This window comes from Pan paniscus, chromosome X (genome assembly GCF_029289425.2).
Source record: "Pan paniscus chromosome X, NHGRI_mPanPan1-v2.0_pri, whole genome shotgun sequence".
In the NCBI taxonomy this organism is placed as follows: Eukaryota; Metazoa; Chordata; class Mammalia; order Primates; family Hominidae; genus Pan; species Pan paniscus.
The window spans coordinates 1,219,750-1,289,076 of NC_073272.2; the positions used below are offsets into that span (position 1 = coordinate 1,219,750).

At 53.7% G+C, this 69,327-nt stretch overlaps 3 protein-coding genes across 7 annotated transcripts in view; 1 reads left to right on the plus strand and 2 right to left on the minus strand.

The window, feature by feature from the left end:
- Positions 1-1,766: 1,766 nt before the first annotated feature.
- On the plus strand, positions 1,767-45,652 carry LOC129395392 (interleukin-3 receptor subunit alpha). 3 transcript variants are annotated; one of them, XM_055106680.2, is made up of 12 exons: positions 1,767-4,967; positions 9,475-9,576; positions 14,781-14,899; positions 18,193-18,307; positions 22,524-22,656; positions 22,746-22,930; positions 27,246-27,361; positions 29,832-29,858; positions 36,212-36,326; positions 39,203-39,308; positions 41,395-41,476; positions 42,404-45,652. In XM_055106680.2, exons 2-12 carry the CDS (start codon positions 9,513-9,515, stop codon positions 42,476-42,478), a joined length of 1,137 nt encoding a protein of 378 aa, XP_054962655.1. In that variant the 5' UTR covers positions 1,767-4,967; positions 9,475-9,512; the 3' UTR covers positions 42,479-45,652. The 3 variants fall into 3 exon arrangements, with proteins under 3 accessions (XP_054962655.1, XP_054962654.2, XP_063457929.1); XM_063601859.1 differs by lacking the exon at positions 1,767-4,967 and having other exon boundaries at positions 6,905-9,576; XM_055106679.2 differs by lacking the exons at positions 1,767-4,967; positions 41,395-41,476; positions 42,404-45,652 and having other exon boundaries at positions 6,888-9,576; positions 22,749-22,930; positions 36,212-39,344.
- Positions 45,653-47,836: 2,184 nt separating this feature from the next.
- LOC129395394 (ADP/ATP translocase 3) lies at positions 47,837-56,477 on the minus strand. Its single transcript, XM_055106682.2, has 4 exons — positions 53,525-56,477; positions 50,844-51,330; positions 48,880-49,020; positions 47,837-48,351 (listed from the first exon to the last, which is right to left on the minus strand). The coding sequence occupies exons 1-4, from the start codon at positions 53,633-53,635 to the stop codon at positions 48,194-48,196; spliced, it is 897 nt and encodes a 298-aa protein (XP_054962657.1). The 5' UTR covers positions 53,636-56,477; the 3' UTR covers positions 47,837-48,193.
- A 10,511-nt stretch (positions 56,478-66,988) lies between these two features.
- The window catches only part of ASMTL (acetylserotonin O-methyltransferase like), a 65,431-nt gene continuing 63,092 nt past the window's right edge, over positions 66,989-69,327 (minus strand). For all 3 annotated transcript variants that reach the window (XM_055106678.2, XM_055106676.2, XM_055106677.2), the window contains one exon: positions 66,989-67,337. In XM_055106678.2, coding sequence (XP_054962653.1) covers positions 67,117-67,337 — 221 coding nt within the window. In that variant the 3' untranslated portion in view covers positions 66,989-67,116. The remainder of the gene's footprint in view (positions 67,338-69,327) is intronic.

Here is a 69,327-nt window from a genome sequence, read left to right on the forward strand (position 1 = left end):
TTCAAAAATCAGCCGGGCGTGGTGGCACATGCCTGTCATCCCAGCTACTCGGGAGACTGAGGATGGAGAATCGCTTGAACCCGAGAGGCGGAGGTTGCAGTGAGCTGAGATGGTGCCACTGCACTCCAGCCTGGGCGACAGAGTGAGACTCTGTCAAAAAGAAAGAAAGAGAGAAAGAGAAAGAGAGAGAGTAGAAAGAAAAAAAGAGGAGAAAGAGAGAGAGGAAGGAAGGAAGGGAGGGAGGGAGGAAAGAGAGAAAGGGGGGTAGAAAAGAAGGAAAATGAAAGGAAAGAAAGAATAGGAAGAAAGAAAAAAAGAAGGAAAGAAAGGAAGGATGGAAGAAAGGAAGGAAGGAGAAGAGGCTGGGCGAGAAGGAGGGAGGAAAGCCTGAAACCTTTTTCTTTGATTTTGGGGCATTATAAGGACAGACGAAACTCACGGTCATTGCCCCAAAGCACACTTTGACTCATAATGCATAACGACAGCGCCTGTGTGTGTTGTAACGGAAGCTGTTCTGAGGTCAAAGTGTGGGGTAACTTTGCCTCGTCATCCCCTTGTCATCCCCACGCTTCTGCCCAGGACCTGCCTGGCACCTCCTCCTGCATTTGAAGTCGCCCTGGGTCCCCTCCTGTGCCCGTCTCAACCCTGTCCTTCCCAGGCTCTTGTTTCCACAGAGCTGGTGGCAAATGCCCCACCCAGGTTGCAGCATCAGAGTCAGCCTCTGAGCTGGGTCCCTGTCCAGATCACCAAGTGCACGGTGGCATCTAATACAGGAGCCTCCCCACCCGTACCCAGCCCTGTGCTCAACTGCAGGCCCTTGGGGTCTCGTGGCTGAAGGCCGTAGGACTTTGATGTACTCTCTTCTTCTGTGAGCCCAGCCATCACCCCTGTATGCCTAGAGCAGGGTCCCAGACCCAGAGGCACCCCAGACTGAGCCGTCTGCACTGGGAATGGGCCTTGTGCGTCCAACGCCGCTCATTTCAGAAACGCCTGCTCCAAAAGTTCAGAGGACTCAAAAACTCCAGCTCCTAAAATAGAAGAAACACCTGCCACGTAGAGTGAGAAGATGGTTACATCCACAGAGGCACCTGCTCCAAAAGCTCAGAAGGGTCAAAAAGCTCCAGCTCCAGCCAGGCACATTGGCTCACGCCTGTAATCCCAGCACTTTGGGAGACTGAGGCGGGCGGATCACGAGGTCAAGAGATCGAGACCATCCTGGCCAACACGGTGAAACCCCATCTCTACTAAAAATACAAAAAATTAGCCGGGTGTGGTGGCGGGCACCTGTAGTCCCAGCTACTCCAGAGGCTGAGGCAGCAGAATGGTGTGAACCCGGGAGGTGGAGCTTGCAGTGAGCTGAGATCGCGCCACTGCACTCCAGCCTGGTGACAGAGAGAGACTCCGTCTCCAAAAAAAAAAGATGTGAATTCTGAGCCTGGAGGAGGAAGTAGGAGAGGAGAGCTGTGGAGTCCAGAAGTCTGAGATTCAAGTTCTTCAGGGCCACGCTCCCTCCGGAGGCTCTAGGGGAGGGTTCTTCCTGCCTCTCCCAGCTCCTGGGGGCTCCAGGCATCCCTGGGCTTGTGGCCCCATCACTCCAGTCTCTGCCTTCATCTCCACGTGGCCTCGTCCTCTGTGTCTGTGTCTCCTCTTCTGTCTCTTACAAGGACACCTGCCATTGCATTTAAGACCCACCCTCAAGCAGGATGATCTCATCTCATGCTCCGTCACTTAATCACATCTGCAAACACCCTATTGCTGAATAAGGCCTTATTGCAGGTCTGGGCACTAAGACATGGACAGATCTTTCTGGGGCCACAGTTTAATCCACTCCAGGTGTATCCAGTTCCCTCTGGAGGCTCTAGGGGAGGGTCCTTCCTGCCTCTCCCAGCTCCTGGGGGCTCCAGGCATCCCTGGGCTTGTGGCCGCATCACTGCAGTCTCTGCCTCCATCTCCACGTGGCCTCCTCCTCTGTGTCTGTGTCTCCTCTTCTCTCTTAGAAGGACACCTGTCATTGGCTTTAGAGTCCATACTGCTCCCAGAAAATCTCATTTGAGTTAATTGTATCAGCAACAACCCTCTTCTCAAATAAGGTCATGTTCTGAGACTCCAGGTGGGCATAAATTTGGGGGGCAGTGGGGAGAGAGGCAGCTCACCCTGGAGCAGCAGGAGAGATAAAAGGAGCAGGGGCAGGGCCAGGCGCCGTGGCTCACGCCTGTCATCCCAGCAGTTTGGGAGGTCGAAGCGGGTGGATCACTTGAGGTCAGGAGCTCGAGACCAGCCTGGCCAACATGGTGAAACCCCGTCTCTACTAAAAATACAAAAAATTAGCTGTGCGTGGTGGCGGGCACCTGTAGTCTCAGCTACTCGGCAGGCTGAGACAGGAGAATCGCTTGAACCTGGGGCAGAGGTTGCAGAGAGCCGAGATCACACCACTACACTCCAGCCTGGGTGATGGAGCAAGACTCTGTCTCAGAAAAAAAAAAAATAAATATATATATATATATATATCTTAGTGGTCAGGTGCGGTGGCTCACGCCTGTCATCCCACCACTTTGGGAGGCCAACGAGGGTGGATCACCTGAGGTCAGGAGTTCGAGACCATCTGGCCAACATGGTGAATCCCCGTCTCTAGTAAAAATTTAAAAATTAGCCGGGCGTGGTGGCAGGTGCCTGTAATCCCAGCTACTTGGGAGGCCGAGGCAGGAGAATCGCTTGAACCTGGGGCAGAGGTTGCAGGGAGCCGAGATCGCACCATTGCACTCCAGCCTGGATGACAGAGCAAGCAAAGCGAGACTCTGTCTCAAAGAAAAAAAAAACAAAACAGGAGCCAGGCTGCAAGGTGGAGGCTCTGGGGAAGGGCTGAGGTTGGGGTGGAATTCGGGAAGGGTGCCAAGAACCAGAGAAGAGTTGATACATTCAGAGGGAAGGGAAGGGCTGTCTGGGAGTGCGCGTGCTGAGTAAACACAAATAACAGATTTCAGCGTTGGAAAGAGAAGCCCGAGACAGGTTGGTGAGTGCCCCATTCAGGGCTGGACTTTACTAAGGGTTTTTGTTTGTTTGTTTTTTCTTGAGACAGAGTTTGCTCGGGTGCCCCATTCAGGGCTGGACTTTACTAAGGGTTTTTGTTTGTTTGTTTTTTGTTGAGACAGAGTTTGCTCTTGTCACCAGGCTGGAGTGCAGTGGTGCGATCTCGGCTCACTGTAACCTCCGCCTGCCGGGTTTAAGTGATTCTCCTGCCTCAGCCTTGGGAGAAGTTGGGATTACAGGCACCTGCCACCACGCCTGGCTAATTTTTAAATTTTTACTAGAGACGGGGTTTCACCATATTGGCCGGACTGGTCTCGAACTCCTGCCCTCAGGTGATCCACCCACCTCGGCCTCCCAAAGTGCTGGGATGACAGGTGTGAGCCACCGCGCCTGACCACTAAGATTTTTTTTTTTTTTTTTTTTTTGAGACGGAGTCTCGTTCTATTTCCCAGGCTGGAGTGCAGTGACACCATCCTGGCTCACTGTAACCTCCGCCTCCCAGGTTCAAATGATTCTCCTGCCTCAGCCTCCGGAGAAGCTGGGATTATAGGCACCCACCACCACGCCTGGCTAACTTTTTTATTTATTTTTATTAGAGACGGGGTTTCACCATGTTGGTCAGAATGGTCTCGAACTCCTGACCTCAGGGTGATCCACCCTCCTCGGCCTCCCAAAGTGCTGGGATGACAGGTGTGAACCACCATGCCTGACCACTAAGATATCTTTTTTTTTTTTTTTTTTTTTGAGATGGAGTCTTGCTCTATCACCCAGGCTGGAGGGCACTGGTGCCATCCTGGCTCACTGTAACCTCTCTCCCAGGTTCAAACTATTCTCCTGCCTCAGCCTCCAGAGAAGCTGGGATTACAGGCACCTGCCACCACGCCTGACTAATTTTTAAATTTTTACTAGAGACGGGCTTCCACCATGTTGGCCAGATGGTCTCAAACTCCTGACCTCAGGTGATCCACCCTCGTCGGCTTTCCAAAGTGCTGGGATGACAGGTGTGAGCCACCACCCCTGACCACTAAGATATCTTTTTTTTTTTTTTTTTTTTTTTTGGGACCGAGTCTTGCTCGGTCGCCCAGGCTGGAGTGCAGTGGCGCGATCTCGGCTCACTGTAACCTCCTCCGCCTCCCGGGTTCAAGCGATTCTCCTGTCTCAGCCTCCCGAGTAGCTGGGATGATTACAGGTGCTCACCACCACGCTGGGCTAATTTTTGTATTTTTAATAGAGACGGGGTTTCACCATGTTGGCCAGGCTGGTCTCAATCTCTTGACCTCAAGTGATCCGCCCGCCTCGGCCTCCCAAAGTGCTGGGATGACAGGCGTGAGCCACCGCACCCGGCCACTAACATATCTTTAATAAGATCTGTCATCTGAGACCGGGGGCCACCTCCCTGTCTGGGTGCTGTTTCCCACGAAACAGGGAGGAAACACAGGCAGGAGCCCCTGGACACCAGCATTCACGCCTCCAAGGCTGAATTTACTATGTCAGGAAGTTGCCCAACCCTGCCTGTATAGCCAGCAAGAATTCTAATTATAGCAAACAGAAACACTTGCAGAAAAAAAAAAAAAAAATGAGAACGGGAACATGACAATTTTCAAAGAAAGAGTCTTTCTTTCAAGGAAATTCAGGTTCATGGTTACGAAGCTGCTGACCCCAGGATCCCAGCCCGTGGGAGAGAAGGGGGTCTCTGACAGCCCCCACCCCTCCCCACTGCCAGATCCTTATTGGGTCTGAGTTTCAGGGGTGGGGCCCCAGCTGGAGGTTATAAAACAGCTCAATCGGGGAGTAGAACCTTTGGTTTCTCTTCGGGGAAAGCTGCTTTCAGCGCACAAGGGAAGACATCAGAAACATCCTAGGATCAGGACACCCCAGATCTTCTCAACTGGAACCACGAAGGCTGTTTCTTCCACACAGCACTTTGATCTCCATTTAAGGTAAGGTCCCCTCTCCAGGGTGGGATGAGGGAAAAAGAGGGCAGGCAGGGGAGGCGGTGGACCGTGGGTTCCCAAATCCAGGCTGGCAGACACGGGGCATTGGCATGTAACAGGTTTCTGCTGAGACCTGCTGTCCGTGTGGGCACCACACCGCACATAGAATCACCCGGTACCAGAGAAGTATGTTTGTGATCTCATTCACCCTTTGTAAGTGGATCGGACGCTGAAGCCATCATAGCATGTTAGATGCCTTGGGTTTATAAAGGTGATAGCATCAGGGGTAATTTGACGGTGCTTTCTGCTTTTTCGGTGTGCTTGCTAGAAAATGAACACACCTACACATGGCTAGAGTTCTCTGTTTATTAGAAAGCGCTGGTTCAGTTAGTCAATGAGCTCACGCCCAGGGCGGGCTGACTGCCAGCCGGGGAGCCGCTTTTGGGGCTGGGACCCCAGCCTGCTTGTAGTGTTTCTCAGTGGTTTTCAAAGGCCGGCGGGACTCAGAATGTTCCAGACGGCTGGTGAAACCTCAGGTCCCTCCTAGCAGCTTTATTCACAGTAGCCAAGAGGTGGAGACAGCCCTCATACCCATCTATAGACGAATGGAGAAATATAATGTGGTCCAGCCACACAGTCGAATATTATGCAGCCATGAAAAGGAACAAGCAGCTTTATTCACAATAGCCAAGAGGTGGAGACAGCCCTCATACCCCCATCTATAGATGAATGGAGAAATATAATGTCCATCCACACAGTGGAATATTACGCAGCCATGAAAAGGAACAAGCAGCTTTATTCACAATAGCCAAGAGGTGGAGACAGCCCTTGTACCCATCTATAGATGAATGGAGAAATATAATGTGGTCCAGCCACACAGTGGAATATTACGCAGCCATGAAAAGGAACAAGCAGCTTTATTCACAATAGCCAAGAGGTGGAGACAGCCCTCATACCCCATCTATAGATGAATGGAGAAATATAATGTGGTCCAGCCACACGGTGGAATATTACACAGCCATGAAAAGGAATAAGCAGCTTTATTCACACTAGCCAAGAGGTGGAGAGAGCCCTCATACCCATCTATAGATGAATGGAGAAATATAATGTGGTCCAGCCACACGGTGGAATATTACACAGCCATGAAAAGGAATAAGCAGCTTTATTCACACTAGCCAAGAGGTGGAGAGAGCCCTCATACCCCATCTATAGATGAATGGAGAAATATAATGTGGTCCAGCCACACAGTGGAATATTACACAGCCATGAAAAGGAACAAGGCTCTGCCACAGGTGGCAATGTGAGTGAAAGCTGAGGACATCATGCTTCCTGAGAGAGGCCAGATACAAAAAGATACATAGTGTCTGTATGATTCCATTTATTCCCTATGTCCAGATACAGGCAAATCCACAGAGACAGAAAGTGGATGAGTGGTTGCCACAGGCTGGGGAAGAGGAAGGACGGGTCTTTAATGGGTCTGGGGTCTCCTTTTGGGGTCGTGACAATGTTCTAGAAGATAGAAGTGGTGGTTTTTTTTGAGACAGAGTCTCGCTCTGTCGCCCAGGCTGGAGTGCAGTAGCACGATCTCAGCTCACTGCAACCTCCACCTCCCGGGTTCAAGCAATTCTCCTGCCTCAGCCTCCTGAGTAGCTGGGACTACAGGCACCCGCAAGTACACCTGGCTAATTTTTGTATGTTTAGTAGAGACTCTGTATGTTTAGTAGAGTAGTAGAGATTTTGTATGTTTAGTATGTTTTGTATGTTGGTCAGGCTGGTCTCGAACTCCTGACCTCAAGCAATCCACCCCCCTCAGCCTCCCAAAGTGCTGGGATTACAGGCGTGAGCCACCGCGCCTGGCCAATGAAAATATTAATCAATAAATGTTAAGAGCACAGATTTCCCAACGTTCTCACTCAGGCATCTTCCTGGACCACGGCCCCTACAGGCAAGTGTAACTGTGTGTGGTGTGCCCAGCACGTTTTGGACAGCGAGGCCATTATGAGCACTCACCCCCTGGTCTCTTGGCTGAGCTGAACACAGGCTCTGTCCGAAAGGCGACTCTAGAGATTGCCTGTTGCCTTGGAGGTGGGCTGCGGTCCCTCTGCCCAGGCAGGAAGGGGCTCCGAGGCCTCTGGAACCTCATTTCACCTTTTCCCTGCTGCCCTCAGTCCCGTCCCCAGCCTCAAGGGGCTCAGCTTTTTCCAGGCTCACCCCTTCCATTTATAATTTGGAGACAAGCAAGGTCCACTGACGCTAACGCCATTTGGTTCTTTAAAAGATGTTAGGCCGGGCGCGGTGGCTCACGCCTGTCATCCCAGCACTTTGGGAGGCCAAGGCGGGTGGATCATGAGGTCAGGAGTTCGAGACCAGCCTGACCAACATGGTGAAACACCATCTCTACTAAAAATACAAAAATTAGCTGGGTGTGGTGGCAGGCGCCTGTCATCCCAGCTACTCGGGAGGCTGAGGCAGGAGAATTGCTTGAACGTAGGAGGTGGAGGTTGCAGTGAACCAAGATCACGCCACTGCACTCCAGCCTGGGCAACAAGAGTGAGACTCCATTTCAGAAAAAACAAAACAAAACAAAACAAAAAACCAGAAAAGACAGCTGCCACCCCAGAGCACAGTGTAGGAGAGCCAGCCTTTCTGGGATGCAGCAGAAAGTTCCAGCGCAGGAGGCTGAGGTCCTGTACCCCCCTGTTACGGTAACTTCAGCCACTTAGGAATTTCTGTGTGTTGATTTCATCATTGTGATTATACTTCCTTCCACTGCTTTGTCATCTGAGCTTCCTGGTGTGCCGCAGAGGATGTGTTTTCCTGGTTTGTGGATACAGCTCGAGCCAAGAACGGGCTAAACCCCCAGGGCAGCAACTCTTTCTTTTTTTTTTTTTTTTTTTTGAGATGGAGTCTCGCTCTGTCGTCCAGGCTGGAGTGCAGTGGCGCCATCTCGGCTCACTGCAAGCTCCACCTCCCGGGTTCAACTGATTGTCCTGCCTCAGCCTCCCGAGTAGCTGGGATTATAGGCACACTCCACCACGCCTGGCTAATTTTTGTATTTTTAGTAGAGATAGGGTTTCACCATGTTAGCCAGGCTGGTCTTGAACTCCTGACCTCGGGCAATCTGCCCACCTCTGCTTCCCAAAGTGCTGGGATTACTGGCATGAGCCACTGCAACCAGCCGGCAGGGCTTCTTTCAAAAGGGAAAGCCTGACACACACACAGATGCATGCACATACATGCACACATACACACTGATGCAAACACATTTGTACACATACATTCACACATGCATGCACATAAATATGCACTTCTAGGCACATGCACGCACACATACAGACTCTCATGCATGTATATTTGTGTATGCACATATATTTATGCACATGTGTGTACACGTGGAATGCATGCACAGATACATATGCATTCAAACACAAAGACTGTGTGTACCTGCATGCATGAAAACACACAAACACAGCCGGGCACGGTGGCTCACACCTGTAATCTCAGCACTTGGCGAGGAAAAGGCGGGCGGATCACCTGAGGCAGGAGTCCGAGACCAGCCTGGCCAACATGGTCAAATCTCCACTAAAAAATACAAAAAGTGGGCTGGAAGCGGTGGCTGACGCCTGTCATCCCAGCACTTTGGGAGGCTGAGGTGGGTGGATCACCTGAGGTCAGGAGTTTGAGACCAGCCTGGCCAACACGGTGAAACGTCGTCTCTGCTAAAAATACAAAAATTAGCCGGATGTGGTGGTGTGTGCCTATAATCCCAGCTACTCGGGAGGCTGAGGCAGGACAATCGGTTGAACCTGGGAGGCGGAGGTTGCAGTGAGCCCAGATCACGCCATTGCACTCCAGCCTGGGCAACAAGAGCAAAACTCTGTCTCAATAAATAAATAAATAAATAAATAAATAAATAAATAATACAAAAATTAGCCAGGCATGGTGGCGTGTGCCTGTAATCCCAGCTACTCAGGAGGCTGAGGCAGGAGAGTTGCTTGAACCTGGGAGGCAGAGGTTGCAATGAGCCGAGATCGTGCCACTGCACTCCACTCTGGACAACAAGGGCGAGTCTCCATCAGGAAAAAAAAAGAAAACACACAAACACTTATGTGTGCACACAGATACGCACGGGCACAAAAATGTACATACATGTGCAAGCACACACACACATAGACACATGTACACAGTACCCGTGTGTGCACAGGCATGCATGCAGTCCTGCAAATGTGCAAACAGACATGGCTACACACAGGCATGCAGACATATAGACCCATGTACACACACACAAATATTCGTGCACACAGTGCACACATGTACAAGCACACTCTGACGTGCATGCGTGTGCAAAGGCGCATTTGCACACAGACACATATGCACACTCACCACCACTTTCCCTCCAGAAGCAGCTCCTTCTGCTGTGAGCACCAGGCTCTGGAAGGGGCAAGCGTCCTTCATTACCCGCAACCCAGTTTCACAGCCAGTCCCCGCTGCCTGACTCTCGTTTCTCCTCCAGCAGGCACCTCTGTCCTGCGTTCCGGAGCTGCGTTCCCGATGGTCCTCCTTTGGCTCACGCTGCTCCTGATCGCCATGCCCTGTCTCCTGCAAACGAAGGAAGGTAAGAACTGGAGAAAAAATGCACGTGCCACCTGGGGAGCGGTGGGGGTAGACAGACACACAATGTCAGCGTGCAGTCCTTCAGGGAAACTTTTCATGCTGAGCTCATGGCAGAGTCTCATGCAGCGGTCGGGAATGACTCAGACACTTCCCTGTACCCATCACCAAGTTCCCTGTAATGCAGCATCTTGCAAAACAGTAATAGGACCTCAGAGGCAGGGACCTGATCATGACACAGATGCCATGTGAGGTGTTTTGATGAAACTCACATGCTGGGATCAACAGCACCAATAACAATTTCCAGTTTCCTTCATTGTTTATCTTACTTTTTCATTTTCTTATTATTTTTATTTTGGAGACAGGGTCTTACTCTCTTGCCCAGGCTGGAGTGCAATAGTGTGATCTCGGCTCACTGCAACCTCTGCCTCCCGGATTCAAGCGATTCTCCTGCCTCAGCCTCCCGAGGAGCTGAGATTACAGTCGCGCACCACCATGCCTGGCTAATTTCTGTATTTTTGATAGAGACGGGATTTCACTATGTCGGTCAGGCTGGTCTAGAACTGCTGACCACAAGGGATCCGTCTGCCTTGGCCTCCCAAAGTGCTGGGATTACAGGTGTGAGCCACAGCGCCCGGCCTTTTTTTTTCATTGGTTTTTACGGTCTATTACTGCAGGGTTTCACTTTACCTTGAATTTCTTTTAACTTTAATTTGCTTTTCATTCTTTAACTTCTTTTTTTTTGACACAGAGTTTCATTGTTGTTGCCCAGGCTGGAGTGTAATAGCGTGACCATGGCTCACTGCAACCTCTACCTGCTGGGTTCAATTGATTCTCCTGTCTCAGCCTCCCAAGCACCTGGGATTACAGGTGTCCGCCACCAAGCCCAGCTAATTTTTCTGTTTTTACTAGAGACGGGGTTTCACCATGTTAACCAGCCTGGTCTCAAACCCCTGACCTCAGGTGATCTGCCTTCCTCGGCCTCCCAAAGTGCTGGGATTACAGGTGTGAGCCACCGTGCCCGGCCAGAAGTTCTACTCTGAGGCGATCCTTTTGTTTTGTTGTTGAGATGGAGTCTTGCTCTGTCGCCCAGGCTGGAGTGCAGTGGCATGATGTCTGCTCACTGCAAGCTCCACCTCCCGGGTTCACGCCATTCTCCTGCCTCAGCCTCCCAAGTAGCTGGGACTACAGGTGCCCGCCACCAAGCCGGGCTAATTTTTCGTATTTTTAGTAGAGACGGGGTTTCACCGTGTTAGCCAGGATGGTCTCCATCTCTTGACCTCATGATCCACCTGCCTCGGGGTTGGGATTACACACTTTGGGAGGCCAAGGCAGGCGGACGATCACAAGGTCAGGAGTTCGTGACCAGCCTGACTAACATGGTGAAACCCCGTCTCTACTAAAAATACAAAAATCAGCTGGGCGTGGTGGCAGGCACCTGTAATCCCAGTTACTCGGGAGGCTGAGGCAGGAGAGTCGCTTGAACCCGGGAGGAGGAGGTTGCAGTGAGCCGAGATCACGCCATTGCACTCCAGCCTGGGCGACAGAGTGAGACTCCATCTCAAAATGAATGAATGAATGAGTGAATGAATGAATTTCTTGTAAGAATTTTTTTCCCCAGACAGTTTGTTTTAAGGGATAAATTATCCTTCTAAGTTAGAAGAAAATAATGCCAGAAGTCTAGACATTCTTATGCTTTGGTCCTGCTTATCAAACCAAGGTTGCTGACCTTGATAACCACTCAAGATCCTTACAGTTTATAAAGTCATTTCCTCAAGTTTTCTAAGTGGCCGATCAGAGATAAACCCTAGAGAAATAGTTGATGTATGTTTCTAGCTTTGGGTGACCAGCAAAATGTGATAGAATATTGCCTTTTACTGGCCGGGTGCAACGGCTCACGTCTGTAATCCCAGCACTTTGGGAGGCTGAGGCGGGTGGATCACTTGAGGTCAGGAGTTCAAAACCAGCTTGGCCATCATGGTGAAACCCCGTCTCTACTAAAAATACAAAAATTTAGCTGGGCGTGGTAGTGTGCACCTGTAATCCCTGCTACTCAGGGGGCTGAGGCAGGAGAATCACTTGAACCCAGGAGGCGGAGGTTGCCGTGAGCCAAGATCACGCCATTGCACTCCAACCTGGGTGACAGAGCGAGACTCCATCTCAAAAAAAAAAAAAAAAAAAAAAAAAAGAATATTGCCTTTAACATCTTTGTACAGGTCATTTATGAAATATCTTGAGCTCTGTGATGGCTAAGAGAGACCTTCTTTTTCTTTCTTTCTTTTTTTTTTTTTGAGACGGAGTTTTTTTGTTTTTTTGAGACGGAGTCTCGCTCTGTTACCCAGGCTGGAGTGCAGTGGCGCCATCTCAGCTCACTGCAACCTCCGCCTCCCGAGTTCCAGTGATTCTCCTGCCTCAGCTTCCTGATTAGCTGGGATTACAGGCATGCGCCACCACGCCCGACTAATTTTTGTATTTTTAGTAGAGACGGGGTTTCACCATGTTGGCCAGGCTGGTCTCGAACTCCTGACCTCGTGATCTGCCCACCTCGGCCTCCCAAACTTCTGGGATTACAGGCGTGAGCCACGGTTCCCGGCCTAAAGAGACCGCCTTCTACTCTGACACTGTGGTGTTAATATGTTACTATTTCATTATGCTTCAATGTGTATTGGAATGTATGTACTCTGATCTTCCATCAATACCAGAATTGCTCAGTTTGGGAGCTAGGTAAGAAAATGGATACCACAGTATAATAATCATGCCTCATATTGAAAAATACATGCTTGGCCGGGTGCAGTGGCTCACGCCTGTAATCCCAGCACTTTGGGAGGCCGAGGCGGGTGGATCACCTGAGGTCAGGAGTTCGAGACCAGCCTGACCAACAGGGTGAAACCCTGTCTCTACTAAAAATACAAAATTAGCTGGGTGTGGTGGCGCATGCCTGTAGTCCCAGCTACTCAGGAGGCCAAGGCAGGAGAATCGCTTGAACCCAGGAGGCGGAGACTGCAGTGAGCCAAGATTGCACCATTGCACCCCAACCTGGGCAATAGGAGCGAAACTCCGTCTCAAAAAAAAAAAAAGGAAGGAAAAGAAAAATATATTCTTTTGCAATTTGCAAACTGCCATTTCAAAAATCACAGTGTATATAGGAGACTGTGTGAAATTTCCTTTTTTTTTTAAATTTGAGACAGCGTCTTGCTCTGTCACCCAGGCAGGAGTGGAGTGGCGTCATCTCAGCTCACTACAACCTCTACATCCAGGGTTCAAGTGATTCTTCTGCCTCAGCCTCCCAAGTAGCTGGGATTACAGGTGCCCGCCACCACGCCTGGTTGAGTTTTGTATTTTTGCAGAGATGGGATTTGTCCATGTTGGTCAGGCCGGTCTCCAGCTCTTGACTTTAAGTGATCTGTGCCCGTCGGCCTCCCAAAGTGCTGGGATTACAGGCATGAGCCACCGCACCCGGCCTTTGTGTGACATTCCTAAACCACAATTTGTTCTCAGTTCTTGAAAATAACACGCATGACATACCTGGTTATAAAAGGTATACTTTACAACCACAGGACCAGCATAATTGGTCTGTTTGGTTGAGTTTCCCCTCTCCCCACATCCCACACCTTTGGGGATGTGACAAAATCAAGCTTATAAGGAAGGCTGATTAGATCAATATGGCATTATTGGCTTATGATTTCTTTTCTTTTTTTTTTTTTTTGAGACGGAGTCTCACTCTGTTGCACAGGCTGGAGTGCAGTGGTGCAACCTCGGCTCACTGCAACCTCCCCCTCTGGGTTCAAGCGATTCTCCTGCCTCAGCCTCCCGAGTAGCTGGGACTACAGGCACCCGCCACCACGCCCGGCTAATTTTTGTATTTTTAGTCGCGACGGGGTTTCACCGTGTTAGCCAGGATGGTCTTGATCGCTTGACCTTGTGATCCGCCCGCCTTGGCCTCCCAAAGTGCTGGGATGACGGGCGTGAGCCACCGCGCCCGTTTGCTTTATGACTTCTACCAGCTCACAGAAGTCTCCTGTCTACATAGAACTCCACTTCCCAGCCAGGCTCAGTAACTCACATCTGTGATCCCAGCACTTTGGGAGGCTGAGGCAGGCAGATCATGTGAGGTCGGGAGTTCGAGACCAGCCTGGCCAACATGGTGAAACCCCATCTCTAGTAAAAATACAAAAATTAGCCGAGTGTGGTGGCAGGCACCTGTTATCCCAGCTGCACAGGAGGCTGACACAGGATAATCGCTTGAACCTGGGAGGCGGAGGTTGTAGTGAGCCGAGATCGCGCCACTGAGTTCCAGCCTGGGTGACAGAGTGAGACTCCGTCTCAAAACAAACAAGCAAACAAAAATACCCATTACAATGTTGTTTTAAGATTGTTGTATATCAACTGGGCATGGTGGCTCATGCTTGTAATCCCAGCACTTTGAGAGGCCGAGGCGGACAGATCACGAGGTCAGGAGATCGAGACCATCCTGGCCAACATGGTGAAACCCCATCTCTAGTAAAAATACAAAAATTAGCCGGGCATGGTGGTGGGCTCCTGTAATCCCAGCTACTCGGGAGGCTGAGGCAGGAGAATCGCTTGAACCCGGGAGGTAGAGGTTGCGGTGAGCTGAGATCACGCCATTGCACTCCAGCCTGGGTGACAAGAGCAAAACTCCGTCTGAAAAAAATAAAAAATTAAAAAAAATAAAGAAATGGACCTCCCAAAGGTATTGGCTAACTCCACGGGCAAAAAAACCATACCCATTACAATGCTGTTTTAAGATTCTTGACCTGGCACGGTGGCTCATGCCTGTAATCCCAGCACTTTGGGAGGCTGAGGCGGACGAATCACGAGGTCAGGAGATCGAGACCATCCTGGCTAACACGGGGAAACGCCATCTCTACTAAAAATACAAAAAAAAAAAAAAAATTAGCCGGGCTTGGTGGCGGGCGCCTGTAGTCCCAGCTACTCGGGAGGCTGAGGCAGGAGAACAGCTTGAACCGGGAGGCAGAGCTTGCAGTGAGCCGAGATCGTGCCACTGTAGTCCAGCCAGGGCGACAAGAGTGAAACTCCATCTCAAAAAATTAAAAAAAATAAAATAAAAGAACTTCACCTCCCAAAGGTATTGGCTAACTCCACGGGCAAAAAAAAAACCATACCCCTTACAATGCCGTTTTAAGATTCTTACGTATCTCTTCTAACTCCAACCTGTCACCGTTTTAGATCCAAACCCACCAATCACGAACCTAAGGATGAAAGCAAAGGCTCAGCAGTTGACCTGGGACCTTAACAGAAATGTGACCGATATCGAGTGTGTTAAAGACGCCGACTATTCTATGCCGGTAAATCATACTCTCTATTGTTTTTTATTTTTATTTTATTTATTTACTTATTTATTTATTTATTTATTTATTTATTTATTTATTGAGACGGAGTCTTGCTCTGTCGCCCAGGCTGGACTGCGGTGACCCGATCTCGGCTCACTGCAACCTCCACCTCCCAGGTCCATGCCATTCTCCTGCCTCAACCTCCCGAGTAGCTGGGACTACAGGCGCCCGCCACCACGCCCGGCTAATTTTTTTGTATTTTTAGTAGAGATGGGGTTTCACTGTGTTAGCCAGGAGGGTCTCGATCTCCTGACCTCGTGATCTGCCCGCCTCGGCCTCCCAAAGTGCTGGGATTACAGGCGTGAGCCACCGCGCATGGCCCAGACTCTCTAATGTTGACGAACAAGACGTTTCCGTCTTCTGCAGGAATCTCAGAACCAATACTGCTCCCATCGCTGGTGTCATGACTACCTGGTTTCTGCCCCGAAGTCAGCTGTGGGATTTGAAGTGACTTTGGAGGGTCTGGTTCCCCGTCCGCGGGATATCTAAGATGGCACACACTGGACAGGGTGGATGTGAAAGTGAAATGAGGCTAAGCTATGACTGGTGCGAAACCCAACCCCACGCTGGGCATGGTAGCTCACGTCTGTAATCCCAGCACTTTGGGAGGCTGAGGCGGGTGGATCACCAGAGGTCAGGAGTTCGAGACCAGCCTGGCCAACACGGTGAAACGCTGTCTCTGCTAAAAATACGAAAGTTAGCCGGGCACAGTGGCTCACACCTGTAATCCCAGCACTTTGAGAGGCTGAGGCGGATGGATCACCTGGGGCCAGGAGTTCGAGACTAGTCTGGGCAACATGGTGAAACCCCGCCTCCACTAAAAATATAAAAATTAGCCGGGCATGGTGGTGGGCACCTGTAATCCCAGTTACTTGGGAGGCTGAGGCAGGAGAATTGCTTGAATCTGGGAGGCGGAGGTTGCATTGAGCCGAGACTGTGCCACTGCACTCCAGCCTGGGGGACAAGAGCAAGACTTCATCTCAAAAAATAAAAAGAAAAATTAGCCAGATGTGGTGGCACATGCCTGTAATACCAGCTATTCAGGAGGCTGAGGCTGGAGAATTGCTTGAACCTGGGAGGCCGAGGTTGCACTGAGCCGAGATTGTGCCATTGCACTCCAGCCTGGGAGACAGAGTGAAACTCCATCTCAAAACAAAAGCAAAAAGAAAAGCAAAAACAAAACAAAAGTGTGTGCTCAGGAAACAAGGTCCTCATCACGAAATCCTTCCAAATCCCCCATCTTGTCATCACCTGCGTTCTCAGGGTTTGAGAACAGCGCCAGACCTCATGGGGTGGCCCAGGTGAGACTGTGAGCTATTTACAAGTCAGTGTCTTATGGGAAAGGAGCACGTTTCCCTGAGAACCTATTTGGTCCCCTCCAAGAGCTATGTCCGTTCAATACAATTCAAATCACGGCCCTTCATGCATCTGCTCGGGCCACCATTATAAAATCCCACAGCCCAGGAGGCCTAAACCACAGACATTGATTCTCCCACAGTCCTGGAGGCTGGAGGTCTGAGATCCAGGTGTGGGCAGGGCTGGTTCCTCCTGAGGCCTCTCTCTCGGGCTTGGAGACGCTGTCTTCTCCCTGTGTCCTCACAGGGTCAACCCTCTGTCTGTGTCTGTGTCCTCGTCTCCTCTTCTTATAAGGGCACCAGTCCTATTGGATCCGGACTCTCCCTAGTGACCTAATTTGACCTGAATCACGTCTTTAAAGACCCCAGCTCCAAATACAGTCCCATTGAACTTTAGGGCTTCGATATGTGATTTTGGAGAGTAGAGATAAAACAGTCTAGAATCCCAGAGCGATTTTACCATACCATGGCAAACTGACTCTCAACTTTAGAAACACAAATGCTGAAAAAAAAACTAAGGAAATTTTGAAAAAGAAGGTGAATGAAGGAGAACCTGCCTTACCTATATCAAAAGGCACTGAAAAGTTCATACCCAACGTGCGGATTGCTATAAGAATACACAAGTAGGCCGGGCGCAGTGGCTCACGGCTGTCATCCCAGCACTTTGGGAGGCCGAGGCGGGCGGATCACGAGGTCAGGAGATCGAGACCATCCCGGCTAACACGGTGAAACCCCGTCACTACTAAAAATATAAAAAATTAGCCGGGCGTGGTGGCTGGTGCCTGTAGTCCCAGCTACTCGGGAGGCTGAGGCAGGGGAATGGCTTGAACCTGGGAGGCAGAAGCTTGCAGTGAGCCGAGATCGCGCCCCTGCACTCCAGCCTGGGCGACAGAGCGAGACTCTGTCTCAAAATAAACAAAAACAAAAGCAAACAAAACGAAGAATACACAAGTAGATTAATGAAATGTGGCCGGGTGTGGTGGTGAGGCAGGAGAATTGCTTGAACCCGAGACGTGGAGGTTGCAGTGAGCTGAGATCGCACCACTGAACTCTAGCCTGGGCAAGCGGAGTGAGGCCCTGTCTTAACAAAAAAACAAAGAAACAAAAAACAAACAAACAAGAAAAAAAAGCAAAACAAACAGAAAAATATTTCCCTAATATTTACTGCTAAGTGGGATTATTTTTATTCAAGCTTTTGTATCTTTAGAAAAAAATTGTGGCCGGGCGGGGTGCCTCATGCCTGTCATCCCAGCACTTTGGGAGGCCGAGGCGGGTGGATCACGACGTCAGGAGATCGAGACCATCCTGGCTAACACGGTGAAACCCCGTCTCTACTAAAAATATAAAAAATTAGCCGGGCGTGGTGGCGGGCGCCTGTAGTCCCAGCTACTCGGGAGGATGAGGCAGGAGACTGGCGTGAACCCAGGAGGTGGAGCTTGCAGTGAGCTGAGATCGCGCCCCTGCACTCCAGCCTGGGTGACAGAGCGAGACTCTGTCTCAAAAAAAAAAAAAACAGAAAAAAGTCTTGGCTGGGCGTGGTGGCTCACGCCTGTAATCTCAGCACTTTGGGAGGCTGAGGCAGGCGGATCACATGAGGTCAGGAGTTCGAGACCAGACTGACCAACATGGTGAAACCCTGTCTCTACCCAGAAAAATACTTTAAAAATTAGCTGGGCGTGGTGGCGGGCACCTGTAATCCCAGGTACTCGGGAGGTTGAAGCAGAAGAATGGCTTGAACCCGGGAGGGAGAGGCTACAGTGAGCCGAGATCACGCCACTGCCCTCCAGCCTGGATGACGAGAGCGAAACTCTGCCTCAGAAAAAATCTGAACATGATTAGCATCAAATTAAGCATGGTCTCTCAGCAGCCATCATAGTCCTATGTCTCTCTTAGGCAGTGAACAATAGCTATTGCCAGTTTGGAGCAATTTCCTTATGTGAAGTGACCAACTACACCGTCCAAGTGGTCAACCCACCATTCTCCACGTGGATCCTCTTCCCTGAGAACAGTGAGAAAAATGTTCATTGTTTGTTTATTCTCTATTCCCTCCCTCCTTCCTTTTCTCCCTCCCTCCCTCCCTCTCCTTCCCTCCCTCTTTCCCTCTCCCTCCCTCCCTCCCTCCCTCCCTGCCTCCCTCCCTCTCTCCCTCCCTCTCTCCCTCCCTCTCTCCCTCCCTCTCTCCCTCCTTGTCTCCTTCCCTCTCTCCTTCGCTGTATCTTTTTTTTGTTTTTCTTTCTCTTTCTTTCTTTCCTTTTCCTGTGTCTCTCTCTTTTTCTCTTTCCCTACCTCCCTCCCTTTCTTCCTCTTCTTTCTTTCTTTCTCTTTCCCTCCCTTCCTTCCTTCTCTTCACTCCTTCCTTCCTTCCCTCCCTCCTTCTCTTCTTTTCCTCCCTCCTCCTTCCCACCCTACTTCCTTTCTTTCTCTCTCCTTCCTTCCCTTTCTTTTCTTTCTTTTCCTCCCTGCCTCACTCCCTTCCTTTGTTCTCTCCCTCTTCTTTTCCTTCCTTCCCTCCATCCTTCCTTTCTCCCTTCCTTCCTTTCTTCCTTCCTTCCTCCCTCCCTCCCTTTCTCTCTCTCTGTCTCTTTCCCCCTCCCCTTCCCTCCCCCTCCCCTCCCCTCCCCTCCTCTCCCCTCCCCTCCTCTCCCCTCTCCTTTCCTGACACGGTCTTGCTCTGTTGCCCAGGCTGGAGTGCAGTGGTGCAATCACAGCTTACTGCAGGCTTCACCTCCTGAGCTCAAACAATCCTTCTGCCTCAGCCTCCCACGTAGGTGGAACTACACCCATGTACCACCACGCCCACCTAATTTTTTAAACACTTTTTCTTTTTTTTAGACAGAATCTCACTCTGTCCGCCAGGCTGGAGTGCACTGGCATGATCTCGGCTTACCGCAACCTCCGGCTCCCGGGTTCAAGCGATTCTCCTGCCTCAGCATCCCGAGTAGCTGGGATTATAGGCGCCCACCGCCACGCCCAGCTAATTCTTGTATTTTTAGTAGAGACGGGGTTTCACCATGTTGGTCAGGCTGGTCTCAAACTCCTGACTTCGTGATCTGCCCGCCTCGGACTCCCAAAGTGCTGGGAGTACAGGGGTGAGCCACCGCGCCCGGCCTTAAATACTTTTTGTAGAGATGGGGTGTCGCTGTGTTACCTGAGCTGCTCTCAAACTCCTAGGCTCAAGTGATCCTCCCGCCTCAGCCTCCCAAAGTGCAGGGATTATAAGCATCAGCCACCACGCCTGGCCTCTTCTTTGTTTTTTAATTAATTAGAAGTCCATGGTTTATTTTTTTGTTTTGTTTTGTTTGTTTTTCTGTGATGGAGTCTTGTTCTTGTCGCCCAGGCTGGAGTGCAGTGGTGCGATTTCCGCTTACCGCAAACTCCGCCTCCCGGGTTCAAGCGATTCTCCTGCCTCAGCCTCACAAGTAGCTGGGATTACAGGCACCCGCCACCACGCCCGGCTAAATTTTGTATTTTTAGTAGAGATGGGGCTTCACCATGTTGGTCTCGAACTCCTGACCTTGTGATCCACCCGCCTCAGCCTCCCAAAGTGCTGGGATGACAGGCGGGAGCCACCGTGCTGGGCCTCAATTTAATTATTTTTAAGTTTAATGGATTTCCAGGGAGTTATGCCGAGTCGGAAAAAAAAGACGACTCCAGAGCGTGACACAGACAGTGATTTCATTAATACAACTGTCTTGAAATGGCAAAATTTTACAAATAGAAAACAGTCTCCTGGTTTGCAGGGATATAAGCAGGAGTGAGAGCTGAGAGAGGTGAGTTTGGCTGTAAAAGTGCTCCTTGGGGAGGCCGGGCGCAGTGGCTCACGCCTGTAATCCCAGCACTTTGGGAGGCCGAGGCAGGCAGATCACCTGAGTTCAGGAGTTCGAGACCAGCCTGGCCAACATGGTGAAACCCCGTCTCTACTAAAAACACAAAAATTAGCCAGGCACGGTGGCTCATGCCTGTAATCCCAGCACTTTGGGAGGCCGAGGCGGGTGGATCACCTGAGGTCAGGAATTCGAGACCAGCCTGGCCAACATGGTGAAACCCCATCTCTACTAAAAATACAAAATTAGCCAGGGGTGGTGGCACATGCCTGTAGTCCCAGCTACTCAGGAGGCTGAGGCAGGAGAATCACTTGAACCCGGGAGGCGGAGATTGCGGTGAGCTGAGATCGTGCCATTGCTCTCCAGCCTGGGCAACAAGAGTGAAATTCCATCTAAAAAAAAAAAAAAAAATTAAAAAGAAATTAGTGGCCGGGCCCAGTGGCTCACACCTGTAATCCCAGCACTTTGGGAGGCCGAGGCGGGTGGATCACGAGGTCAGGAGATCGAGACCATCCCGGCTAACACGGTGAAACTCCGTCTCTATTAAAAATACAAAAAAATTAGCTGGGCGTGGTGGCGGGCACCTGTAGTCCCAGCTACTTGGAAGGCTGAGGCAGGAGAATGGCGTGAACCCGGGAGGTGGAGCTTGCAGTGATCGGAGATTGCGCCACTGCACTCCAGCCTGGACCACAGAGCAAGACTCCGTCTCAAAAAAAAAAAAAGAAATTAGCATGGCATAAGGGTACTTGCCTGTAATCTCAGCTATTCTGCAGGCTGAGGTTGGAGGATCACTTGGGCCCAGGAGCTCGAGGCTACGGTGACCTGAGATTGCACCACTGCACTCCAGCCTGGGGGACAGACCAAGGCCTTGTCTCAAAAACAAACAAGAAAAACCATGAAAGAAAAAAATCTAGATTGGCCAGGCACGGTGGCTCACGCCTGTCATCCCAGCACTTTGGGAGACCAAGGCCCGTGGATCACCTGAGGTCAGGAGTTCCAGACCATCCTGGCCAACATGGTGAAACCCCATCTCTACTAAAAACACAAAAATTAGCCAGGCGTGTTGGCGGGTGCCTGTAATCCCAGCTACTCGGGAGGCTGAGGCAGGAGAATCACTTGAACCTGGGAGGCGGAGGTTGTGAGCCATTGAGCTCCAGCCTGGGCAACAAGAGTGAAACTCTGTCTTAAACACACACACAGATGCACACACACGCACACACACACAAACAGTGAAAGAAAAACATCTGTAATCCCAGCAGTTTGGGAGGCTGAGGCGGGTGGATCACTTGAGGTCAGGAGTTCGCGACCAGTCTGGGCAACATGGTGAAACCCCATCTCTACTAAAAATACAAAAATTAGCTGGGTGTGGTAGTGGGCGCCTGTTGTCCCAGATACTTGGGAGGCTGAGGCAGGAGAATTGCTTGAACCCGGGAGGCGGAGGTTGCAGTGAGCCGAGATGGCGCCATTGTACTCCAGCCTGGGCGACGGAGCGAGACTCTGTAAAAATGAATAAATAAATCATTAAAAGAATATGCAGGATCTCTCCGTATTATTATTATTTTTTACAACGGCTTGTGTATCCACCATGGTCTCAAAATACAAAAGGCACTCTAAAAAGCAATCAGAGTTTTATTTTATTTTTGAGACGGAGTCTCGCTCTTGTCACACAGGCTGGAGTGCAGTGGCATGGTCTTGGCTCACTGCAACCTCTGCCTCCTGGGTTCAAGAAATTCTCCTGCCTCAGCCTCCCTATTAGCTGGGATTACAGCAGCCCGACATCATGCCCGGCTAATTTTTGTATTTTTAGTAGAGGCGGGGTTTCACCATGTTAGCCAGGCCGGTCTCGAACTCCGGACCTCAGGTGATCCTCCTGCCTCGGCCTCCCAAAGTGCTGGGATTACAGGCATGAGCCACCATGCCCGGCTTTTATTTATTTATTTATTTTTTGAGATGAAGTCTCACTCTGTTGCTCAGGCTGGAGTGCAGTGGCATGATCTCAGCTCCATGCAACCTCTGCCTCCTGGGTTTAAGAAATTCTTCTGCCTCAGCCTCCCGAGTAGCTGGGATTAGAGCGGCCCGACATCACACCTGGCTAATTTTTTCTATTTTCAGTAGCGATGGGGTTTCACCATGTTGGCCAGGCTGGTCTCGAACTCCGGACCTCAGGCGATCCACCTGCCTTGGCCTCCCAAAGTGCTGGGATCACAGGCGTGAGCCACCACACATGGCTAATTTTTGTATTTTTAGTAGAGACGGGGTTTCTCCATGTTGGCCAGGCTGGTCTCGAACTCCTGACCTCATGTGATCCACCCGCCTCGGCCTCCCAAAATGCTGGGGTGACAGGCGTGAGCCACCGTGCCCGGCCCCGATTCGAGTTCTCTTTCATGTTTGTGAACCCAGGTGGGAAGCCTCGGGCAGGTGCGGAGAATCTGACCTGCTGGATTCACGACGTGGATTTCTTGAGCTGCAGCTGGGCGGTAGGCCCGGCGGCCCCCGCGGACGTCCAGTACGACCTGTACTTGAACGTTGCCAAGTAGGTGTGCCCTTGGGCAGAGGCCGGGCTGTCCCTGGTGCGGGTGCCATCGGCGTGGGGTCGTCCCCCAACCTTACCGCTTACCGCAGCAGGCGTCAACAGTACGAGTGTCTTCACTACAAAACGGATGCTCAGGGAACACGTATCGGGTGTCGTTTCGATGACATCTCTCGACTCTCCAGCGGTTCTCAAAGTTCCCACATCCTGGTGCGGGGCAGGAGCGCAGCCTTCGGTATCCCCTGCACAGATAAGTTTGTCGTCTTTTCACAGATTGGTGAGTAGACCAGGACACTCCCTCCCACCCTCAGTTCTGTGATACCACGGCTTTAGCGTTAGGCCAGATCCCACGGGACCACGTGGCTCCCAACGCAGACGTTGGCCTCTCACATTTCCAGAGGCTGGACGTTGGAGGTCAGGGTGCTGGCTGGCTGGGCTCCTCGGGAGGTCTCTTCCTGGCTTGGAGAGAGGGTCATCTTCTCACTGTGTCTTCATGTGGTGGACAGAGAGAGAGACAGATGAAGTTCTGGGGTCTCTTGTTAGAAGGGCACTAACACCATCATGGGTCCCATCATGGGTCATAGGATCCCTCATCATGGGTCATGGGACCCCCCGTCATGGGTTCCATCATGGGTCCCATCATGGTTCATAGGATCCCCGATCATGGGTTCCATCATGAGTCAGAACCCCCTATCATGGATTCCATCATGGGTCATGGGAACCTCCATCATGGGTCCCATCATCGGTCATAGGACCCCCTATCATGGGTTCCATCATGGGTCATGGGACCCCCTATCATGGATTCCATCATGGGTCATGGGAACCCCCATCATGGGTCCCATCATCGGTCATAGGACCCCCTATCATGGGTTCCATCATGGGTCATGGGACACCCCCCATCATGGGTTCCACCATGAGTCATGGGATCCCTCATTGTGGGTTCCATCATGGGTCATGGGACCCCCCATCATGGGTTCCACATGGGATCCCTCATCACTGGTTCCATCATGGGTCATAGAATCCCCCATCATGGGTTCCACCATGAGTCGTGGGACCCCCTATCATGGGTTCCACATGGGATCCCTCATCATTGGTTCCATCATGGGTCATAGGATCCCCCATCATGGGTTCCATCATGGGTCATGGGACCCCCCCCCATCATGGGTTCCATCACGGGTCATGGGACCCCCCATCATGGGTTCCATCATGGGTCATGGGAACCCCCATCATGGGTTTCATCATGGGTCACAGGATCCCCTATCATGGGTTCCATCATGGGTCATGGGACCCCCCCCCATCATGGGTTCCACCGTGAGTCATGGGATCCCTCATCATGGGTTCCATCATGGGTCATGGGACCCCCCCATCATGGGTTCCACCGTGAGTCATGGGATCCCTCATCATGGGTTCCACTATGAGTCATGGGATCCCTCATCATGAGTCCCATCATGGATCATGGGATCCCTCATCATGGGTTCCATCATGGGTCATGGGACCCCCCCATCATGGGTTCCACCATGAGTCATGGGATCCCTCATCATGGGTTCCACCATGAGTCATGGGATCCCTCATCATGAGTCCCATCATGGGTCATAGGATCCCTCATCATGCGTCCCATCATGGATCATGGGACCCCCCCCCCACCATGGGTCACAGAATCCCCCATCATGGGTCAAAGAATGCCCCATCATGGGTCCTGTCATGCATCACTGGATCCCCCTATCATGGATTCCACCATGAGTCATGGGATCCCTCATCATGGGTCCCAGCATGGGTCATGGAAGCCCCCATCATGGGTCATGGGAACCCCCCATCATGGGTCATGGGAGCCCCCATTGTGAGTCATGGAATCCCTCATCATGGGTCTCATCATGGGTCATGGGTCCCATCATGGGTCATGGGAGCCCCCATCATGAGTCATGGAATCCCTCATCATGGATCTCATCATGGGTCATGGGTCCCATCATGGGTCATGGGAGCCCCCATCATGAGTCATGGAATCCCTCATCATGGGTCATGGGTCCCATCATGAGTCATGGAATCCCTCATCATGGGTCATGGGTCCCATCATGGGTCACGGGAGCCCCCATCATGGGGGTCCACCCTCATAACTTCAGCCCACGCCAGTCACCTCCCAAAGACCCCACCTTCTAATACCACCCAACCAGGGGTTAGAGCTTCAGTGGAGGAATTTGGGACAGAAGGACACACACTTTCAGTCCATGATAGCCGAGCTCCGGGGAACCTCCCAGGTGGTGAGAATGTCAATATGCCCAGAGCTGACATGCCCTGACCCCACGGGCAGGGTACTCGGATGCTTCAGAAGAGGAGGGGGAAACGAGGAAGAGGAGGAGGACAAGGAGAAGAGAAGGGAGGAGAGGAAGAACATGAGCAGGGGGAGGAGGAGGAGGAGGAGGAAAAGAAGAAACAGAGGAAAAGGAGGGGGAGGAGGTAGAGATGGAGAGGGAAGGAAGAGGAGGAAGAGAAGAAAACGGAGAAAGAGGAGGGGGAGGAGGACGAGGAAGAGAAAATGGAGAAAGAGGAGGGGGAGGAGGTGGAGATGGGGAGGGGAGGAAGAGGAGGAAGAGAAGAAAACAGGAGGGGGAGGAAGAGAAGAAAATGGAGGGAAAGGAGGGGGAGGAGGTGGAGATGGGGAGAGAAGGAGCAGGAGGAGGAGAAGAAAGAAGAGGAAGAAAGAAGGAGGAGGAGAGGGTGGAGGAGGAAGAGGGTGAAGGAGAGAGGGAGGAGAATGGAGAGGAGGAGGCGGGGGAGGGAAGAGAAGGAGGTGAGGAGGAGGAAGGGGAGGATAGAGAAGGTGGGGTAGAAGGGTGGTGAGGTGGGGAGGGAGGAGGAGAGAGGAGGACTGGGAGGAGGGGGCAGGAAGGTGGAGGAGGGGAGGGGAGAAGGAGGGGAGAAGGGTGGAGGAAGGAGAGCAGGAGGAGGGAGGAGAGGAGGAGGGGCAGAAGGAAGAAGGAGTGGGAGGAGAGGAGGAGAAAGGAGAAGGAGGAGGAGAATGGGCAGGGGAGGAGGAGGAGAGGGAGGAAAAGGAGGCAGAGGAGGGTGGAGGGGGAGGAAAGAGGAGGAGAGAGGAGGGAGAAGGAGGGGAGAGGATGGAGGAAGGGGAGCAGGAGGGGGAGGAAAAAGGAGGAGGGGCAGAAGGAAGAAGGAGCAGGAGGAGAGGAGGAGGAGGAGAGGGAGGAAAAGGAGGTGGAGGGGGAAGGAGGAGAGAGGAGGGAGAAGGAGGGGAGAGGATGGAGGAAGGGGAGCAGGAGGGGGAGGAAAAAGGAGGAGGGGCAGGAGGAAGAAGGAGCAGGAGGAGAGGAGGAGGAGGAGAGGGAGGAAAAGGAGGTGGAGGGGGAAGGAGGAGAGAGGAGGGAGAAGGAGGGGAGAGGATGGAGGAAGGGGAGCAGGAGGGGGAGGAAAAAGGAGGAGGGGCAGGAGGAAGGAGCAGCAGGAGGAGAAGAGGAGGAGAATGGGCAGGGAGGAGGAGAGGGAAGAAAAGGAGGGGGAGGAGGAAGGAGGGGAGGAAGGAGGGGGAGGAGGGTGGGGGGGGAGGAGGGTGGAGGGGGAGGAGGGTGGAGGGGGAGGAAGAGAGGAGGGAGAAGGAGGGGAGAGGATGGAGGAAGGGGAGCAGCAGGGGGAGGAAAAAGGAGGAGGGGCAGGAGGAGAGGAGGAGGAGAATGGGCAGGGGAGGAGGAGAAAGGAGAGTGGAGGAGGAGGGTGACAAGGAGAATGGGGAGGAGAGAGGAGGGGTAGAAAAAGGAGAGAGAGGAAGAGTAGGAGCGGAGGAGGAGGAGGGGAGGGGAGGGGAGAAAGACCAGGAGGGTAGGAGGAGGGGGAGGAGGAGGAGGGGGCCAGGGCTGGACTTCCTTCCAGGGGCCCAGGGGAGACCCAGCCAGGCAGCCGGACACACAGGGCTGGGCTGGTAGTCGGGTCACACCTGAGGATGTGGAAGTGCCTGGGGTTCCCGGGAAGTGGAGGATGTCCTGGGCCACTGGGAGAGGCGGCACATCCCCTGGGGGGCTGAGGTGGGGAAGGTGAGAAGCCAGGCAGGGGCCAGGAAGTGGAAGCTTCAGGAGGATGTGTGCAGGTCAAAGTGTAGGAGTCTCCGGGGGGGCCCATCTTGAATGATGCAGAGAGGGCCTCCAAGGCTCCAGTGCGCTGCAGGTGGGCAGAGGGGGCATGGGAAGTAGGGGTTGGCCCTGGGCAGGGGTGGGGAGTGGGCCAGGCTGCCCAGCGGGGCTGAGCCTAGAGATGGAGGGGGCAGGGACAAAGACGTGCAGCCGCCAGTCCTTGGGAAAGCTGAACGCCTGGTACTTCAGAGAACAAAAGGGTGGTTCTGAAGGCTGCTCCCAGGACAGTGGGGCTCCGGGGGTGCAAACCCAAGGCTCACTCCTCCCAGTGCCCCCAACACGGCTCAGTCCTGTGTCTCTGCCTGTAGAGTTTCTTTGTTCCCTCTTCCTTCCTGGTGTTTTTCTCTCCCGCTCTCCAAATGCATAGGAGAAGTAATTTGAAGTATCTCCAGAAAAAAAAAGATAAAAAGAAAAAGAAATGATTTCTTGTACTCCTAAAAGTGTTTTTCTCGTTGCTAGAGATATTAACTCCACCCAACATGACTGCAAAGTGTAATAAGACACATTCCTTTATGCACTGGAAAATGAGAAGTCATTTCAATCGCAAATTTCGCTATGAGCTTCAGATACAAAAGGTAAACTTTCACCCCGCCCCCAGCCCCCCCACCCCCGTGGACATCCCTTATTTTTGGTAAGTCGCACTCTGGGGCCTTGAAACGGGCAACAATCTCCTCTGATAACGCCACAGAAGGCATGGATCATTAAAAAACAAAAACAAAAACAAAAGGCCGGGCGCGGTGGCTCACGCCTGTCATCCCAGCACTTTGGGAGGCTGAGGCAGGTGGATCACAAGGTCAGGAGATCGAGACCATCCTGGCTAACGCGGTGAAACCCCGTCTCTACTAAAAATATGAAAAAAAATTAGCTGGGCGTGGTGGCACGGTCCTGTAATTCCAGCTATTGGGGAGGCTGAGGCAGGAGAATTGCTTGAATCCAGGAGGTGGAGGTCGCAGGGAGCCAAGATCGCGCCACTGCACTCCAGCCTGGGCGACAGAGCGAGACTCCGTCTCAAAAAAAAAAACAAAAAACAAAAAACAAAAAAAAAAGTTTGAGACTGTATGCGGTCTGTTGTTTTTTATTTTTATTATTTCTATTGTTATGTGGTTATTTTTATTTTTTCTTGAACTTCCTTTTTTCTTTTGTAGTGATCTACAGATTCAATGCAAGTTTCCCAGATATTTTTGATCCACAGTTTGTTGGATCAGTTGAACATAAATATTGATTTATTTATTGAGCCACTCTGGCTCTGTAGCCCAGGTTGGAGTGCAGTGGCTTAAATCTTGACTCACTGCAACCTCTGCCTCCCGGGTTCAAGTGATTCTCCTGCCTCAGCCTCCGGAGTAGCTGGGATTATGGGCACCCACCACCACACCCAGCTAAGTTTTCATATTTTTAGTAGGAACAGAGTTTCACCATGTTGGCCAGGCTGGTCTCAAACTCCTGACCTCAGGTGATCCACACACCTCGGCCTCCCAAAGTGCTGGGATTACAGGTGTGAGCCTCCGTGCGCAGCCTATATGTTATATTTAGTTTTTATTTTATTTATTTATTTATTTATTTATTTATTTTTGAGACGGAGTCCTGCTCTGTTGCCCAGGCTGGGGTGCAGTGGCATGATCTCAGCTCACTGTAACGTCCGCCTCTTGGGTTCAACCAATTCTCAGCTTCAGTCTCCTGAGTAGCTGGGATTACAGGCACCTGCCACCACGCTTGGCTAATTTTTTTTTGTATTTTTAGTAGAGACGGGGTTTCACCATCTTGTCCCGGCTGGTCTTGAACTCCTGACCTCGTGATCCACCCACCTCAGCTTCCCAAAGTGCTGGGATTACAGGTGTGAGGCACTGTGCCCGGCCATATATTTATTATTTATGCTCAAATACTAATTATTTCATATGCAATTTTTCTGTAAGTCTAAATCTGCTCAAAAACGTTAGGTCTATTCATTTCTTTTATATTACCAAGTGTTTTTTAGCCAATCTGTTTGGGTTTTTTTTTTTTTTTTAAGAAAATAAATGGCCGGGTGCAGTAGCTTACGCCTGTAATCCCAGCACTTTGGGAGGCCGAGGCGGGATGATCACGAGGTCAGGAGATAGAGACCATCCTGGCTAACATGGTGAAACCCCGTCTCTACTAAAAATACAAAAAAAATTAGCTGGGCATGCTGGCAGGCGCCTGTAGTCCCAGCTACTTGGGAGGCTGAGGCAGGAGAATGGCGTGAACCCGGAAGGCGGAGCTTGCAGTGAGCCAAGATTGTTCCACTGCACTCCAGCCTGGGCAACAGAGTGAGACTCCGTCTCAGGAGAAAAAAAAAGAAAATAAATACAGCACAGACTTCTTTCTTTCACTGATTTGAGGGAGCAGGCGTAGCTGCAGCCACAGGCAGAGTCATAGCTAGTCTGGTGTTGCACCCCCGCTAGTTCGCTGGCCTGGCATAGGCTGTCTGTGGCTACCCCTGAGTGCATCTGGATGCAGTCTGGGAGGACAGTGGGTCTTGTTTGTCCACAGGCCTCACAAAGCCCCCTCCCACCAAGGTCTTGCCACAGTGGCCCATAAGAAACCTTTTGGGCCGGGCGCAATGGCTTATGCCTGTAATCCCAGCACTTTGGGAGGCTGAGGTGGGCAGATCATGAGGTCGAGATCAAGACCATCCTGGCCAACATGGTGAAACTTTGTTTCCACTAAAAATACAAAAAATTAGCCAGGCGTGGTGGCACGCACCTGTAGTCCCAGCTACTCGGGAGGCTGAGGCAAGAGAATCGCTTGAATCCGGGAGGCGGAGGTTGCAGTGAGCCAAGATCACGCCACTGCATTCCAGCCTGGGTGACGGAGTGAGACTCCGTCTCATAAATAAATAAACAAACAAACCTTTTGGTCAGGTGCTATTTACTCCTAAGCTCATTATTTTGCCCCCACTGCTGCCCAAAGGCCTTCCCAGACCCCTCACTGTTTTGCTGGTTTTCCTGGAGGGAGAAATTTGAGTTTGGGAGGAGGAGGCTGTCAGGGACGGTCCAGACACTCAAAAGTTTGTTTGCTTTTGTGTTGCAGAGAATGCAGCCTGTAATCACAGAGCAGGTGAGTGTTCCCTACCCCCAGCCGCTGTACTTGACATTGCAAAGGGTGAGTTTTATTAAGAATAAAATGATAAAAATATTAATAATTCTTATTAATAAAATAATGAAAATATTATTAATAATGTTATTATTCAATGTTCAGTGACTTTCATTGGACAGACTCTGAGTGTCACCCTTACTGCGATCTTGCAAAATTGGGATATTTCACATCCCCAAATTGAGGGATGGGAAAAGGAAGAGTCAGGGATGACACCTCCCAAGGTGTGAGAGCCAGATGCTATGGCTGGCCAGGTGCTGTCCAAACGAGGTCCACCCATTTGCCCCAGATTCCTTACCCTGGGCCAGGCAGCCCCAGTCCAGCAGGAACAAGCTACCAAACCATAGCTCCACCCAGCAGAGACAAGCATTCAGACAGGTGGCCCAGACCTCAGAAAAGCATCCCACACAGACGACCCTCCCCCAGCCCCTGCCTGGGATCTGGAGGAACAGACAGCCGGACCACAGCATTCTCTGTCCCCTCTCTCTCTGTCCATCTCTTTCCCCGTATCTCTTTCTCTGTCTCTGAATCTCTCTCCCTTTCTCCCTCCCTCTCTTTCTCTCTCTCTCGTCTCCATCTCCCTCCCCCTCTCTGTATCTCCCTCCCTTTTTCCCTCCCTCTATCTTTCTGGCTCTCTCCCTGTGTCTATCTCCCCCTGTCCCCATCTCTCTCTGTGTCTCTTTCCCTCCCTCTCTCATTCTCCTTCCCTCTCTCTATCTTTCTCTCTCTCTGTCTCTATCTCCTGCTCTGTGTCTGTCTGTGTCTGTATCTTTCTCCCTTTTTCCCTCCATCTCTCTCTCCCTGTCTCTCTCTCCCCGTTCCCATCTCTCTCTCTGTGTCTCTGTCTCTCCCTCTCTCATTCTCCCTCCCTCTTTTATTCTCCCTCCCTCTCTTTATCTCTCTCTCCTGGTCTCTATCTCCCCCGTCCCCATCTCTTTCTCTGTGTCTCTCTGTATCCTTCTCCATTTCTCCCTACATCTCTCTCTCTCTCCCTGTCTCTATCTCCCACTGTCCCTGTCTGTTTCTCCGTGTCTGTCTCTGTATCTCTCTCCCTTTCTCCCCCCATCTTTCTCTCTCTCTCCCGGTCTCTATCTCCCCTTCTCCCCATCTCTCTCTCTCTGTCTGTCTCTGTATATCTCTCCCTTTCTCCCTCCATCTTTCTCTCTCTCTCCCGGTCTCTATCTCCCCCTCTCCCCGTCTCTTTCTCCGTGTCTGTCTCTGTATCTCTCTCCCTTTCTCCCTCCATCTTTCTGTCTCTCTCCCGGTCTCTATCTCTTCCCTCCCCATCTCTTTCTCTGTGTCTGTCTCTGTATCTCTCACCCTTTCTCCCTCCATCTTTCTCTCTCTCTCCTGGTCTCTATCTCCCCCTCTCCCTGTCTCTCTCTCTGTGTCTGTCTCTGTATCTCTCTCCCTTTCTCCCTCCCTCTCTTTATCTCTCTCTCTCTGCCTCTATCTCCCACTGTCCAAATCTGTGTCTCTGTCTCTCCCTCTTTCATTCTCCCTCTCTTTCTCTATCTCTCTCCTTGTCTGTATCTCCCCCTCTCCCAGTCTCTCTGTATCTCTGTATCTCTCTCCCTTTCTCCTTCCCTCTCTTCATCTTTCATTTTGAAACGGAGTTTCGCTCTTGTGGCCCACGCTGGAGTGCAATGGCACGATCTCGGCTCACTGCAACCTCCACCTCCCAGGTTCAAGCGAATCTACTCCCTCAGCCTCCCAAGTAGCTGGGATTACAGGCACTCGCCACCATGCCCAACTAACTTTTTTTTTTTTTGTATTTTTAGTAGAGACAGGGTTTCACTAGTGGGCCAGGCTGGTCTCGAACTCCTGACCTCAGGCGATCCACCTGCCTCATCCTCTCAAAGTGCTGGAATTACAGGTGTGAGCCACCGTGCCCGGCCCCTCTCTTTATCTTTCTATCTCTCTCCCTGTCTCTCTCTCCCTTCCCCTCTCTGTCTCTCTCTCCCTTCCCCTCTGTCTCTCTCTCTCCCTTCCCCTCTCTGTCTCTCTCTCCCTTCCCCTCTCTGTCTCTCTCTCCCTTCCCCTCTCTGTCTCTCTCTCCCTTTCCTTCTCTGTCTCTCTCTCCCTTCCCCTCTCTCTCTCCATTCCCCTGTCTCTATGTCTCTGCCTTTCTCTCTCCCATTATTTCTCTGTGATTGTCTCTTTCTTTCTCTGCCTCTGTCTGTCTGTCCCCCTGTATTAGTCCATTGTCACACTGCTGATAAACATATACCCAAGACTGGGTAATTTATAAACAAAAGAGGGTTCCTGGACTCACAGTTCCATGTGGCTGGGGAGGCCTCACGATCACAGCAGAAGGTGAAGGAGGAGCAAAGACATGTCTTACACGTCAGCAGGCAAGACAGAATGAGACAGTCGCCGGGCGCAGTGACTCATGCCTGTAATCACAGCACCTTGGGAGGACGAGGTGGGTGGACCATGAGGTCAGGAGTTCAAGACCAGCCTGGCCAACATGGTGAAACCTAGCTCTACTAAAAATAAAAAAAATTACCCAGACGTGGTGGTGGTGGGCGCCTGTAGTCCCAGCTACTCGGGAGGCTGAGGCAGGAGAATTGCTTGAACCCGGGAGGCAGAGGTTGCAGTGAGTTGAGATCGCGCCACTGCACTCCAGCCTGAGTGACAGAGTGAGACTCCGTCTCGAGAAAAAAAAAAAAAAAAGAGAGCCGAGAGAAAGGTTTCCCTTATTAAACCATTAGATCTCGTGAGACTTATTCACTACCCCGAGAACAGTGTGGGGGGAAACTGCCTCCATGATTCAGTTATGTCCTACCCAGTCCCTCTCACAACACGTGGGAGTTATAAGGGCTACAATTCAAGATGAGATTTGGGTGGGGACACAGCCAAACTACATCACCCACTCTCTCTGTCTCTCTGTTTCTGTTTTCCTCTCTGTCTCCGTTTTTCTTTCCCTCTCTCTGTCTCCCCTCTGTCTCCCCTCTCTCTGTCTCCCCTCTCTCTGTCTCTTTGTATCTCTGTCTCTCTCTGTCCATCACCCACTCTGTCTCTTTGTCTCTCTCTGTTTCTGTTTTTCTCTTTCCCTGTCTCCCCTCTCTCTTTGTATCTATGTCTTTCTCTCTGTCTCTCCCTGTTTGTCTCTCTCTCTGTCCATCACCCACTCTCTGTCTCTTTGTCTCTCTATGTCTCTCTGTTTTTCTGTCTCTTTTTCTCTTTCCCTCTGTCTCCCTTCTCTGTGTCTCTTTGTATCTCTGTCTCTCCCTGTCTGTTTCTATCTCTGTCTCTCTCTGTCCATCACCTACTCTGTCTCTTTGTCTCTCTCTGTCTCTCTCTTTCTGTTTTTCTCTCTGTCTTTCTCTTTCCCTCTGTCTCCCCTCTGTGTCTCTTTGTATCTCTGTCTGTTTCTATCTGTCTCTCTCTGTCCATCACCCACTATCTCTGTCTATGTCTGTTTTTCTGTCTCTGTTTTTCTCTCTCCCTCTGTCTCCCCTCTCTGTGTCTCTTTGTATCTCTGTCTCTCTCTCTGTCTCTCCCTGTCTGTTTCTATCTCCGTCCTCCTGTATTAGTCCATTTTCACGGACTAATGAGGATCCTTCCCGCCTCTCCCAGCTCCTGGGGAATCTGGGGTCCCTGGGCTTGTGGCCATATCACTCCACTCTCTGCCTCCGTCTCCACATGGCCTTCTCCTCTGCATCCGTGTCTCCTTTTTATTTATTTATTTATTTATTTGGAGACAGAGTCTTGCTCTGTCACCCAGGCTGGAGTGCAGTGGTGCGATCTCGGCTCATTGCAACCTCCGCCTCCCAGGTTCAAGTGATTCTCCTGCCTCAGCCTCCCGAGTAGCTGGGACTACAGGTGCACACCACCACGCCTGGCTAATTTTTGTATTATTAGTAAAGATGGGATTTTACCTTGTTGCTCAGGTTGACCTCGAACTCCTGACCTCAGGTGATCTACCCGCCTCAGCCTCCCAAAGTGCTGGGATTACAGGTGTCAGCCACCGCGCCCGGCCACGTCTCCTCTTCTTATAAGGATATTGGTCATTGCATTTAGGGCCCACCCTGATCCAAAATGACATCATCTCAATCTACATCTTAATGACATCTGCCATGAACAGGTATTTCATCATAAGGCCCCATTGTAAGGTGCTGGGGGCTAAGACTGCAACATATGAATTTTGGGGGATCACAATGCAGCCTCATTCTTTTGTACCCATCAAATATGAATGGTCTTTTCTTCCTTTTTTTTTTTTTTTGAGATGGAGTCTCGCTCTGTCACCCAGGCTGGAGTGCAGTGGCGCAATCTCGGCTTACTGCAAGCTCCGCCTCCCGGGTTCACACCATTCTCCTGCCTCAGCCTCCCGAGTAGCTGGGACCTCAGGCGCCCGCCACCGGGCCCAGCTAATTTTTTGTATTTTTAGTAGAGACGGGATTTCACTGTGGTCTAGATCTCCTGACCTTGTGATCTGCCCGCCTCGGCCCTCCAAAGTGCTGGGATTACAGGCGTGAGCCACCGCGCCTGGCCGAGCTATTTCATCATAAGGCCCCACTGTAAGGAGCTGGGGGCTAAGACTGCAACATATGAATTTTGGGGGATCACAATGCAGACTCATTCTTTTGTACCTATCAAATATGAATGGTCTTTTCTTTTACTTTTTTGTTTGGTTTTTAATTTCAGACAGGCTCTCACTCTGTCACCCACGCTGGAGTGCAGTGGCACAGTCACGGCTCACTGCAATCTCTGCCTCCTGGGCTCAAGGGATCCTCCTGCCTCAGCCCCCCAAGTAGCTGAAACTACAGGCGTTTGCCACCATGTCAGCTCATTTAAAAAAAAATTTGGCTGGGCGCGGTGGCTCACGCTGGTAATCCCAGCACTTTGGGAGGCCGAGGCGGGTGGATCATGAGGTCAGGAAATCGAGACCATCCTGGCTAACACGGTGAAACCCCGTCTCTACTAAAAAAAAATACAAAAAATTAGCCGGGCATGGAAGCGGGTGCCTGTAGTCCCAGCTACTCGGGAGGCTGAGGCAGGAGAATGGCATGAACCCGGGAAGCGGAGCTTGCAGTGAGCCGAGATCACGCCACTGCACTCCAGCCTGGGTGACAGAGTGAGACTCCATCTCAAAAAAAAAAAAAAAATTTTTTTTTGGCTGGACGTGGTGGCTCACACTGGTAATCCCAGCACTTTGGGAGGCTGAGGCGGGTGGATCACCTGAGGTTGGGAGTTCGAGACCAGCCTGACCAACATGGAGAAACCCCGTCTCTACTAAAAATACAAAATTAGCCGAGCGTGGTGGTGGGCGCCTGTAATCCCAGCTACTCGGGAGGCTGAGGCAGGAGAATCGCTTGAATCTGGGAGGCGGAGGTTGCGGTGAGCCGAGCTGGTGCCACTGCACTCCAGCCTGGGCAACAAGAGTGAAACTCTGTCTCAAAACAAAACAAAACAAAACAAATTTTCTTCTAGAGATGGGGTCTTGCTATGTTGCCCAGGCTGGTCTCAAACTCCTAAGCTCAAGGTATCCCCCCACCTCAGCCTCCCTAGTAGCTGGGACCAAAGACGTGTGTAACCACGTCTGGTAATTTTTACAGGTTTTTTTTTTTTGGTAAAGATGGGGTCTTGCTATGTTGCCCAGGCTGGTGTCAAACTCCTGGGCTTAAGCAATTCTCCCACCTCAGCCTCCAAAAGTGCTGTGGTGAGAGGCATGAACCGTAGCGCCCAGCCCCTCTTTTCTTCTTTTATTATTTTATTTATTTATTTATTTATTTAGAGACAGAGTCTCACTCTGTTGCCCAGGCTGCAGTGCAGTGGTGCGATCTCGCCTCACTGCAACCTCCACCTCTCAGGTTTAAGCAATTCTCCTGCCTCAGCCTCCTGAGTAGCTGGGATTACAGGTGTGCACCACCACGCCTGGATAATTTTTGTATTTTTAGTAGAGACGGGGTTTCACTGTGTTAGCCAGGTTGGTCTCGATTTCCTGACCTCGTGATCCACCCACCTTGGCCTCCCAAAGTGCTGGGATTACAGGCGTCCACCACCACGCTCGGCTAATTTTTTGTATTTTTAGTAGAGACGGGGCTTCACTGTGTTAGCCAGGATGGTCTCAATCTCCTGACCTCGTGATCCACCCGCCTCAGCCTCCCAAAGTGCTGGGATTACAGGTGCCTGCCACCATGCCAGGCTAATTTTTGTATTTTTAGTAGAGACAGGGTTTCGCCATGTTGGCCAGGCTGGTCTCGAACTCCTGACCTCAGGTGATCCACCTGCCTCGGCCTCCCTAAGTGCCCAGGTGAGAGTCATGAGCCACCATACCTGGCCCCTCTTCTTTATTTTCTTTCAAACCACAGGTCAGAGACAGAACCTCCTTCCAGCTACTCAATCCTGGAACGTACACAGTACAAATAAGAGCCCGGGAAAGAGTGTATGAATTCTTGAGCGCCTGGAGCACCCCCCAGCGCTTCGGTGAGTGGGCTGTGCGGGGTGAGTGGGGTGCGCGGGGTGAGCGGGGTGCGCGGGGTGAGCGAGGTGTGCGGGGTGAGTGGGGTGCGCGGGGTGAGTGGGGTGCGCGGGGTACGCGGGGTGAGCGGGGTGCGCGGGGTCCGCGGGGTGCGCGGGGTGCGCCGGGTGAGCGGGGTGCGCGGGGTGTGCCGGGTGAGCGGGGTGCGCGGGGTGAGCGGGGTGCGCCATCCTGTGTCACGGAAACACTCCTCTCCTGCAAAGGAGAGGAGATTCACTCCCCCAGTTTCTGTGACCCCAAAAAGGACCCTGAACCCGACGGTGAACTCACACCTTGCTCTTACTCACGAGAGGAGACGTGGAAGGGAAACAAGGTCGTCCCACTGACAGACACCCCCTGGGCCTTGTAATAAAGACCGAGGCGGGCGGATCACAAGGTCAGGAGATCGAGACCGTCCTGGGTAACACGGTGAAACCCCGTCTCTACTAAAAATACAAAAAATTAGCCGGGCGTGGTGGTGGGCGCCTGTAGTTCCAGCTACTCGAGAGGCTGAGGCAGGAGAATGGTGTGAACCCGGGAGGCGGAGCTTGCAGTGAGCCGAGATCGCACCACTGCACTCCAGCCTGGGCGACAGAGCGAGACTCCATCTCAACAACAAGACAAAAGGATCGCCTCAGAGTAGAACTTCTGGCCGGGCACGGTGGCTCACACCTGCCATCCCAGCACTTTGGGAGGCTGAGGTGGGTAGATCACCTGAGGTCAGCAGTTCAAGATCAGCCTGACCAACATGGAAAAACCCTGTCTCTACTAAAAATACAAAAATTAGGTCGGGTGCTGTGGCTTAAGCCTGTAACCCCAGCTACCAGGGAGGCTGAGGCAGGAGAATCGCTTGAATTGTGTTCCCTCAAAATTCGTGTGTTGAAGCTTTGATCCCCCAGGAACTCAGAATGTCACTGTGTTTGGAGTTGGGGTGTTTAAAGAGGCGATTAAGGTAAAATGAGGTCATTAGGGTGGGCCCTAATCTAATAGGACTGGGGTCCTCATAAGAAGAGATGAGGACACAGACACACACACCAAGGGACAACCCTGTGGGACACAGGGAGAAGACGGCGTCTCCAAGACCAGGAGAGAGGCCTCAGGAGGAACCAGCCCTGCCCACACCTGGATCTCAGACTTCCAGCCTCCAGGACTGTGGGAGAATCAGTGTGTTTTGTTTATAAGCTGCCTAGTCTGTGGTATTCTGTGATAGCAGCCTGAAATGGACTAAGACATCTCATAAAAAGAGGAGATGAGGACACAGACACACACAGAGGGACGACCCTGTGAGCACACAGGGAGAAGACGGCATCTCCAAGCCCAGGAGAGAGGCCTCAGGAGGAACCAGCCCTGCCCATGCCCATCTCTTGATCTTGGACCTGCAGCTTCCAGGACTGTGGGAGAATCAATTCCTTTTTTCTTTTTCTTTTTTTTTTTTTTTCCTCTTTTTCTGAGATGGAGTCTCACTCTGTCGCCAGGCTGGAGTGCAGTGGCGTGATCTTGGCTCACTGCAACCTCCGCCTCCCAGGTTCAGGCCATTCTCCTGCCTCAGCCTCCTGAGTAGCTGGGATGACAGGCGCCCGCCACCACACCCGGCTAATGTTTGTATTTTTATTAGAGACGGGCTTTCTGGCCATGTTGGCCAGGCTGGTCTCATACTCCCGACCTCAGGTGATCCGCCCGCCTTGGCCTCCCAAAGTGCTGGAATTACAGGCGTGAGCCATCGCGCCCGGCCAAATTCCTTTTTCCTGAAGCCACCAAGCTGTGGGACTTTTTTATGGCAGTCCCAGCAGACAGATCCACCCTCGTTCCAAATAAGGTTATCGTCATAGGTTCTGGGGGTGAGGTCGTAGATGTATGTTTCTTTTTTTTTTTTTTTTTTTTTGGAGAGAGAGTCTCTCTCTATTGCCCAGGCTGGAGGGCAGTGGCGCGATCACGGCTCACTGCAGCCTCGACCTCCTGGGCTCAAGCAATCCTCTCGGGAGGCTAAGAGAGGAGAATCGTTTGAATCCGGGAGGCAGAGGTTGCAGTGAGCTGAGATCGCACCACAGCACTGCAGAGCGAGACTCTGTCTCAAAAAAAAAAAAAAGAAAAAAGAAAAAAAATAGGCCGGGTGCGTGGCTGACGCCTGTAATCCCAGCACTTTGGGAGGCCGAGGCGGGCGGATCACTTGAGGTCAGGAGTTCAAGACCAGCCTGACGAAGATGGTGAAACCCCGTCTCTATGAGAAATATAAAAATTACCCGGGCGTGGTGGCGGGCGCCTGTAGTCCCAGCTACTCGGGAGGCAGGGGCAGGAGAATCGCTTGAACCTGGGAGGTGGAGGTTGTGAGCTGAGATCGCGCCACTGCACTCCAGCCTGGGCGACAAAACGCGACTCCATCTCAAAAAAAAAAAAAAAAAAGAAAAAGAAAAAATTAACACACATACACAAATTCCATGATAAACACAAAATCAAGTTCAAAGCACGCACGCCAGTGCTGCCTCTGCTGCCCCTCCATGCTGCCCACACCCAAAGCACCTGCCGGCCTGCTGGGCACAGTGGAAGTCCCTGGCGCTCCCCGTGTCGCGAGCACCAGGCAGACAGGGATCCCTGGTGGTCTTTCAGCTCCCTTAGGGTTCCAGACTGGGGCTGGGAGGTCCGGAAGTCACTCCCGGTCCTGGTACTCAGGTGGCCCGCAGGTGGTCACGGTCCCTGTGCAGGTGGCACTACTGGGGTGTACCCCCTGGACGCCACCCCATGTGGCAGGCACCTCTCTGCTTCCCAGGGCCCCGGGGAGAGCTTACAGTCCCTGGTCCCCGCAGGACGGCCCCCGGTCTGTGACCCTCTCGCCCTTTCCCCCTAGAGTGCGACCAGGAGGAGGGTGCAAACACACGTGCCTGGCGGACGTCGCTGCTGATCGCGCTGGGGACGCTGCTGGCCCTGGTCTGTCTCTTCCTGATCTGCAGAAGGTGAGCCCTCGAGGGCGTCCGCGGGCGTCGCTTGTTTCCAGTGTGACCCTGAAAGTTATTCACAGAACCATGCTGAGAATTATCATTATTATTTTTGCGACGGAGTCTCGCTCTTGTCGCCCAGGCTGGAGTGCAGTGGCGCGATCTGGGATCACTGCAGCCTCTGCCTCCCGGGTTCAGGCGATCCTCCTGCCTCAGCCTCCCAAGTAGCTGGGATTACAGGCACCCAGCAACACACCCAGCTAATTTTTGTATTTTTAGTAGAGACGGTGTTTTGACATGTTGGCCAGGCTGGTCTCGAATTCCTGGACTCAGGTGATCCACCTGCCTCAGCCTCCTAAAGTGCTGGGATTCCAGGCGTAAGCCACCTCGCCTGGCCCATATTATTATTATTGTTATGATTATTATTATTTTTTGAGTCTTGCTCTGTCACCCAGGCTGCAGTGCAGTGGCACGATCTCGGCTCACCGCAGCCTGCACCTCCCAGGTTCAAGTGATTCTCCTGCCTCAGCCTCCCGATTAGCTGGGATTACAGGTGTGCAACACTGCGCCCAGCTAATTCTTGTATTTTTAGTGGAGACGGGGTTTCACCATGTTGCCCACACTGGTCTTGAACTCCTGGCCTCAAGTGATCCCCCAGCCTCGGCCTCCCAAAGTGCTGGGATTACAGGCGTGAGCCACCGCACCTGGCCCCTTGAGAATTATTCACAAAAGACCAGGGGCCAGGTCCTCTCTGCTAGCTGCCCCCTGCCAGGAGGTCTGTAGAGCCAAAGCTGAGGGCTCTGGTGGGACCAAGGGTGTCCCCAGGGTGGAGGAGACAGGGCCGGTCCTCCCCTGCCCTGCCCAGCGGGCCTGACACAGTCAGAGGGCGAAAGGCCAGGCTTTCTGGTCGGGAAGGGGCCTGGGCTAACGTCAAAGCTGTCCACTTGGATGGGCCAGGATCCGTCATGCAGACCAACTCTAGGTTTTCGGTCACCAGCTGGGTCACCCCAGGCCCTGTCTCCTTTTTTTTAGAGAAGGAGTTTTGCTTTTGTTGCCCAGCCTGGAGTGCAATGGCGCCATCTCGGTTCACTGCAACCTCTGCCTCCTGGGTTCAAGCGATTCTCCTGCCTCAGCCTCCTGAGTAGCTGGGATTACAGGCGCCCACCACCACGCCTGGCTAATTTTGTATTTTTAGTAGAGACGGAGTTTCTCCGTGTTGGTCAGGCTGGTCTTGAACTCCTGACCTCATGTGATCCACCCGCCTCGGCCTTCCAAAGTGTTGGGATGACAGGCGTGAGCCAGCATGCCCGGATAATTTTGTATTTTCAGTAGAGACGGAGTTTCTCCGTGTTGGTCAGGCTGGTCTTGAACTCCTGACCTCAGTTGATCTGCCCGCCTGGGCCTCCCAAAGTGCTGGGATTACAGGCCTGAGCCACCATGACCAGCCAGGCCCTGTTTCCTTCCTGCTGGGCATCAGAGCTTCACAATCTGTCAAATGGGTGCCATGGTGACTTCTGTCTCCCGGGGGAAGGGGGAAAAGGGGAGGGGGAGGGGAGGAGGGAGAGGGGGAAGGGAGGAGGGGGAGGAGGGGGGAAGGGGAGAAGGGGGAGGAGGGGGGAAGGGGAGGAGGAGGAGGGGGAGGAGAGGCGAGGGGGAGGGTGGGGGAGGGGGAAGGGGAGGGGGAAGGGGGAAGAGGAGAGGGGACGATGAGTGGGGAGGGGGAAGGAGGGGGAGGGGAGGGGGGAGAGGGAGGGGTGGGGGGAAGGGGTGGAGGGGGGAGGAAAAGGGGAACGAGGCCCTTGCTGCAAGCTGTCTCAGGTCGTAAACTCACTGACCTGAGGCACCAGGGGTCTGTCTTCGCAGCTGCACCCCTGGGTGGCTCCGGTACCAGCGCCCTACTCCTTTAATTAGACACCAGCGCCTGCCTATGATGATTGTCGGGGGCATGCCAGGGCCTCGGGGGCCGGGAAAATAGAGACCCCTCGAGTAGATGACTTGAGTCTTTTGCTCCGTCCTGGCACTGCCTGTCCTGGACACGCCGTGTCCCAGATGATGAGCTGGTCGGTGCTGGGTTCAGAGCTGGGCCATTTCTCTTTCCTCCGAGGTATCTGCTGATACAGAGACTCTTTCCCCGCATCCCTCACATGAAAGACCCCATCGGTGACAGCTTCCAAAACGACAAGCTGGTATGTTGTTTTTTCTGCCTTGGGACGGGTCTGCAGGCGTGGTGGCCACTTTGGGGGGCCCAGGCGGGCGGACCATTGAGGCCAGGAACTGGAGACCAGCCTGGCCAACATGGAGAAACTCCGTGTCTACTAAAAATACAAAATTAGCCAGGTGTGGTGGCGGGCGCCTGTAATCCCAGCTACTCGGGAGGCTGAGGGAGGAGGATCACTTGAACCGGGGAGGTGGAGGCTGCAGTGAACTAAGATCGAGCCACTGCATTCCATCTGGGCGACAAGAGTGAGATGGCCTGGACTAGGAGGCTGGACACCTGTCTGCTGGTGCTGGTGGGCGGCTGGGAAAAGCTGCAGGATGAAGGGAGTTGGGGGACACTGGGCTCCCAGCCCACCGTGATCACGGGCCGTCTCCGCACCCTGCACACCAGAGCAGAGCAGATTTTTTTTTTTTTTTTTTTAGATGGAGTTTTGCTCTTGTTGCCCAGGCTAGAGTGCAATGGTGCCATCTTGGCTCACCGCAACCTCCACCTTCCCGGTTCAAGGTTCAAGCGATTCTCCTGCCTCAGCCTCCCGAGTAGCTGGGACTACAGGCATGCACCAACACACCCAGCTAATTTTGTATTTTTAGTAGAGAAGGGGTTTCACCATGTTGGCCAGGATGGTCTGGATCTCCTGACCTCGTGGTCCGCTCGCCTCGGCCTCCCAAAGTGCTGGGATTACAGGTGTGACCCACCGTGCCCAGCCCAAAGTGCCGGGATGACAGGCATGACCCACCGCACCTGGCCCAAAGTGCCGGGATGACAGGCGTGAGCCACCGTGCCTGGCCCACAGAGCAGATCTGAGATGGGACAGGCCCCCGCAGATCAGGACGTGGGCTCTGTTATCTGGGGGGTGGCCGACTCACCCTGCCTCCTCCTCCTCTCATCTCTGCAGGTGGTCTGGGAGGCGGGCAAAGCCGGCCTGGAGGAGTGTCTGGTGACTGAAGTACAGGTCGTGCAGAAAACTTGAGACTGGGGTTCAGGGCCTGTGGGGGTCTGCCTCAATCTCCCTGGCCGGGCCAGGTGCCTGCACAGACTGGCTGCTGGACCTGCGCACGCAGCCCAGGAATGGACATTCCTAACGGGCGGTGGGCATGGGAGATGCCTGTGTAATTTAGTCCGAAGCTGCCAGGAAGAAGAACAGAACTTTGTGTGTTTATTTCATGATAAAGTGATTTTTTTTTTTTTTAACCCACTCACTGGTCCCTGTCTCTAGATTCAGCCCCATTCCTCCAACACTACTAGAGAGACTGTTTCCACTGTTGTTTTTTTGGAGATGGAGGCACGATCTGTCTCCCAGGTTGGAGTGCAGTGATGCAATCTCAGCTCACTGCAACCGCTGCCTCCTGGGCTCAAGCAGTTCTCCTGCCTCAGCCTCCTGAGTAGCTGGGATTACAGGCACCTGCCACCACCCCCGGCTAATTTTTATATGAGCCGGTCTCGAACTCCTAACCTTGTGATCTGCCCGCCTCTGCCTCCCAAAGTGCTGGGATTACAGGCATGAGCCACCACACCTGGCCTTTTTTCTTTTTTGAGACCGAGTCTCAGTCTGTCGCCCAGGCTGGAGTGCAGTGACGCGATCTCGGCTCACTGCAACCCCCACCTCCGGGGTTCAAACGTGTCCTGCCTCAGCTTCCTGAGTAGCTGGGATTACAGGCACCTGCCACCACACCTGGCCAATTTTTGTATTTTTAGTAGAGATGGGGTTTCACCATGTTGGTCAGGCTGGTCTTGAACTCCTAACCACAAGTGATCCACCTGCCTTGTCCTCTCAAAAGTGCTGGGATTACAGGCATGAGTGACCGTGCCCAGCTTCCAGTGTTTTATAACTAGCTCCTCCAGGACTTCTGAGAAACACATCACCTTTGCTGCTTTCCGAGGGTGCCAGATGTCCGGCCTGGCCTGTCTGCATGGATTTTCTTTTTTTTTTTTTTGACACGGAGTCTCACTGTCACCCAGGGTGGAGTGAAATGGAGCCATCTCAGCTCACTGCAACCTCCACCTCCAGGGTTCAAGCAATTCTCCTGCCTTAGCCTCCTGGGTAGCTGGGACTACAGGCACCTGCCACCACGCCTGGCTAATTTTTGTATTTTTAGTAGAGATGGGGTTTCATCACGTTAGCCAGGCTGGTCTCGATCTCTTAACCTCGTGATCTGCCTGCCTCGGCCTCCCAAAGTGCTGGGATTACAGGCATGAGCCACCGCGCCAGGCCTGGCTGCCCGTCTCTTTCTAAGCCACCTTACAGGGCTTGTGTAGCCAGGTAGACTCTGATGTCCCTAAACATGCTGTGTCCACGCACCTTTTTACCCACAGACGTGAGGAGCTGCCCACATCCAGCGGGGGCTCTGGGATCTGCCCTGGCAGGGTCAGTCATGCTCACACCCCGAGGCCAGCCTGGGCTCTTTTCTCCCCACCCTGGCCTGACCTCTGTGTCCCCACCCTCATTCCCCAGAGCTGGATGGATGCTGGCTTGACTTCTGACCCCCTCCCCAGGCCCTGTCTCCCCATTGGGGTCTTCCCGACTAGGCCTCTGCTGGGTGTGAGGGCCAAACCGAAAACGGGTACCTGGAGCTGCAGGAAAGGAGATGAAAGGAGGTATCAGCGTCGCCTGTGTGTGGCGGGGGAAGCCGGGCAGCCTGGCGCAGAAAAGCAGGGAGAAGGAATCCAGGAAGCAGGTAGGCTGGCAAGGAGGGAGCCCACCAGCCCACCTGCGGCCCCTGGGAATGGTCCCATCGTCTGCGGGTTGAACCTAAAACACGGAGCCCTGGATGCCCCACTGTAAATCCACAGGAAGGAACTATGATTTTTTTTTTTTTTTTAAGACAGAGTCTCGCTCTGTCGCCAGGCTGGAGTGCAGTGGCGTGATCTCAGCTCACAGCAACCTCCACCACCCAGGTTCAAGTGATTCTCCTGCCTCAGCCTCCCCAGTAGCTGGGATTACAGGTGTGTACCACCATGCCCAGCTAGTTTTTTGTATTTTTAGTAGAGATGGGGTTTCTCCATGTTGGTCAGGCTGGTCTCAAACTCCCGACCTCAGGTGATCCGCCCGCCTTGGCCTCCCAAAGTGCTGGGATTTCAGGTGTGAGTCACCAGGCCTGGCCCTTTTTTTTTTTCTTTTTTTGGAGACAGTCTTGCTCTGTCACCCAGGCTGGAGTGCACTGGCACCATCTCAGCTCACAGCAACCTCTGCCTTCTGGGTTTAAGCGATTCTCCTGCCTCAGCCTCTCGAATAGCTGAGACTACAGGCATGTGCCACCACGCCCGGCTAGCTTTGTGTTTTCAGTAGAGATGGGGTTTCACCATGTTGGCCAGGCTGGTCTGGAACTCTTGACCTCATGTGATCCGCCCATCTCGGCCTCCCAAAATGTTGGGATTACAGACGTGAGTCACCGAGTCTGGCCCCCCACCACCCCCGTTTGTTTTTTTGAGACAAAGTCTGGCTCTGTCACTCAGGCTGGAGTGCAGTGGCACAATCTCACCTCACAGCAACCTCTGCCTCCTGGGTTCAAGCAACTCTCCTGCCTCAGCCTCTCGAGTAGCTGGGATTAGAGGTATGCACCATCATGCCTGGCTAACATTTATTTTTAGTAGAGACAGGGCTTCTCCATGTTGGTCAGGCTGGTCCTGAACTCCCAACCTCAGGTGATTCACCTGCCTCACCATCCCAAAGTGCTGGGATTACAGAGGTAAACCACTGAGCCCAACCGGAACTGTGATTTTGATAGTACCCACAAGGCAGGATTCTCTTAAAAACAGCTATGCCACCATGTATTATTGTCTATGAAGTTATCTCCAACACTCAGCTTGCTGAGAGCCTCAGCATTTCAAGATTGTGCAGGACTGGCCAGGCACAGTGGCTCATGCCTGTCATCCCAGCACTTTGGGAGGCCGAGGCGGGCGGATCACGAGGTCAGGAGATCGAGACCATCCTGGCTAACATGGTGAAACCCTTGTGTCTACTAAATACACACAAAAAATTAGCCGGGCTGTGGTGGCGGGCGCCGTAGTCCCAGCTACTCAGGAGGCTGAGGCAGGAGAATGGCCTGAACCCGGGAGGTGGAGCTTGCAGTGAGCTGAGATTGTGCCACAGCACTCCAGCCTGGGTGACAGAGTGAGACTCCGTCTCAAAAACAAAAAAACAAAATTAGCCGGGCACGGTGGTGGGCACCTGTAATCCCAGCTACGTGGGAAGCTGAGGCAGAATGGCTTGAACCTCGGAGATGGAAGTTGCGTTGAGCCGTTATCACACCATTGCAGTCCTGCCTGGGTGACAAGAGACTCCATCTCAAAGAAAAAAAAAAATCAAGGAGTAAACTTGTTGGTCTTTGAATTGGAACTTTGGAGAACCTCCCCGCCACTACCGAATTCCCCAAAGTCCAGTGTACCACGTAGGATTTCATCTGATCCGCTGAGGAAACCATGCCCCAATTACTAGGTTAAAATCTATTAAGTGCCGGGCACGGTGGCTCACGCCTGTAATCCCAGCACTTTGGGAGGCTGAGGGTGGATCACCTGAGATCAGGAGTTCAAGACCAGCCTGACCAACACGGTGAAACCCCATCTCTACTAAAAATATAAAAATTAGCCGGGCATGGTGGCAGCTGCCTGTAATCCCAGCTACTTGGGAGGCTGAGGCTGCAGTGAGCTGAGATTGCGCCACTGCACTCCAGCGTGGGGGACAGAGCAAGACTCCGTCTCAAAAAAATAAATAAATAAAATAAAAATAAAAAACTATTAAGTATCAGGAGTGAAAATACATCCAAGAGTGAATGAAGCAGTGACCACAGCTCCAGGCAGGAACTCGGAGCCCAGGTCCCCGTGGGTTGCGAGTGTTTTGTGGAGGGTGTGCAGGACCCACAGGGCTGATGGTGGAAGGTCCTGCTTTGTCACTTGCCTCTGGGCCGAGTCACGTGACCAAGACGAGCTCTCACGGAGCTTTCCTGATCTCTGATATCATCGGGACACAAATGAGGGTTTCTACCTGGCCAAGTGCAGAGATGTAGAGTCTGCCTTTCGGGCCAGGAGTGGTGGCTCACACCTGTCATCCCACCATGTTCGGAGGCTGAGGCGGGTGGATCATTTGAGGCCAGGAGCTTGAGAGCAGCCGGGTAGGTAAACATGGTGAAACCCCATCTCCACTAAAAATACTAAAATCAGCCGGGTGTGGTGGCGCATGCCTGTAGCCCCAGCTACTTGGGAGGCTGAGGCGGGAGAATTGCTTGAACCTGGGAGGCAGAGGTTGCTGTGAGCCGAGATTGCACCACTGTACTCCAGCCTGGGCGAGAGGGAGACTCCATCTCAAAAAACAGAAAGATTCTTTTTACTACGGCTGGGATTTTTGGAGAGCACGGGAGAGCCGGCTCTGGAACCCCAGGGCTGTAGTCCCTGTGGCCCTGCCGTGCGCTGACACCAAGGCCCAAGGTTCGGCCCGGTAGAGATTCAACACGGCTTTTCTTGCCCCGCAATGAATGTTTGAGCAGAAAGAGCTCGAAGGAAGCTGTCATGCCTCGCGGTGGGTACCCCTTGTGGTGGATTCTCACGGGTGACCCCACGGACACACAGCTGCCACTCTGGGGACCCCGACCGACTCCACTGTTCATGCTGGAATGGGGGCTGGAGTGGCCCTCAGGAGCTACAGGAGGTGGAGAGGAATGCAGGGTGTCACGCCTGTTTCAGTTTCCCCAAGATTCACGCTGAAAACGCCCCTCTCCCAAGTGATGGCGTTGGGAAGTGGGGGTCTTTGGCAGTCATGAGGCCTCATGGATGGGATCAGTGCCCTTACAGAAGGGACTCCAGAGAGCACCCTGGCCTCATCCATCATCTGAGGACACACAGGGAGAAGGCGCCATCTAGAAGCCAGGAACTGGGTACTCACCAGAGACTGAATCTACCATACCTTGGTTTTCTGGGACCTCCAGCCTCCAGAGCTGAGACATGTGATCATACAAATGCTCTCAGAGAAGGTACAGTAAGTGCAGGTGCCCTGGGGTCCTCCAGCATTTACCAGGGAGCCCGGCTACACTTCTGCCAGCCTTGGTTTCTACCCCCCGCCTCTTCCCAGCTGTGACCCTGCCCTCTGTGCCCCGGGGGTGCTGGGGAGGAGGCAGCACCGCAGACCGGGAACGTGGGCCAGCCACGGGCAGAGCGTGGCCCCATCTGCGTCCCGTGGGCCCAGCGCCCATCTCCAGACCCCAGGCCGCCCTGTGGAGAGGTGCGCGGCCAGGCAGGAGGACCGCTGCGTCCTCTGTTTATTGTTTTGCAGCAGGTGGCCCAACATAGAACATACTCGCCAGCACTCGGCTGTGCAAAACAGGGGCTAGCGCTGAAGTACAAGTGGGAAAACATGATTCTTTTGTTTTAAATAAATACTTAAAACACGACTTGGGTCCCACAAGCATCTGGACTCTAGGTCTCAGTATTGGAGTGTCTCACCCATGGGCCCCACGCAGGGACGCCACGGTTCCCTCCCACCCCGTGATCAAGACATGGAATCGGCTGCCGATGGTTGGATCGCAATGCGCCCCTTTTCTAGAGCCTTCCCCGGCCGTCTACAGGCAGGATGCGGCTGGGAAAAAGACAACTGGAATTTCTCGAAGCTCGATGGTCCGCACGGTTGAGGATTCTACGTGGTTCTCTTGGTTCCCCTGGTGTGTGTGTGTGTGTGTGGAGGAGGCGGCCACGGCCCTTAGATCACCTTCTTGAGCTCGTCGTACAGGACCAGCACGAAGGCGCCCCCCATGCCCCGCAGGACGTTGGACCACGCACCCTTGAAGAAGGCCTTGCCCCCCTCGTCTCTGAATATCTTCCTCCAACAGTCGACGGTGCCCGTGTACATGATGTCAGCTGCAACGACAGGGAGACAGTGAGGGCCTCGCCGCCAAGCTCTTCAAGACACGGACACCACCTGCGCCCACAGAGACATTTCACAGAAATAACACCCCAGACGCCTGAGCCACAGTTCTGATTACAGGAGGGATACCTGAGGCTCCCCCAGCTCAAGCCCTCCTCCTAAGCCACTGTCTCAGGGAGGGATGGACACAGGACTTCAGGCCCCGCCCTGGGTGTCCCCCATCTCCACCCCGGGGTCCATGCAGAGAAGGCAGGATCGAGGGTGTGGGTGCAACCAGAGGTTCTAGGAGGCGGGGATTTAGAAACTGCCGCCCGGACCATGAAACCCCAAAAAGATCAGAAGCCCATTGTTCAGGAAAATCCTTCCACACAGCCAGGTTACTTTCGGACACACTTGCTGTCTCACACGCCCTGGAAGTGCCTCCTTTGATGGTTCCTGACCTCCCACGGGCCCAGGGCCAGGAGCTTGGTTCCCCTTCCCGGCAGCAACGGTCCCCCACCCCCTCGAGCCCACGCGGGTACCTCCTTTGCGCCCGGACTGCATCATCATCCGCCGCCGCACCGTGTCGAAGGGGTAGGACACCACGCCAGCCACGGCCGTCACGGTCTGCGCAATCATCCAGCTCACCACGATGTGCGTGTTCTTGGGGTCGGGGAGCATGCCTGCGGGGGAACGGCACGTCACCTTCTCCAGCGCCTGCACGGCCACCCGAGACCAGGGTCTGCCCCCAGTGTGTGCTCACGGCCACCTGAGGTGGTGCCGAGCTCTTCCAAGACCACCAGTGCCCCCTCCACGTGGCTGCTCAGTGCCAGCTGATGTTTACAACACGAGAGGTCGGGGCAGGGCCAGGAGGGGAAAAGGCCGCCTGCCACCTACCGGAGCCCAGCAAGACAGTCCCAGAGGCCGGGGTTAGGCCTGTTTGGGGAAGAGAATACGGCCCTGACCTTCTGAAGGGTCACCATTATTATGGGAGTTACACTCTGTCCTCAAAATCCACATGCTGAAGTCCCACCCCCACCCCAGGACCTCAGAATGCAACTGTACTTAGATATAAGGTCTTTAAAGAGGTAAGACTAAAGGAGGCCAGTAGGGTGGGCCCTGATCCTACGACCCTAGTGTCCTTCTAAAAAGAGATGAGGACACAGACACACGGAGTGATGACCCTGTGAGGACACAGGGAGAAGACGGTGTCTACAAGCCAAAAAAAGAGGCCTCAGAAGGAACCAGCCCTGCCCACTCCTTGATGTCAGATTTCCAGCCTCCAGGACTCCGGGAGAATCAATGTCTGCTGTTTATAAGCCACCCAGTCTATAGTACTGTTTTAGCAGCCTGAAATGGACTAAGACACCTCATAAGAAGAGCAGATAAGGACACAGACACACACAGAGGGACGACCTTGTGAGGACACAGGGAAAAGACGGTGTCTACAAGCCCAGGAGAGAGGCCTCAGGAGGAACCAGCCCTGCCCCACACCTTGATCTCAGACTTCCAGACTCCAGGATTATGGCAGAATCAATGTCTGTTGTTTACAGTCCACCCACTCTATGGTATTCTGTGATAGCAGCCTCAAATGGACTAAGACATCTCATCAGAAGAGGACACGAGGACACAGACACACACAGAGGGATGACCCTGTGAGGACACGGGGAAGACGGCGTCTCCAAGCCCAGGAGAGAGGCCTCAGGAGGAACCAGCCCTGCCCACACCTGGATCTCAGACTTCCAGCCTCCAGGAGTGTGGGAGAATCAATGTCTGTTGTTTGTAAGCCACCCAGTCTATGGTATTCTGTGATAGCAGCCTGATATGGACTAAGACATCTCATAACAATAGATGAGGACACAGACACACACAGAGGAAAAAGCCTGAGAAGACGGCATCTCCAAGCCCAGGAGAGAGGCCTCAGGAGGAACCAGCCCTGCCCATGCCTTGGTCTCAGACCTTCAGCCTGCAGGACTGTGGGAGAATCAATGTCTGCTGTTTACAATCCACCCAGTCTATGGTATTCTGTGATAGCAGCCTGAAATGGATTAAGACATCTCATAACAAGAGGAGATGAGGACACAGACACACACAGAGGGACGACCCTGTGAGGGCATAGGGAGAAGACGGCATCTACAAGGCTAGGAGAGAGGCCTCAGGAGGAACCAGCCCTGCCCACACCTGGATCTCAGACCTCCAGCCTCCAGGACTGTAGGAGAATCAATGTCTGTTGTTTATAAGTCACCCAGTCTATGGTATTCTGTGATAGCAGCCTGAAATGGACTAAGACATCCCAAAAGAAGAGGGGATGAGGACCCAGACACACAAAGAGGGATGATGCTGCAAGGGCACAGGGAGAAGACGGCGTCTCCAAGTCCAGCAGAGAGGCCGCAGGAGGAACCAGCCCTGCCCACACCTTATCTCAGACCTTCAGCCCACGGGACCCTGGGGGAACGTCTGTGTGTTGAGCCCGTCTCTGGGACTTCACGATGGCAGCCACACGTACCCTTGGCCGTATCATACACGCCGAAGTAGGCCGCCCGGTAGATGATGATGCCCTGCACGGAGACGCTGAAGCCCTGGTACAGGCCCCGGATGCCGTCAGACTTGGTGATCTTCACCAGGCAGTCTCCCAGGCCTCGGAACTCGCGCTCTGTGCCTGACTTTCCCACGTCCGCTGCCAGGCGGGTTCTGGCGAAATCCAGCGGGTACACAAAGCAGAGGGAGGTCGCGCCGGCCGCACCGCCGGAGGCCAGGTTGCCCGCAAAGTACCTCCAGAACTGCGTGTGCTTGTCCACGCCCCCCAGGAAGATCTGCTTGTACTTATCCTTGAAGGCGAAGTTGAGGGCTTGAGTGGGGAAGTAGCGGATGACGTTGGCAAGGTTGCCCCTCCAGAAGGACAGCACGCCCTGCTCCTTGGGGATGCGGACAATGCAGTCCACGATGCCCTTGTACTGCTTGTCGGCGGCGATCTGCTTGCTGGCGTGCTGGACCTGGGGGACGCAGAGGGTGTTCAGACAGCACCCGGGGCCCACCACCCAGAAACATCCCAGCTCCAGAGTGCATCCTTTTTTGACACAAGTCACTCTTGTTGCCCAAGCTGGAGTGCAATGGGGTGATCAAGTGATTCTCCTGCCTCAGCCTCCCGAGTAGCTGGGACTACAGGCGCCCACCACCACGCCCGGCTAATTTTTTTGCTTATTTAGTAGAGACGAGCGTTCCACCATGTTAGTCAGGATGGTCTTGATCTGCTGAACTTGTGAGCCACCGCACCCGGCTCTTTCTTTTTTTAAAAAGACAAGGTCTCATGCTGTTACCCGGGTTTGAGTGTAGTGGTGCGATCTCACCTCACTGCAGCCTCCAGCTCATGGATTAAGCCATCCTCCCGCCTCAGTCTCCCGAGTACCCGGGTCTACAGATGCACAACCATCAAGCTCCACTAAGTTGAAAAGTTACTTTTAGAGGTGGAGTCTTGCTACGATGACCAAGCTGCTCTCAAACTCCTGAGCTCACGTGATCCTCCCTGGGCCTCTCGAAGCGCTGGGACATCCCGCCCTGATAAGTTTAAAAAAATTTTTTAAGCCGGGCGTAGTGGCTCATGCCTGTAATCTCAGCACTTTGGGAGGCTGAGTGGGCGGATCACGAGGTCAGGAGATCAAGAGATCAAGAGCATCCTAACTTGGTGAAACCCTGTCTCTACTAAAAATACAGAACATTAGCAGGGTGTGGTGGTGGGCGCCGGCTAGGGAGGCTGAGGCAGAATGGCGTGAACCCAGGAGGTGGAGGCTACAGTGAGCCGAGATTGTGCCACTGCACTCCAGCCTGGGCGACAGGGAGAGACTCCGTCTCAAAAAAAAAAAAAAAAAGTTTTTTTTAAGATGTGGGGTCTTGCTATGTTACTCTGGCTGGTCACAAACTCCTGGGCTCAAACGATCCTCCCTGGGCCTCTCCAAGTAATGGGACACCCCGCCTGCTAAGTTTAAAAAATTTTCTTAGAGATGGGGTCTTGCTATGTTGCCCTGGCTGGTCTCAAACTCCTGGGCTCAAACGATCCTCCCTGGGCCTCTCCAAGTGCTGGGACACCCCGTCCTGCTAAGTTTAAAAAATTTTCTTAGAGATGGGGTCTTGCTATGTTGCCCTGGCTGGTCTCAAACTCCTGAGCTCAGGCGATCCTCCCTGGGCCTCTCCAAGTGCGGGGACACCCCGCCTGCTAAGTTTTAAAAATTTTCTTAGAGATGGGGTCTTGCTATGTTGTTCTGGTTGGTCTCAAACTCCCGGGACACGCCACCCTGTACTAGGTTTAAAAAATTATCTTAGAGATGCGGTCTTGCTCTGTTGCCCAGGCTGGTCTCAAACTCCTGAGCTCACGTGATCCTCTCCGGGCCTCTCAATGCACTGGGACGTTCTGCTTCGTTAAGTTAAAATAATTTTTTTTTGAGGTGAGGTCTTGCTGTGTGGCCCCGGCTGCTCTCAAACTCCTGGCCTCAAGCGATCCTCCCCGGGCCTCTCAAAAGCGCTGGGATCCCGGGCGTGACCGGTCCTTGCACCCAAGCCTATTCATTCCCATCACCGAGCTGTCACTGGGAGTACAACGTTAGCAAGGACGTCCTGGCGGCAATGTTCCTAGGCATCATGCTACTTTCTATAAGCCTCTCCCAAAAGACAAAAAATGCATTGCTGTGGATCAGAATTGCACAAATCAGCTAAGAAGGGGGGTAAGAACCACCAATAACCATATCCTGGTTATTCCAGGACACCTGCGGGCAGGCTCGTTGCCCTATTGGCCTTACAATTACCCTTCACGGTGGAGGGAGCAAGAGCAGACGCCGGCCAGGCATCCGCCGGAAGGGTTGGTCCCAGCCCGGGGGACCCGCAGGATTGAGCTCAAGGTCAAGGCCCGCCAGCCGCAGGGTCCGTCCATGGGCCCTGCTCAGCGCGCATGCGCCCTCCAATCCGTGCCGCATTCCCCCCGCCCGCCGGGCCCAGTGCGCACGCGTGGACGTTGCCACGCCCTGCAGCAGCGGTCACGTGATGCGGCCCCCGGAAGCCGGCGGCTCGTGGACAAAGCGATCGCGGCCTTCCACTTCCGGCGCCCGCCTGCAAGGCTGTGCTGCCCACGTCCCCGCCCGACCCGGCCACTCGGTTCCCGTCCCCTATTCCCCGGAGCGGCCGCGCCCGCGTCCCCACCTGCAGCAGCAGCTTGACCCGCTCGATCGGAGCCACGGCCGTCTTGGAGATGGCGGCGGCGATGCCTCCGGCCAAGAAGTCCTTGGCGAAGGAGATGGCCTGTTCCGTCATGGTGGCAGGGCGGGCAGCGGAACGGGAGGACAGCCGGAGAACGGGCGCGGAGAGTGAATGGAGGGCGTCGCTGGCTCAGCCCTGCCGCCGCCGGGACCGAAAGGACGGAGCAGCCACCGCGCAGCCGCTAAGACGCCGACGCCACGCCCACTCTCCGCCCCCGCACCTCCTCGCGCCGCTCCCATTGGTTGCGCCGCCCGGCCCCGCCCCGCCCCAGCCTGTGTGCCTCGCCTCTGAGGGCTGCCGGGAATCCCGCTGCGTCCCGCCCCGCAGTCCAGCGAACCGCGCCCATTGGCTGCGCTCCCCGGAGACGCCCCGCCCCGCATCCCTAGGTATGCCGGGAGCCAGGCCCCGCCCATGCGCCGTAGGAGCCGCTGGGGGTTCCGCGGCAACCTTGACCTTGTGAAGGTCACGCCGCTGCCAGTACCCGAGCGGGCGGGAGGGCGGCTGCGGAGTCAGAAGCCCACCCTGATGCCCCGTTCGCTCCGAGTGCGCCGTCCGCTTTCTCCCGGAGGCCGCGGCGACCCCGCCGGGATGTGCGACATGTGGTGCCCCGACCCCCGACCCTTGACCCTTGACCTCCAGGCAGCTCCGACCGTTTCAACACTCTCCGGGGTCGTGCGTCGGGAGACCCCGGCCCCTGCCCGCGTGCACCCGGGGAGCCCCGCGCGAAGCCTGCGGCGGCTTCCACGTGGGCGCGGCTCAGTCCCGCTGCCGATCCGTGACTCCGCGCCGCCCTCCGCGCCCGGCCTAGGTTGGTTGGGGGGGGATCTCTGGGTCTCCGTTCTTTGACCCCGCGGTGCCTTCCGCGCCGGGGCTGCGGGTTCCGTGGGCCGCGCCCACCTGCCCGGGCTCCCCTATTTCCCCGTGTCTGTCCCCGTGTCTGCCCGGCGGGGGCTGCGGCCGGGGTCCTGCTTCCCGACCTCCCACTCCGCCCTTCCTCCCTCCCGCCTCCCTCCCCCGTCCTCCCTCCTCCTCTCCCTTCCCGGCTCTCTCCCGCCCGCCCTTTTCTCCCGTCTCTTCCTTCCCTGCTTGCCTTTGCTTTTTGCTGCTTTCCCGCCTCCCTCCTTTTTCTCCCTCTTTCCGTGTCTCCCTTCGTTTCCCTCCTTTCCTTTTTCTTTCATTTCTCTCTCCCTTTCTCCTTCCTTTCTTGCTACCTTTCTTCCCTCTTTTTCATTTTTTTCCTCCCTTTTTCTGCTTTTCTCCCTCCGCCCTTCCTCTGTTTTTTCTTTGCTTCCTCCCTCTTTTTTCTCCCTCTTTCCGTCTCTCCTTCCCTTTTCCTCTTTCCTTCCCTTCCTCCCTTTTCTGCTTTTCCCTCCTTCCCTCTCTTTTCCTTTTCCTCTTTATTTCCGGTCTTCCTTCCTCTCATCCCTTTCTCCCCTCTCTCTTTTCCGTTTTTTTTTTTCTTTTGAGACAGAGTTTCGCTCTTGTTGCCCAAGCTGGAGTGCAAGCTCCGCCTCCCGGGTTCAAGCGATTCTCCTGCCTCAGCCTCCAGAGTAGCTGGAATGACAGGCAGGCGCCACCACGCCCAGCTAATTTTATATTTTTAGTAGAGACGGGGTTTCACCATGTTGGACAGGCTGGTCTCGAACTCCCGACTTCAGGGGATCCGCCCACTTCGGCTTCCCAAAGTGCTGGGATGACAGGTATGTGAGCCACCACGCCTAGCTGTCTCTTTTCCGTTTTTTTTTTTTTTTCATTTTTCCTCTCTCCCTTTGCCTCTCTTTTTCTTCTTCCTTTTATTCTTTCCTGTCTTGCTCTTTCCTTCCTGTTTCTCCCTTTCTCCCCGTTTTCCTTTTTTTTTTTTTTTTGAGATGGAGACTTGTTCTATCACCGAGGCTGGAGTGCACTGGCGTGATCTCAGCTCACTGCAACCTCTGCCTCTCAGGTTCTAGAGATTCTTCTGCCTCAACTTCCCAAGTAGCTGGGATTACAGGTGCCAGCCACCCCACCCGGCTATTTTTTTTTTTTTTTTTTTTTAAGGACAGATGGGGTTTCACCATGTTGGCCAGGCTGGTCTTGAACTCCTGACCTCAGGTGATCCGCCCACTTCGGCCTCCCAAAGTGCTGGATTACAGCCGTGCACCACTGCACCCCGCCCCCTTTTCTTTTTTCTTCTCTCCTCCGTCTTTTTCTATCCTACCTCCCTGCCTCTTTCCTCTCTCCTCCCTCCTTTTCCTTTTTCTTCTCTCCTCCCTCCCTCCTGTTTTTCTCCATCATTCCCTCTCTCTTCCTTTCTTTTTCTCCCTTTCCCCCTTTGCCTCCCTCCCCTTTTTCTTTCCTGTCTCCCTGTCTCCTTTGCTCTTTTCCTCCCTTTCTCCCGTCCCTCCCTCCCCGCCTTCCTTTTCACTTCTTTCCCTTCCCACCGCTTCCTTTCGTTTCCTGCCTTTCCCTGTCTCTCCCTTTCTTTCCTGCCTTTCCCCGTCTCTCCCTTTCTTTCCTGCTTTTCCCTGTCTCTCCCTTTCTTTCCCTCTCCTCCCGCTCTCCCTCCTTCCTCCCTTTCCTCCCTTCTTTTCCTTCCTCTTCTTTCCCTGTGTCTGTCTTTTTTCTTTGCTTCTCCCTTCCTTTTCTCTCCTTGTGTCTTTCTCGCTCTTGTTTTTCCTTTCTCTCCCTTGTGTACTGAGAAAGTGACAGTCCTTGGCTGTGGGTGGGCAGGAGTGACCCGCCCCGGAGAGCGGGGTCACCCTGGGTGACTCCTGGGTGCAGCTGTGAGCCCTGCCTGAGGCTTTTCCTGACCTCTGGGGAGGGCAGCTCAGCCTGGGGCTGGAGGTTGGGGCCAGCTCTGGAGGCTGGAGTGGCTGCTGGGCGGCGGGACAGGTGCCTCAGAAGTCACTGAGGCATGGGTAGGTCTAACCTTGGGACATTGCTGTGGGGAGGGCTGTGGAGACCAAGCACATTCCTGAGGCTCTGCCAGGGCAGCGGGGGTGGACAGTGTCCCCTGAGGACCCAGGACCAAGCCAGGCTCGCTACAGGGGTCCTGGAATAGAGGACAGAGGCCGGGAGCGCTGTGGGTGCTGGGCAGGGGTGGGGAGTTTGCTGGGGGAGCTGCGCCTTACAGACCTGTGTTTGTTTCCCAGCCTCAGTGAGGCCGAGCTGGACGGGGCCCTGGTGCTGGTTTTCAGTGCCTCAGCGAGGCCGGGACCAGAGCTGCTATTTCCAGATGAGGCTGGCTCGTATCTGCTCTGGCCGGGGCTCCAGGTCTGAGCCCTGGAACACAGCGTTCCCTTTCCAAGTCTGCAAAGCCTGTCTTAGGGGAGAGAAAAAGTTTCCTTCCACGCGGGTGGGGACGGCTAACCATGTCCAGACACTGAGACGGTGCTCTGTGTGCTCAGCCCTCAGCCTGCACTGGCTTGGTGGCTTGGTGACCCGCCAGCAGGGTGGTTCTGTCTGTGGGCTCTGCTCAAGCTCCTCTCAGAGCCAGGAGGATGCCCGCCTGCTTGGGCTTGGCACCCAGCATGTGCTTGGCAAATGGCTTCTGGGATGGATGGATGGATGGATGGGTAAATGGATAACGGATGGATGGATAATGGATGGATGGATAATGGATAGATGGATGGATGATGGATGGATGGATGGATGGATGATGGATGGATGGATAATGAATGGGTGGGTGGATGGATGGATGTGCTCGATCGGCAAATGCTTCTGGAATGGATGGATAATTGGATGGGTAATGGGTGGGTGGATGGATAATGGATAGATGGATGGATAATGGATGGATGGATGGATAATGGATGGATGGATGGATGGATAATGGATAGATGGATGGATAATGTATAGATGGATGGATAATAGATGGATGGATGGATAATGAACAGATGATGGATAATGGATGGATGGATGGATAATGGATGGATAGATAATGAACAGATGATGGATAATGGATGGATGGATGGATAATGGATGGATGGATAATGAACAGATGATGGATAATGGATGGATGGATGGATAATGGATGGATGGATAATGAACAGATGATGGATAATGGATGGATGGATGGATAATGGGTGGGTGGATGGATGATGGATAATGGGTGGATGGATGAATAATGGATGCTTCTAGGATGGACGGATAATGAATGGGTGGATGGATAATGAATGGGTGGATGGATGGATAGATGGATATGTTTGCTTGGCAAATGATTCTAGAATGAATGGATGGATGGATAATGAATGGGTGGGTGGGTGGATGGATGGATGCGCTCTGTTGGCAAATGCTTCTGGGATGGATGGATGGATGGATAATGGATGGATAGATGGATAATCAATGAGTGGGTGCATGGATGGATAGCTGGATGTGTTTGCTTGGTAAATGATTCTGGAATGGATGGGTGGATGGATGGATGGATGGATGGATAATGAATGGGTGGGTGGATGGATGTGCTCGATCGGCAAATGCTTCTGGAATGGATGGATAATTGGATGGGTAATGGGTGGGTGGATGGATAATGGATAGATGGATGTGCTCACTCAGCAAATGCTTCTGGAATGAATGGATGATGGATGGATGGATGGATGGATGGATGGATGAATGAATTGCTAATTGGGGCTGTTTTTCCACACAGAGTGCTGCACGTGGGACTTAGCCTTGGACACTAACTCCTTTGCCCCTCGTATCTGGGAGGGAACAACACAGTCGCTATGCCTGACTAGGGCATGACCTGGGAGGCCTTTGGGGCCACACAGCCTCCCTGGGAAAGGAGGATCAGGTGGGCCTCACACCCGGGAATTGGAAGTGGGAGAGACAACAGCTGCTGGATAGTGGGGGTAGAGCTGTGTCTCTCACCGCCCTGCCCCTCCAAGGACCGAGAAGAAAGGAATGAGCCCCAATCCGCCTGCCAGGTACCCATCCATGAGAACCCCTTCTCTGCCAGCATCTGATAAAATTACCTGCGTGGCTTTAGAGATCACTGCTGCCTAACCAGCAGCCGCTCTCCTGGAATCTGTGTCCAGAAAGCCCCTTGGGGCTCAGAAAAGTAGGTGGGTTAATAATAGAAGTAGACGTGGGTTTTTTTGTTTGTGTGTTTATTGAGACGGAGTCTTGCTCTGTCGCCCAGGCTGGAGTGCAGTGGCGTGATCTCGGCTCACTGCAATCCCTGCCTCCCAGGTTCAAGCATGTCTTCTGCCTCAGCCTCCCAAGTAGCTGGGATAGCAAGTGTGCACCACCACGCCTGATTTTTGTATTTTTAGTAGAGATGGGGTTCCATCCATCCATTCCAGAAGCATTTGCCAAGCACATCCTGGGTGCCAGGCCCAAGCAGGCTGGTCTCGAACTCCTGACCTCAAGTGGTCCGCCCACCTCGGCCTCCCAAAGTGCCGGGATGACAGCTGTGAGCCACCGCGCCCCACCCAGAAGCAGAGGTGTTTTAACGGGAAGACTTCAGGCTTCATCGGATGGCCGGGAAGGAATCAGAGCCGGGGTGAGGTTGGCTTTGTGCAGGGTGGGGTGGGGTGCCAGGCTCTGTGTCAGGTGGGGGCAGCAGCGCATCTTTTGTAATTAATCATTGCCGAGGCTCTGCCTGTACGAAGTGTGGTCTGGGGAGGGCTGATGAGGCTGCAGGATGAGAGGGCTTGACAGACCCCTTTCCCCAGAAGAGGGCCCCCAAAAGGCATTGCCCCTGAAGAGGGCTCCCCAAGACCTCATCCCTGAAAAGGGACTCCCAGGGTCACCCCCCTGAAAAGGGCCCCTCAAAAGGCCCCCCCAAAGGGGTCCCCCGAAGACCTGCCCTCTGAAGGAGGCCCCCCAAGACTTCCCCCGTGAAGAGGGCTGCCTCAAAGACTTCCCCCCTGAAGGTGCCCCCCAAGACCTGCCCCCTGGAAGAGGGCTCCCCAAGACCTCATCCCTGAAGAGGGCTCCCCAAGACCTCTCCCCCTAGAAGAGCCCCCTAAGACTTTTACCCTGGAAAAGGGCTCTCTGCAAAGCTTCCCTGGACGTGGGCCTTCGAGCTGGGCAGGTGGGGAGGAGCTGTGTACTCAACATCATCCTTAGGATCTGTTGTCCTCCCGCTTCCCCTGCCCCGGCCCCCAGATGAATCCAGAGGCTGTTTTAGAGCCAGACGGACACTCCTGGTATGCACCAGACACTCATAGTGCAGTGCTTGCTGAGTGGAGCAGGAGGGAGTGGGTGAACCTGGCCCGCCAGGCTGCCCTGCACAGAATTCCAGCCTTGCCACCCCACTGGTTTTTAAATCATCACAATCCTCGGGATGTTCTGTGCATGCCACACACAGACTCTTACAGTCCAGAGGTCCTGTTTTTGCAGTTACTCCAGTGAATAAAAAGACGGGCTGGGCGCGGTGGCTCACGCCTGTCATCCGAGCACTTTGGGAGGCCGAGGGGGGGTGGATTGCCTGAAGTCAGGAGCTGAAGACCAGCCTGGCCAACATGGTGAAACCTCGTCTCTACTGAAAATACAAAAAAATTAGCTGGGCATGGTGGTGGGCGCCTGTAATTTTAGCTACTGCGGAGGCTAAGGCAGGAGAATCGCTTGAACCCGGGAGGCGGAGGTTGCAGTGAGCCGAGATCACACCACTGCACTCCAGCCTGGGCCACAGAGTGAGAATGTCTCAAAAAAAAAAAAAAAAAAAAGTTCCAGCAGACACAGAAGGGAGAGGGAGAGGAACAAGCCCCAGGGACCCTTTATCCGGCTTCTTTCCACCTGGGGGACTCCCTCCACGGGCCCTTGGTTTAAGGGCAAATGGCGAGGGCACCAGAACACAGGGAGGCCATGCTGGAGGTCCCTGCTGCAACCATGCGGCCCCCCAGCCCACTCCCAGCAGCCAAGACGAAGGGGGGCTTGGGTTCCCCCTAGGGCAGGCGCCTCTGGTTCTCTCCACCGAGAGGCCCCCCCCATGCCGGCCTCTTCCTGGGGTGACTCCCAGAACCTTCTCGGACCCATGAACGTTTCAATCCGAGGTGGGGCCTTCCCTGGGCATCCAAGTGGTGGGAACCTGTCCCTAGCCCCTAGAACTCCTGGAGGGCTTGGGCCCACCTCTGTCTCCATCCCGTCCCCATTCCCCGCCCCGGGTGGCAGGGGCTGGAGAGGAAGGAGCTTCAGGCTTGAAAACCATCAAAGCAGGTTTCTTCCAAGATGGCCAGTGGTCACCTGAGATGGAGCAGAGAGCAGCTGTGGCGGGCATCTTCTCTAGAAGCCGCTTGTGAGCCCTACGGAGGCCCCGGGCTTCGTGCCTTAAGACAGATGGCGTCCTGCAGGTACGTGGGGAACCCTGTAGGCAGGGACTTTGCCTGCTTTCCCAGAACAGGACAGAGGAGTTTGGCTGGGGCAGCCCGAGGTGACTGGGATGCTGTCGCCCCAGCTCTGGGCCAGGCTGATGTGGGAAGGGAGGAAGGAGGGACAGTTACGGGCCAGGCTGACGTGGGAAGGGAGGGAGGAGGGAGGTAGGAGGGACAGAGGCCTGGCTGCTCTCCAGGGCCGGGCTCCGTGGCATCTCCTGGTGGCTATCAGGTCCTGCCTGGCCCCACGCTGAGGCCAGTGTGATGGAGGGGCCTGGAAGCCTCCTCCTTCTTGGTTGCCACGTGGTGAGGGCCACAGGCATGCGCCACCGCACTGGACTCCCCCTTTCATCATCAAAGCCAAATTTTCTTCTTGCTTCATCTAGGCCTCCCATGGAGACACCATGTGTGATTGAAAAAAAAAAAAATGAGTCAGGCTGGGCACGGTGGCTCACGCCTGCAATGCCAGCACTTTAGGAGGCCGAGGCGGGCAGATCACCTGAGGTCAGGAGTTCGAGACCAGCCTGGCCAACATGGTGAAACCCCGTCTCTACTAAAAATACAAAAATTAGCCGTGTGTGGTGGCGCATGCCCGTAATCCCTGCACTGTGGGAGGCCGAGGTGGGCGGATCACCTGAGGTCAGGAGTTCTAGACCACCCTGGCCAACATGGGGAAACCCCATCTCTACTAAAAATACAAACATTAGCTGGGTTTGGTGGCGCGTGCCTGTAATCCCAGCACTTTGGGAGGCCAAGGTAGGCGGATTACCTGAGGTTGGGAGTTCCAGACCAGCCTAGCCAACATGGTGAAACACCATCTCTACTAAAAATACAAAAATTAGCCGGGCATGGTGGCGGGTGCCTGTAATCCCAGCTACTCGGGAGGCTGAGACAGGATAATTACTTGATCCCGGGAGGTGGAGGTTGCAGTGAGCCGAGATCATGCCATTGCACTCCAGCCTGGGCAACAGAGTGAGATTCTGTCTCAAAAAAGAAAAAAACAGACCAAAAAAAAACGGAGTCTGTCCAGAATTATACACAGTCACCCGTGCCAGGTAACAACCCTTCAGTCAACAACGGCCTTCCTAGACAGCGGAGGTCCCAGGAGATGGTAATACCGTAGTTTTCCTGTGCCTTTATTTGTAGACACACAAATCCCTACCATTGTATTACAGCAGCCTGCAGCACTCAGCACACTCACCTGCTGTCCAGGTTTGTAGCCCGGGAGCCTGGGGCCCTGCCATGCAGCCCAGGTGAGTAGCAGGCCGGGAGCTGGGGGCCCTGCCACACAGCCCAGGTGAGTAGCAGGGTGTATGTGCCGCGGCGGTATGTGTGAGTGCACCGCGTGATGGGCACACAAAGAGAATCGCCTAAGGATGCATTTCCCGAAACAGGTCCCTGTCATTCAGTGACACACGTGACTGTGTGTGTGTGTGTGCACAGATGGGTGTGTATGTGTATGTATGTATACACACCTGAATACACACATCTCTACACATGTGCCTGTACATGGATAGAACACATCATTTACAGAATTTATGGAACACATAATTTATATTATATAAAATATATAGAGGTCAGTTTTGTTTTCTCTTATTTATTTATTTAGACGGAGTCTCACTCTGTCGCCCAGGCTGGAGTGCAGTGGCACAATCTCGGCTCACTGCAACCTCCACCTACTGGGTTCAAGCCATCCTCCTGTCTCAGCCTCCCCCCTGTAGCTGGGATTACAGGCTCCTGCCACTACGCCCGGCTAGTGTTTGTATTTTGTGTAGAGACAGGATTTCACTGTGTTGGCCAGGCTGGTCTCGAATTCCTGACCACAGGTGATCCGCCCACCTCAGCCTCCCAAAGTGCTGGGATGACAGACGTGAGCCACTGCACCCAGCCTATTTCAGCTGTTTTCTTTTTTCTTTCTTTATTTGAGATAGAGTTTCACTCTTGTTGCCCAGGCTGGAGTACAATGGCATGATCTTGGCTCACCACAACCTCTGCTTCCCAGGTTAAAGCGATTCTCCTGCCTCAGCCTCCCCCCAGTAGCTGGGATTATAGGCACCCACCACCACACCTGGCTATTTTTGTATTTTCTGTAGAGTCAGGGTTTCACCATGTTGGCCAGGCTGGTTTCGAATTCCTGACCTCAGGTGATCCACCCACCTCAGCCTTCCAAAGTGCTGGGATGACAGGCGTGAGCCACTGCACCCAGCCTATTTCAGCTGTTCTCTTAAAGCACAAAGCAACCTACACGTTCTTTTGTGATACGAGGCCACTGTAAGGGTGGAGCAGCGTGTGACTTGGGTGTTATTGAGTTCATCCGTGACCACTGCAGAAAACCACTCCCATCTGTGCAGCGAGCACCTTGAAATAGGCCGCCCAGGAGGCAGAGGGTGCACCTTGAAATAGGCCGCCCAGGAGGCAGAGGGTGCACCTTGAAATAGGGCTAGGAGGAGGAGCTTGCACCTTGAAATAGGCCGCCCAGGAGGCAGAGGGTGCACCTTGAAATAGGGCTAGGAGGCGGAGCTTGCGCCCTGAAATAGGCCGCCTGGGCGGCGGGGCTTGCACCTTGAAATAGGCTGCCTGGGAGGCGGGGCTTGCACCTTTAAATAGGCCGTCCAGGAGGCGGGGCTTGCGCCTTTAAATAGGCCGTCCAGGAGGCGGGGCTTGTGCCTTGATATAGGCCGCCCGGGAGGCGGGGCTTGCACCTTGAAATACGCCGCCCGGGAGGCAGAGCTTGCACCTTGAAATAAGCTGCCTGGGAGGCAGAGCTTGCACCTTGATATAGGCCGCCCGGGAGGCAGGGCTTGCGCCTTGAAATAGGCTGCCCGGGAGGTGGAGCTTGCACCTTGTAATAGGCCGCCCGGGAGGCGGGGCTTGCGCCTTTAAATAGGCCTAGGAGGTGGAGCTTGCACCTTGTAATAGGCCGCCCAGGAGGCGGAGCTTGCACCTTGAAATAAGCTGCCTGGGAGGCGGGGCTTGCACCTTGAAATAGGGCTAGGAGGCGGGGCTTGCACCTTGAAATAGGCCGCCCGGGAGGCGGGGCTTGCGCCTTTAAATAGGCCTAGGAGGCGGAGTTTGCACCTTGAAATAGGCCACCCAGGAGGCGGGGCTTGCGCCTTGAAATAGGGCTAGGAGGCCGCCCGGGAGGCAGGGCTTGCGCCTTTAAATAGGCCTAGGAGGCGGAGTTTGCACCTTGAAACAGGCCGCCTGGGAGGCGGAGCTTGCACCTTGAAATAGGCTGCCCGGGAGGTGGAGCTTGCACCTTGTAATAGGCCGCCCGGGAGGCGGGGCTTGCGCCTTGAAATAGGCGTAGAAGGCGGGGCTTCCACCTTGAAATAAGCTGCCTGGGAGGCGGGGCTTCCACCTTGAAATAGGCCGCCCAGGAGGCGGAGTTTGCACCTTGAAATAGACTGCCCAGGAGGCCGAGGTTGCAGTGAGCCGAGATTGCATTATTGTACTTCAGTCTGGGCAAGAAGAGCTAAACTCCAGAGTCCGTCTCGGAAAAAGGAAAACAGCTGAAATACAGCAGACTGACGCCCAGCCCAGGAGCAGGTAAGCTGGGTGCTCGCGACGTGAAAACAGCACCTAGGCCTGCTCCGGTTCTCCTCGCTTTGCAGATGCCTCCTGAACCTCAGTGCCTCCTGAGGTCAAGGCTGTGAGTTAAAGGGCTCCACCCCAGCCCAGCCCCAGGTTGGCCCAGCCACTCCCTGGTTGGGGGGCCAGGGAGGAAAGGGGGCTGTGTGGGCACCAGAGGGCGAACTGAGGTCTGAGGGTCGGGACACAGCCCGGGAAAAGCAACTGGGAGCGGAGCACGGGGGAAACGTGGATGCGCTGAGCTCCCTACAACCGCAGTGAGTGTGTGCCCAGGAGGGCCTCATGGGGTGGGTGTGAGTCTGGCCTGCCTGGGCTCGGGGTGGGGGGTGTTTACAGACGCATTTCAGCCCCGCAGCAGGGGCTGGGGAGGTCCCGCTTGTGACAGTCTCTGCACCAAGGCAGGAGGATGGAAGCCGCCCAGAGAACTGCCACTCCGTAGCCTGTGGGCATCCAGGGGTGAGTGGCAGCGATGGTGTCCCATGGAGGAAACACACTGGAAATCGTGCAGAAGATGGGAAGATGGAGGCTGGAGTGCGGAGAAGGACTGAGACCCTGCCTGGTAGATGGCACCGTCACAGCAGCCGTCTGCCTGCTAGGAGGTAGGAGAAAGCCCTGTCCCCACTGCCCTCCCCGGGAGTCCCCACTGGCTACTCTGGAAGGCTGATGGTTCCCAGAACATCCGTGGGCTGAACAGTTATCCCTGGCTGTCCCTCCATCCCCTCCTCCCCGAATGCAGCCTCCATCTCCTCCACTAAAAATGCAGCCTCCATTCCCTCCTCCCCCAATTCAGCCTCTGTCCCCTCCTCCCTGAATGCAGCCTCCTTTTCCTCCTCCTCCCCAAATGCAGCTTCTGTCCCCACTCCCCAAATGCAGCCTCTATCTCCTCGCTCCTCCCCAATGCAGCCTCTATCTCCTCGCTCCTCCCCAATGCAGCCTCCTTCACCCTCCCAAAATGCACCCTCTGTCCCCACTCCCCAAATGCAGCCTCCTCCTCCCCTCCCCAAATGCAGCCTCTGTCCCCCCCTCCCCAAATGCCGCCTCCCCCTCGTCCCCAAATGCAGCCTCCATCTCCTTCCTCCCCAAATGCAGCCTCCATCGCCTCCCTTCTCCCCAAATGCAGCCTCCATCTCCTCCCTCCTCCCCAATGCAGCTTCCTTCCCCTCCTCCCCAAATGTAGCCTCCACCTCTTCCCTCCTCCCCAATTCAGCCTCCACCTCTTCCCTCCTCCCCAATTCAGCCTCCTTCCTCTCTTCCTCCAATGCAGCCTCCATCGCCTCCTTCCCAAATGCAGCCTCCTTCTCCTCCTCCCCAAATGCAGCCTCCTTCTCCTTCTCCCCAAATGCAGCCTCCTTCCCCGTCCCAAAATGCAGCCTCTGTTCCCACTCCCTAAATGCAGCCTCCTTCCCCTCCCCCCAAATGCAGCCTCTGTTCCCCTCCTCCCCAAATGCAGCCTGCTTCCCCTCCTCCCCGAATGCAGCCTCCTTTCCCTCCTTCCCAAATGCAGCCTCCTTTTCCTCCTCCTCCCCAAATGCAGCTTCTGTCCCCACTCCCCAAATGCAGCCTCTATCTCCTCGCTCCTCCCCAATGCAGCCTCTATCTCCTCGCTCCTCCCCAATGCAGCCTCCTTCACCCTCCCAAAATGCACCCTCTGTCCCCACTCCCCAAATGCAGCCTCCTCCTCCCCTCCCCAAATGCAGCCTCTGTCCCCCCTCCCCAAATGCCGCCTCCTTCCCCTCGTCCCCAAATGCAGCCTCCATCTCCCTCCTCCCCAAATGCAGCCTCCATCGCCTCCCTTCTCCCCAAATGCAGCCTCCATCTCCTCCCTCCTCCCCAATGCAGCTTCCTTCCCCTCCTCCCCAAATGTAGCCTCCACCTCTTCCCTCCTCCCCAATTCAGCCTCCACCTCTTCCCTCCTCCCCAATTCAGCCTCCTTCCTCTCTTCCTCCAATGCAGCCTCCATCGCCTCCTTCCCGAATGCAGCCTCCTTCTCCTCCTCCCCAAATGCAGCCTCCTTCTCCTTCTCCCCAAATGCAGCCTCCTTCCCCGTCCCAAAATGCAGCCTCTGTTCCCACTCCCTAAATGCAGCCTCCTTCCCCTCCCCCCAAATGCAGCCTCTGTTCCCCTCCTCCCCAAATGCAGCCTGCTTCCCCTCCTCCCCGAATGCAGCCTCCTTTCCCTCTTCCCCGAATGCAGCCTCCTTCCCCTCCTCCCCGAATGCAGCCTCCTTTCCCTCTTCCCCGAATGCAGCCTCCTTCCCCTCCTCCCCGAATGCAGCCTTCATCTCCTCCCTCCTCCCCGAATGCAGCCTCCATCTTCTCCTCCCCAAATGCAGCCTCTGTCCCCCCTCCCCAAATGCAGCCTCTGTCCCCCCTCCCCAAATGCCACCTCCTTCCCCCCCTCCCCAAATGCAGCCTCTGTCTCCTCCTTCCCAAATGCAGCCTCCTTCCCCTCCTCCCCAAATGCAGCCTCTGTCTCCTCCCTAAATGCAGCCTTCTCCCTCATCAAAACCCCTACGGAGGAGGCAGAGACAGGCTTTTGCTTTCTTTATTCAGTCAGGACTATACGCTCCTATGTGACTGTCCTATGGTACTTGGGGACCGGGCGGTCCACCTGCAGCCTGGGGGAGGACATCCCTATAATGAACATGATGCCTGGGCTTCAGGGGGCCACTTTGGTGGCCAAGATGGCATCCAGGACACCCCCCAAGTGCACCACCTGCACCTGGTGGAAGCCGTGCAGCTCCAGCAAGCACTGATACTCGCCCAGGCTCCGCTCCTTGCCTTCAGTCTGCACCAGCATGTTCAGTGACTGCATCAGGGCGTGCTGTGCCACCCTCTTCTCCTCATCCAGGAGCGTCTCCACCAGCAGCAGGCCAGCCCCTGAGGGAGACAGCAGAGAGCTGGAGTCCTGGCCAGCCAGGCGGGGATCCTTCAGCCGGACACAGGAGACACAGCAGGCAACAGGAGCTCAGAACGGTGAGCAGAGGCTGCCGAGAACCCTTGCCCAAGGGGCCCACACAGGTAGGGGAGGGGAGAGAGACAGAGACTTGATGCAGGGCAGACAGACAGGGAGAAGGAGATTTGATAGAAAGATGGATGGATAGATGGATGCATCACCTGGACCTTTTCCGGTTCTCCTGGATGCATGGATGAACAGATGGTAGATGATGGGTGGGTAGGTAGGTAGAAAGATGTATGGATAGGTGGACGCATGGATGAGAAGGATGGATGCATGAACAGATGGTAAGTGATGGGTAGGTAGGTGGATGGATGGATAGATGGATGCATGTATGAGATGGATGGATGGGTGAATAGATGGTAGATGATGGGTAGGTAGGTAGATGAGTGGATGGATAGATGGATGAGATGGATGGATGGGTGAATAGATGGTACATGATGGGCAGGTAGACAGATGAATGGATGGATAGATGGATGCATGGATGAGATGGATGGATGGGTGAATAGATGGTAGATGATGGGTAGGTAGGAAGATGAATAGATGGGTGCATGGATGAGATGGATGGTTGGGTGAATAGATGGTAGATGATGGGTACATAGGTAGATGGATGGATGGATGCATGGATGAGATGGATGGATAGGTGAATAGATGGTAGATGATGGGTAGGTAGATGAATGGATGGATGGATAGATGGATGCATGGATGAGATGGATGGATGGGTGAACTGATGGTAGATGATGGGTAGATGGATGGATGGATGAGATGGATGGATGGGTGAACTGATGGTAGATGATGGGTACGTAGATAGAGAAATGGATGGATAGATGGATGCATGGATGAGATGGATGGGTGAATAGATGGTAGATGATGGGTAGGTGGATGGATAGATGGAGGCATGGATGAGATGGATGCATGGGTGAATAGATGGGTAGGTAGGTAGATGGATGTATAGATGGAGGGATGGGTGAATAGATAGTAGATGATGGTTAGGTAGGTAGATGAGTGGATGGATAAATGGATGACATGGATGGATGGGTGAATAGATGGTACATGATGGGCAGGTAGACAGATGAATGGATGGATAGATGGATGCATGCATGAGATGGATGGATGGGTGAATAGATGGTAGATGATGGGTAGGTAGATAGATGAATGGATGGATAGATGGATGCATGGATGAGATGGATGGATGGGTGAATAGATGGTACATGATGGGTAGGTAGGTAGATGAATGGATGGATAGATGCATGGATGAGATGGATGGATGGGTGAATAGATGGTACATGATGGGCAGGTAGATAGATGAATGGATGGATATATGGATGTATGGATGAGATGGATGGATGGGTGAATAGATGGTAGATGATGGGTAGGTAGGAAGATGAATGGATGGATGCATGGATGAAATGGATGGTTGGGTGAACAGATGGTAGCTGATGGGTACGTAGGTAGATGGATAGATGGATGCATGGATGAGATGGATGGATGGGTGAATAGATGGTAGATGATGGGTAGGTAGATGAATGGATGGATAGATGGATGAATGGATGAATAGATGGTAGATGATGGGTACGTAGATAGATGAATGGATGGATAGATTGATGCATGGATGAGATGGATGGATGAGTGAATAGACGGTAGATTATGCGTAGGTAGGTAGATGAATGGATGGATAGATGGATGCACGCATGAGAGGGATGGATGGGTGAATAGATGGTAGATGATGGGAAGGTGGATGGATAGATGGACGCATGGATGAGATGGATGGATGGGTGAATAGATGGTAGATGATGGGTAGATAGATGAATGGATGGATGGATGGGTGAATAGATGGTACATGATGGGCAGGTAGATAGATGAATGGATGGATAGATGGATGCATGGATGAGATGGATGGATGGGTGAATAGAT

Excerpts from the sequence above, each read along its gene's own strand:
- LOC129395392 (XM_055106679.2), top strand. The coding sequence starts at position 9,168 with ATGCATGCAGTCCTGCAAATGTGCAAACAGACATGGCTACACACAGGC. Across the intron at positions 22,657-22,748 it reads CTGTACTTGAACGTTGCCAA|GCGTCAACAGTACGAGTGTC; the intron begins GTAGGTGTGCCC and ends TTACCGCAGCAG. Across the intron at positions 27,362-29,831 it reads ATGAGCTTCAGATACAAAAG|AGAATGCAGCCTGTAATCAC; the intron begins GTAAACTTTCAC and ends TTTGTGTTGCAG.
- LOC129395394 (XM_055106682.2), bottom strand. The coding sequence starts at position 53,635 with ATGACGGAACAGGCCATCTCCTTCGCCAAGGACTTCTTGGCCGGAGGC. Across the intron at positions 51,331-53,524 it reads GGGTCAAGCTGCTGCTGCAG|GTCCAGCACGCCAGCAAGCA; the intron begins GTGGGGACGCGG and ends TGCGTCCCCCAG. Across the intron at positions 49,021-50,843 it reads CGTGTATGATACGGCCAAGG|GCATGCTCCCCGACCCCAAG; the intron begins GTACGTGTGGCT and ends GTTCCCCCGCAG.